Below are 72,089 nucleotides of genomic sequence, written 5' to 3'. Positions count from 1 at the left end.
CCCGCTTGGACACGGGGGGGGGGTTGGACTAGATGATCTACAAGGTCCCTTCCAACTCTATGTATCTGTTAAACAGAATTTTTGCTACTAATCACCCAGTCTAAGAGTTGTAGCAATTGTCTGACATATGAAGGCTTTCTTCCAAATATATCTGCATTTACTGTTGTATTTTTCGGGGAACAAAATATCCTCGCCGGAGAAGTTTATTTAGTACCAACTTTACTTGATCTTAGTAAACAAAATATAATTTATTGCTGTACTAGTATTTTTGCATGCAAATGATGTGGTTTGGCTGAATATCCACGCGATTAGATAGATTGCAGAATGCAGCAAGGAATATGGATCTGAAAATTAATGCTTCAAAGAGTATAGTACCTGTGTTTGACCGGAAAAATGGGAGGAACAATAGCTAATAAGCTATATTCAGAGGATGAAAAACCAAAGCCAATTGATAGATTTATACGCTTGAATAGAATGGTAACTAACAATGGAGAAATGGCTGGAGAAATATTAAGATGTACAAATGCAGGTTTAAAAAAAGTAATGGGCCCCATGTGGTCTGTTGTAAAGGGTGAGTGTTTGTTAAAATTGTTTTTAAAAATAGCTGTGTCTAAGAGCATGCATCTGCCCACTTAGTTATACTGGTAGTCCTTGATTTACAGCCAGTCCTTAGTCCTTCAAGGTTCTAATGAACCTTCCTAGGGGGTACCTACAAGGGTGGGCTGCTGGGGGTTTGCAGGAGTTTGGGAGAGCCCCTAGCTAAGAGTCTGTGCAGTTCAGAGAACCCCCAAATCCCACTCCTGGCTGGCCCCACCCACCCCTCCCCGCCCCTCCCAGGAGTCCCCATGTGGCCCATTTTGGATGCACGTAAGTGCAGGGCACACACAGAGGCTCGGGGAGGGTGAAAACGGGCCTCCCGGAAGTTCGGGAAGGCGAGAAATGGGCCCATTTCCAGCTTCCAGAGAGCCCCTGGAACCCAGGGAGGTAGTTTTCTCCCTCCCAGAGGCTCAAGGAAATCCTCCGGAGCCTGGGGAGGGCAAAACTACCCCCAAGGCCATGGTGCAGGAGGCTGACTAAGCCATGGCCGCCATGGCCATGATCATACAGCAACCGGGCAGCAGATTTGCTAAAATTTGTACCCTGGATACATATAATCTGGATTTGAAGTTTGAATGGTCTGTTCATGCCCCATACTTCAGGTGCTCAACAACCAAGCCACTATTACAGCCATTGGTAGCATCCCACATCATGGTTTTATGACCAAGCTTTGAACAGTTGCTAAGGCAATTTTTGTAAGTTATGACAATGCTGAAAAAGTGACTTATATCCTGTCCTCACACATATAATTGTACAGTGTCCTCATTCTGCTAGGCAACCAGCATGTATTTGTGACAATTGCAGCATCCTGGGGTCATGTGATTGCCATTTGCAACCTTTCCAACAAGCAAAGTGACTATGGATCAATGCTATTGGTTTTACCTTAATTTAATATTTTACCTCATATATTGTGTTCTCCACATATTTTGTATTTGTGTTTGTTATGTATTGTGTGTTTTATTATCGCTGTATATCCATAATTGTATGACCTCTACATATGCCATACGCTAAATAAAATAATGACCATGGTAGTTCATTAACGATCACCGTAATAAACTTAACAATCATGGCATAAGAGGTTGGAAAATCGGGTGCAGACACCTGATACTTCACGTAATGACTTCACTGTTTAACAATAAATTTGTCGGTCCCTGCTGTGATCATAAGTTGAGAGCTCCCTTTAGTTTCATCATCAATAAATCAGGTATAATTTAATTGGAAGTGATACTTCTGTTGCACTCAACGTTGATATGAACAGACATTGAACTGGGCTCATATTTGCAGTATAGATGCAGAGAGTTTATCCATGAGATTCAGTGAAGTTTTTACACAATGAAAGAGTGCCCTCTAGCCCTCTTCGAAGTATTTTCTATTAAATAGCCCATCCATTCTAAACAATCATCAAAGAAAAATGTTGCAGAGAGCTAGCAGACCTCAAAACTTATTGTAATTTGAGATGTAATTCATTAAGGCTAATGTCTCTGAGCCTATGTAATAGGCAAAGCTTTGAAATTAGTAATCTGCTGGTCTTGTTTCTTTTTGTGCTAGATTTCTTTTAGCAGCTTTAATAAATATTTTTTTAAAAAAAATTATAAATTTAAAATATACACTGTAAGCTGGACATGAACACATTTGGAATTGTATGTTTCATCTATTTTTTCACCTTGCATGGACAATGATACTCTCATCGACATCCCCATTTCCTGTCTAATTCTTCTTGCAATTGTATTTTATGATAATGCATAGAACATAGAATTATAGAGCTGGAAGGGACCTTGGAGGTCTTCTAGTCCTTATACCATTCTGGACAAATGGCTGTCCAATCTTTTATTGAAAATCTCCAATGATGGACCATCCACAACTCCAAGAGGCAAGCTGTTCTATTGATTAATTGTTCTCACTGACACACTTTGTCTTGATGATTCCATCTGAATATGAGCCCTAGACCATCAACTACTTAATTTAAGCTGCAGTATTGTATTTATAAACATTCCATATCCCCACAACAGTATCTGTATTTGAGGAAAATCTATTTACAGCTGCTGAAGGTTGAATGATACTTATAATAGTGTAGACATTCAGTAGAAATCATGAAAATCATCGCTTAAAATGGATTGCCGGTAGCATCAGTTGTATCTGGCTGATAACCCTAGGTCAAGAGGTTCCCAACCTTTTCTATACACTGCTGCACCCCTAGAATGCTTCTGATACATTCTTGCACCCCTTAAAAATAAATAATTATATGCATATAATTATACATATACACTATAGTTTTGAAACTTCTAAACCCAAGTTTTCGCACCCCCTGGAATATTAACTCTGTGAGGATAAAGGAGCCTATGTGGTGCAGTGGTTAGAGTGCAGTACTGCAGGCTACTTCTGCTGACTGCCAGCTGCCTACAATTTGGCAGTTCAAATCCCACTAGACTCAAGGTTGACTCAGCCTTCCATCCTTCTGAGGTGGGTAAAATGAGGATCCAAATTATTGGGGGCAATATGCTGACTCTGTAAACTGCTTAGAGAGGGCCATAAAGCATTGGGAAGCGGTATATAAGTCTTAGTGCTATTGCTATCTCGCATCCCTCAGGTCGTGTGAGCACCCCCAGTTGGGAACCCCTGCACTTGGTGAATGATGTAAGGGATGACATTCATGTTATTTGTATGAAAATATTATGAAACACACAAGAAATCTCCCAAGACCCCATAGACATTCATGTATGGTGGTACAAGGGGATTGAGGAGTTCCTTTGCCTTTTGAAATTAGAATAGAATAGAATAACAGAGTTGGAAGGGACCTTGGAAGGGTCTTCTAATCCAACCCCCTGCTTAGGCAGGAAACCCAAAACCACTTCAGACAAATGGTTATCCAACATCTTTTTAAAAATTTCCAGTGTTGGAGCATTCATGACTTCTGGAGACAAGTTGTTCCCCTGATTAATTGTTCTGTCAGGAAATTTCTCCTTAGTTCTAAGTTGTTTCTCTCCTTGATTACTTTCCACCCATTGCTCTTGTCCTACCCTCAGGTGATTTGGAGAATAGCCTGACTCCATCTTCTTCGTAGCAGCCCCTGAGAGATATTGGAACACTGCTATCATGTCTCCCCTGGTCCTTCTTTTCATCAAACTAGACATACCCAATTCCTGCAACTGCTCTTCGTATCTTTTAGCCTCCAGTCCCCTAATCATTTTTGTTACTCTTCTCTGCACTCTTTCTAGAATCTCAACATCTTTTTTTACATCATGGCGACCAAGACTGGATGCAGTATTCAAAGTGTGGCCTTACCAAGGCATTATAATGTGGTATTAATACTTCACATGATCTTGATTCTTTCACTCTGTTTATGCAACCTAGAATTGTGTTGGCTTTTTTGGCAGCTGCTGCACATGGCTGGTTCATATTTAAATGGTTGTCCACTAGGACTTCGAGATCCCTCTCACAGTTACTGAGGCAGTTATTGAGCGAGGTACCACCTATACTGTACTTGTGCATTTGATTTTTCTTGCCTAAATGTAGAACCTTACTTTTTTCACCGTTGAATTTCATTTTGTTAGATAGCGCCCAATGTTCAAGTCTGTCAAGACCCTTCTATATCTTAAGCCTATCTTCTGGAGTGTTGGAACCACTAAAAAAACCCAAAACTCTCCAGCTCCTATTTGAATGTCTCATTCAGTTTGGAAAATGTTTTTAGAGAAGCACAAAAACAGATCAAAAGGCAAAGGATGTATTTCTGGGTGGACTACTTTGTTCATGTGAATACAGACAGGAATCTAATTTCTAAAATATAAATTCACTCAGAGCTTTGAACGATGGGCCTGCCTCTATTCCTCAAAAGGCCAGATTCAGCTTAAGTCTTCATTGCTATCAAAAACAGATCTTGAAAATGTCATATATCTCATTGCTATGGCAATGTAGAGATTGATGTCACAGACATTTCATCCATCAATGTTTCAGTTAAGCTGCCTTCTTATCAGAATTTAAGTCTTCTGCAGGAATCGTATACGTGGCACAAAAGCATTTTTTAGTATCCTATCCTTTTTGCTAGAGAAGATAAAAGTTTTACTTTCATATTAGTTTCCTAATAGTTTCATCAGCTCCAACTAACTGGTTTTCTATGAAGGCCAAAAGGCAGGGATTAATACAAAGAGCCTTCCGCTCTCCTATTTACCCTCCCTAGGAAGTAATGTATGGATCCAATAAAAAAGTTAATTGGTTTCCTGTGGCTTTGGAAGCATCAACGCAACACAAGAAAAATCCCAATTTCTGTTGCTAATTAAAATTTCTGAACAGGCTTATCATGGAAATGTCTCTCTGGGTTTTTAGGACTGTTCTCAATCATTCTGTTGAAATACACCAGAATGCTCCATCTCTAATTCACCGCTTGCTGGTGGGGGTAAGGACTTCCACACCTTATTTCGCACTTCAGCAAACAGCTGACACAAAATGTAGACTAGATAAATGTGAGGGGCTGGTAGTTGGTTTGGGGCATTCCTTTAAGAAACAATGGGAAATTTAGTCCTCCATAATTAGATATGGAGGACTTAGATATGATTTTTCCTAGATCTGCTGCCATCACCAAATCCTGTCCCCAATTTGGAACTCATGTTCTTGTCATCTTCTAACTCAGGGGTCCCCAACCACCGGTCCACAAGTCAGGTGAGCAGCAGGAAAAGGGAGCTGGGCAGCCAGAGACCAGCCGTCTCTCCGTCTGACGGCCTCAGCCGAATCTCTGCCTCCCAGCACGCTTGGTCCTCCGCCCGCAGGCTTTCCCGGCCCCTTGCCAAGCGGGTTTTCCGCCCCAGCCTGGCAGGGCCCTCGCTGCCTTACCCTCGCCTGGCCGGCTGGGCTCCTTGGGCAACCCGGCTGCCTCATGCCGAGAAGCGCGCTGCCAGGCGGGAGCCACGTGGCACAGGGCAATACGCCACCGCCCGGCCCTGGCAAGGGAAAGCAGCGGGCGCTCCCCAGGCGGCGGCCTCAGCCCTGCCACAAGGGAAGCGGCTGCCCAGCTCTGGAGCTGATCCACACCTGACCAGCTGGAAAGGAAGGGTGTGTAGCGTTGGTGTTGTGTGTGCGATTTCTTGGCATGCGGCGCGAGGTCTCTTTTGGCCAGCCCCGATTTTTTTTTCAGAGGGGAATATCATGCCTGCATTAACCATGATTATTAAATCCAATCCAACTTTGATTATAATTAAATTAAGTCATAAATAAATAAAACCTAACTGGTCCCTGGTACAAAAAAGGTTGGGGACCACTGTTCTAACTGAGTTACTAGAATTTTCTGTGGGTGTCCCTTCAAACCGGTGACAACTTCAGCTGCTACAAAAGATGTGGTGACCCATATATCCATTATGCTGCTGGAATATGCTATATAACTGCTGCAAGAACTGCATTGATTACTGTAGGAGAAAAGTAGGCAGAGATGGAAGGCAGAGTTATATGTGTCATCAGTTTGGAATCATTGCTTTGCCACAAGAGACCCAAATCCAACTCCCTGTGAATTCCATTCATCCTTATCTAGCACCAATTTAACACTGGGTGACTAGATTTTTGTGTACAGTATAGGTCACATCAATAATTTCTTCTGTGCTTTGAATCCAATGAATGCTCTTTGCTATTTGCATCTGACAATTGGTAATTGTACAGTTACAATCTGTTGTAATTGGTAATTCAAGGTGCAAGTTGTTAAACAACTGCTGTGGGTAATATCAGAATAAACTGGCTCATAAAATAAACCAAATACAGTATCAAAATTATACAGAAAGCCAAAATGTACCCAAACATGCCTCTGTGAAATTCAAATCTTCAATCATAGCATGACTGCCTTATGTGATTGGAAGACTCAATTTTTCTTGTTCATGGGTTCTTCACAGGAAGAAGTTTCCAGAATATAAGAATCAACTAAAATATGTTCCCCTTCCACTGAGAGATTGCATTCTCATGTAGACAAGATCTGGTTGATGTTAAGCCTCTTCAATCTGATTGGACAGGCAGATGAAAATGGTAGAAGGTAATCTGTTAGATAACCAAGTTCAGAGTCAAGTGGGGTCTTAAAGGAGATAACCAGCATCTTTAAACATATCTGGTAGCCAACTAAGCAACCACAGCAGCTCCTAAAACAATGGACTCATATGACTGTATTGAGGTACACCCTAGGGCCGGGATGGCGAACCTACGGCACACGTGCCAAAAGTGCATGCAGAGCCATCTCTTTGGGCACAGCAGCTGTCACCAGTTGTTCTTTTGGATTGCACCGACCAGGTGGTCTTCGTACATGTGGGAGCACCGGAAATCAGAGAAGCAGCTCCCCGGCATACCAGGAAGCTGAGCTTCCAGTTTCCGGCACCTACATGCGCGTTGGCCAACTGGTCTTCGCATGCACATGCATGCCAGAAACCGGAAAACCAGGTGGCCGGAAGACCAGGAAACTGGAAGACCAAAAACCGGAAGACCAGGTGGCATGCCTGCCAGCCACCTGGTCTTCCTGTTTCTGGCACACGTGCACGCATGAAGACCAGTTGGCCGGTGTGCATGTGCAAGCAGGAAACCGGAAGCTCAGTTTTGCTGTGCACACATGCACACCAGGAAGCTGCTTTTCCACTTTCCGGTGCTCCTGCACGCACGCTCTCATTTCGGCACTCGGTGCTGAAAAGGTTTGCTGACACTGCCCTAAGGTACTACATTTTATGTCAGGGGTAGCTTCTGAAGACTATTCAAGGTAACCCCACATATAACCCAAGTAAGAAGCAACTAGCATACATGTGACAATGAGCAGCGCCTCCTGTTCCAGAAATGGCCACATTTAAAACACAAGAGTTAACTCCATGAAAGTTCTCTAGGCCACCTGCTGATCTAGTGGGAGCTATTAATCAGAAAGACCCCAAAACTGTGAATTATTTCTTAAAAGAGGAATATAACTCAAAGATGGCATTTAAATGCAGTTGTTTGATCCACAAATACAAAGACGCTTCATCTTGGAAGTATTCTGTTTGAGTTTGTTCTTCCCCACCCGTCAGTTTCACATAGGTGTTAAAAAGAAGTGATGTGGATAAAAAGATACTCTATAAAGTAAAGAATTTCTTGTTACCAGCACTGATGGCAAATCAGGGTCCTCCCATTTCAACCAGAGGCAATGTAAAATAATACTATGGTTTTTGACGGCACTGAAAGCTGTTGAGACATCAAGAAGAATCAGGAATTCTCCCAGACTTTGTCCTATTCAAGCATACCCAATGCACTTTCCAAACTTACCTGAAACGTGACTACCAAGTGTCCAAATATACAATCTGGAATTGTATGTCTACCAGTCATTGTACAATATTTCCTATCAAGGGGAAATTGGAGACAGGTCAAAAGTTGTCCAAAACAGGGAAATCAACTGAGAGTTTATTCAGTAGAGGGTGCAATGCAGCTTCCTTCAGAGATAATGGGGGATACCTACTCACTCAAAGAAGCATTGTTTACTGCGTTTAGAAGATGCACAGTCATAACTATCTCTTCATTTATAAAGAAGACCCTGGCCAGACTCTGAGGATTCAAGATCAGTTGGAATACACTCACCCTCCTTTGAGGCTTCAACCCTGGCTTCCTGAAGAAGGTGGTCAGACAGACAGACAAACGGACAATTTTACTAGTGGTATCCTTTAAGGATTTTTTTGTATCAATTACCAACATTCCCAGCCAGCATGCTAAGGAATTTTTATATTTTAATATCCATTATAGTTGAAAGATGCCAGGTCATGGAAGCTGCTTTAAAGTGTGAAGCATGGAAAACTATAACATCATGTTCATTGTATCGTATGTAGTGTAGGTGGACATCTTATTCAGTTGTGATGGCCACCAAGCCAACCAGCCTTGAAATAGCAATAATTTTCTTGGGTTACATATCAAGAAGTAGCTTGGAAGTGCAATAGTTCAAGACTTCTGGTTGTGACCCTCACCATTAATCGTGGCTCATCAGGGCAAAAGCAGCATAATTACACCACAAGTGCCAGCAAAATCACGGAAGAACTTCATTGGACAGGAATGTAATTATAGTCTGCCTCTAATCCTTTAATTGCCACCAGCATTGGTTGTAAGTCAAGGACTATCTACTTTGTGGTTGTAAGTTGAGGACTACCATCATATCTATAGGACTACCTATAGTCCCAGAAAGTTGAGGTTATCTGGAGAAATCCTACTGGCAGAGGACCTGGTTATCTATGGGACTATCTGTCTAATGTTACTGCTGGCCTTGCCAATTTGGCAGAACAAGCATGCTCCAAGTCTCTTCCATTAGATAATGGCATTTGAAGGGCTTAGGAAGAAGGCCTCACAGAGTGCCTGCCTTCTGGAGCAGTTTTCTCCCCAAGATCCATCAGGCCCTTAACCAGCATCAGAATCTGGACCTGTTTTCGCTGTTGGTTCCTATGTACAATAATTTTTAGATTGGATGTTTTGCTTCTACTGGACATTTGTGTGTTTTTATTTGCATTGTTTTTACCACTGATTTTATTATACATCACCCAAAACTGTTAAGGAGTTGGATGGTCTTACACATTTATTTTTTTTAAATCCTTGATGGAGGTATGTTTGGACTTTGGACACAGGATGCAAACCACCATTTTGCTTCGTCTAAACTAAAATACATTTTTCTTCCTTCTCTTCCCCTTCCTCCTTCTTCTTCATCATGTTTGTTTAGAGACTTAGTCACAGTCATTTTATTTCGCTTAATGCATTATTAGCCTCCTAGAGTCACTGGGTTGAGGTCAATGGCCTTAAAATTATTTAAATACTATAATAAGGAAGAGTTATGTTTGATAATACATGTAATCACTGCAGCAAGAATGATATTTGCCCAGAATTGGAAGGAGAAGGAAATCCCTAGTGAGGATGAAGTAATAAATAAAATTTTGATATGCGCTAAAATGGATAGGCTAACCCTAGAGATGAAAAATAAGGATGAATATATGAACAAATGTATATAAGAATATATATATACTTATATTATAGTACAAAAAGTACCAAAAGTTATGTCAAAATGACTTCACCATGTTCAATGCTTTTAAAGGTTATGTTTAATTAAAAAAATTATTTAAATACATTCCTTTCATTTAAAAGCATAAAAATGATACTGGTTCCACTAATGGTGTTATTATTATTACTGTTACACATTGTAATAACTAATAGGGAAGGGAGCAGACATTCATCACAAATGCGTGTCAGATTGGAGAGCAAATAACTGTAGGAATTTGCCTTTAATGTGATGACATTGTCGCACAAATGGCACAAATTCTGTAATTTACATTCTTTTCTTAATTCTTTTACAGAAATGACTTCTTTACGTATGTATAATGCCAACTGCTCACAAATACAGGTTGTTCCTTGCAAACTGCTATGTCCCTACGTCCACTAAATGGAGATTTCACTGTGTGATTAATTATTTCATTGAATTGCAATCCTATGCTGAAGAAGGATAGTTATCAAAGTTACATGGTGTTAGTACTGCTTTATACTGCTTTGGTAAGTTCCCACTTAGAATAATGTGCCCAGTTTGGGTTACCACAATGCGCAAAAAGATGTTGAGGCTTTAAAAAGGGCACAGGAAAGAGCAATGAAGATGATTTAGAGGATTGGAGGCTAAAACACATGAAGAATAGTAGCAAGAATTGGATAGGTTTCGTCTAATGAAGAGAAGGACAAGCAGTCTTCCAATCTTTGAGAGATGTCACATCGAAGACGGGGTCAACCTACTCTCCAGAGCACCAAAAGGCAGGACAAGTAGTAACCAATGGAAACTTATCAAAGAGAGATCCAACTTAGAACTAATGAGAAATTTCCTGATATGAGAACCACTAATCTAGAAGTTGTAGGTGTACCATCACTGGAGGTTTTTAACTTTGTAACTTTGTCGCTTGTATCCTTACTATTTATATTGACAGTTTCCTAGTGTGATTTGATTGTTTATTGTACCCTATGACTATCATTAAGTATTGTACCTGATGATTCTTGACGAATGTATCTTTTCTTTCATGTATACTGAGAGTATTTGCACCAAGACAAATTCCTTGTGGGTCCAATCACACTTGGCCAATAAAGAATTCTATTCTGTTCTTCTATTCTTAAGAAGAGATTGGATAGCCATTTGCCCAGCATGGCATAGGATCTCCTGCTTCAGTAGGGGGTTGGACTAGAAGACCTCCAAGGTCCCTTCCAACTCTGTTATTCTCTATTCTGATTGATTGATTGATTGGAGCAGATTGCTCAACTCAAATACGTGACCTTAAACAAAACAGGCCTTTGTCAGCCATATTACAGAGCAAGAGTTTGTAGCTTTGTTTCACACTCTCTGGTGTTATGTAATGTTTTCCAGTTGACAATTAAATTGCAGATTATTTATTCCTGTTTCCGCTGCTCTCCAGGGTGAATCTGAGCCAGCTTTTCGCTTTAGTGCCTTCAGACACTCATTTGGCACCCCTGTGCTCTTTTTCCAGACAAGAGAGAACAGCGTGATCATAAAGAATGAATTATTTACAGAAGGATCAGCACTTCCCATCACGTCAAAGCTCTGCTAATTGAGTCTAATTGAAACTTTGATGGTGAGACATATGCACCACATTTTTCAAATTTATCACAAAGAATCCCAAGGGTCGTTAAACATTTACCACTGAGGCAGCCTAGGGGATAGGCTATAGAAAGCCAACCAGATATTTCTTAAAAATGTCAGATCAGGATGGTTGAACAAAAGTTATTACACGCACATTTTTGGCTGACTCATCCAGTCCTTCCCCGTTGCTGATTATTGCACATCCTTCAGACGAAAACTGGATAAGATCAAAATCCTCCTCTTCCTGCTTCTTTGACTCCAAATAATACATAGCTTATCTTCACTGCCCTCCCTCAGTTCTGTTCATCCAGTGATGGGATCTCACAGTAATAAATAATTGTAATTGCTTTTCAATGCTATACTAAGCTTTAATTGTACAATTCAAGCGACCTTGTATTTATTAACATTTCAGAAATTATATCCAATACTGACACAATCTATTTTTTTAAATCTTCAAATATTTAACTTACCTAAACTATGTCAGTGTTAGCAATTTTTAGATTTTTATGCTGCTAAAATCCTTGTGCCTGTGACCGTCAGTTGAGGAAAACAGCATGTTATACAGCAGGGTTGTCAAACTTGATATCATTGAGGGACACATCAGGGTTGTGTTTGACCTTGGCAGGCTGGGGTGGGCGTGGCCAGGGTGGGTGTGGCCAGCTCGATGTCACTCGTGTTGGGGGTGCCTATGTTGGCCCAAGTGCTCTGGCAGTGAAAACGGGCTCCCGAGCTCCGTTTTCAGCTGGGACGGCCTCCTGCAACCCTCTGCCAACAAAACTGGAGCTCAGGAGGTTCAAGCTCTGTTTTCACTGGTAGGGGCACATTGTCTCAGGGTGGCCCCACAGACCAGATCTAAACATCCCATGGACCGGAACTGGCCCCCAGGGCCTTGAGTTTGACACCCCTTTTATAGAGCAACAATTTTTGAACTAGGTTTTCAATAGGAGATGACCAGGCTGAGCCAGAAGCAGAGGACAAACACATCATCAGTCTCGAGTTGCCCACGAGAGATCTAAATCCAGCCGTTCTGAGCTTGGGACTAGCTATCTGAGGGTGGGATTTGGATTCTCCTCCCGTACAACTAGAAGATGGTAAGCCCAACGCTCTTTCTCAGTTGTACGGGTCGGAGAATCCAAAGTGTGGGATGTACCCAAGCTAATTGTCCTGAGGGTGGGCCAACTCCTTGTCCCAAGCCCCCATCTCCGTGTGAACTCTTTGTAACACTCTTCTTCCAAAGGATGCTTCCGCTGATGCAAATGTATCCAGTTTATAATTTCTGATGAATGGAGATGGCGATGACCACGTTGCTACCCTACAGATCTCTTCAATCGAGGCCTGTGTGTTCCATGCCGCTGATGTGGCTGCACTCCTGGCTGAATGTGCTGTTTTGTTACCCAGCAATTGCAATGATTGGCTTTCATAAGCTTTTGTGATACATGTCTTGATCCATCTGCCTATGGTAGACGGTGAAACGCTTTGTCCCAACAAACTTGGTCTAAATGAAACGAACAATGCTTCCGTTTTTCTAATGGGCCTTGTTCTCTTAATATAAATGCATATAGCTCTCCTAACATCCAAGGAGTGCCACTTCCTTTCTAGGCTATGGACCGGTTCTGGGCAGACGTCTGGTAGTACTAACTCTTGTGCTCTATGGAATTCTCTACATAGAATTGATCTTTGGGATAAAGGTCAGGTCTAATCTTAATACTACCCTATTCGGGTGAACTATACAGAGGTCCTTCCTCATGGATAATGCTGCCAACTCTGAAATTCTTCTGGCTGATGTAATGGCTATTAAGAAGGCCACCTTAAGGGTGAGTGAAGGTAGTCCTACTGACCTCAGGGGTTCAAAGGGCTCAATCCTGAGCGCCCTTAGCACCCTTTTCAAGTCCCAAGTAGGGTACCTGTGTATCACTGGTGGCTTTAGATTGGTTGCTCCCCTGATGAACGTGCAGATTAGGGAGTGTCATGAGAGGCACTCCGAGGTCCCGCAACCCAACACTGAAGCTATCGCTGCTACCTGCTTCCTTAAGGTGTTAGAGGTTAAACCCTTCTCCAGGCTTTCCTGGAGAAAATCCAGCACTTGAGTAACTAACACTGTGGTTGGATCTATTTGTTTCTTGGAGCACCAGGTTCCAAATGCTCTTTAATTAGCATTGTACATTCTGTTGGTTGATGGTCTCCTGGATGCCTGGAGTGTCTGTATTACCTTGTCTGAGCACTCTAAATCCTTTAGCGTGATCCTCTCAAGTGCCATACAGTTAGTTGCAGCCATTGTGGCTCCGGGTGTCATATGGCTCCCTGACTCAGTTCTTTCTTGTCTGGGGGAATTCTCCATGGTCTGGATACCAACAAATCTACCAGATCTGTGCACCAAGACCTCCTGGGCCAGTGAGGTGCTACCATTAAGACCTCCGCCTCGTCTTCTATCACTTTCTTGATTACCTTTGGTATCAAGGGAAGTGGGGGGAATGTGTAGAGCAAACCCCTTGGCCATGCTCCTCGGAGCACATTGGTTCCTTCCATCCCGTGTTGAGAATCTCGGGAGTTGTGCATTTGCGGGCATCGCAAACAGGTCCAGGACTGTTGTCCCAAAATCTGTGCGACAGTTCCCTGAACAGGTCTGGGTGTAGGCGCCACTCTGAGTTGTTGACCATTGTTCTGCTGAGCCAATCTGCCTGAACGTTTTCCACTCCGAATATGTGTTCCGCCCTGATCGATAGAAGGTGCGTCTCCATCCAGCGGCCCAATCGCTCTGCTTCTTGTATGAGCACTAGGGAGTAAGTACCCCCCTGCCTGTTGATATGAGCCTTGGCAGTCACGTTGTCTGTCAGGATCAACACATGCTGTCCCACTATCACTGACCTGAAGGCCCTTAGAGCCAGATGAGATACCCTGAGCTCCAACCAGTTGATGTTGTTCTTGAGGTCTGACTGAGACCACTGACCCCGTGTAATCTGGCTCTGACAGTGGGCTCCCCAACCTACTAAACTTGCATCTGTTGTGATAGTCAGTCGGGTGGGTTCCTTGAACCCACATCCCTTTGTCACTGTGGGTGATCTCCACCACTGGAGTGACTGCTTCACTCTGGGGAGGACTCGTACCTTGGTTCCTGTATTGCCCTTGCCTGCTCTCCGGTAAGGTAATAGGAACCACTGCAATGTCCTTGCTTGCAGCCTTGCCCAAGGTACTATTGAGATGCACGATATCATCTTCCCTAGTATTTGTGACAGCAAGTCCAGGGACACCCCCGGAGCTGTGCTCACTTGATTTATTGATGACCTTATCCTGTCCTACCTTTCCTGTGACAGGTAAACCTCACAGGAGTTGGTGTCTATTACAGCTCCTAAGTGTTGTAATCGCCTGGTCGGTTCTAAGTGGCTCTTTTCGAAATTCACCGAAAAGCCGTGCTCTTGTAATGTCTGTATCATGGTTTCTAGATTGCTCTGTGCTCTTAGAGTTGATGTTAACTGTATTAATATGTCATCTAAGTAGCATTGGACCCGTATGGACTTTGTCCTGAGGAAGGCTGCTACTGCTGCCAGGACCTTGGTGAAAGTTCTTGGTGTTGAGGACAGGCCGAATGGTAGAGCCTTGTACTGGTAGTATCTCCTTGCGTAACAAAATCGCAGGAACTTCCGATGCATCCTGATAATAGGTATGTGTAGGTAAGCACCTGTGAGGTCTACTGATGTCAGGACATCCCCCTCCCTTATGCTCCCTAGTATAGTTTGCAGGGACTGCATCTTGAATCTCCTGTATACTATGTGCCTGTTTAGTAATTTGAGATCCAAAATTGGTCTCCACCCCCCCCCCCCGATGCCTTCTGCACAACAAACAGGTTTGAATAGAACCCTTGTCCCTGTTCGTTCTCTGGTACCATTTGTACCGCCAGAATGTCCAGCAGATGTTGAACTGCTGTTTCCATAATTACCCTTTTGGTTCTGTCCCTTGGTGTCGGGCATCTTCTGAATGAGCTTGGAGGTATGGAGATGAATTCCAGAACTAGGCCTTTTCTTAATGTGTCTAGGACCCACTTGTCCATTGCAATCGACACCCATTGGTCGGTGAATAGGCCCAGCCTCCCGCCAATGGGCACATTGTTCCAGCCATCACTTTGTATGCCGGAAGGCCCTGCTGGTCGAACTCCGGAAGGGGCACCTTCCCTAGGACCATTGTCCACCCCATCTCTAAATCCTGACCTTTCTAGATGTCTAGTAGGGGTCTGTGTGTACTGCCTCTGTGTGTATGGGGAGTGGCTGAAGCCACCCTCCGAGATAGGAAAGGGCTGTTGCTGGGTATATGGAGAAGGTCGCCTATCTGCCTGACCAAATTTCCTGGGTAAGACCTTCCTCTTATCCTTGGTTTTAATCAGTAATGGCCCAATGGCCTTCCCGAAAAATTTGTCCCCTTTAACTGGAGCTGATGCCAGTTTCCATTTATGTTTCATATCTGCCTGTCAGTGGCGGAGCCAAACAAGTCGCCTTGCAGCCACTGAAGCTGTGATGACCTTAGTTGCGTACTTGACCCCATTAAGTGTGGCGTCTGCTATAAACTCTGTTGCAGCAGTTATTTTGTTCAAATCCTGTTGCAATCGAAGATCGCCAGGTGGCATCCTTTCCTGCATCTGTTCAATCCATATCAGGACTTCTCTGCTGAAAAATGATGCCATGGACGTTGCCTTTACCGCCCATGCTGCAGCCTGGTGAACTTTTTGTAGAGTCTATTCTGTTTTCTTATCCTCCCCTTTTAGACCATCCTCCGCTTCATTAGCCAACACTGTAGCAGACGTGGAGGCTGCCACAGGGCTGTCTATCGTGGGAACTGGGAATAGGTCTGCTAGTTCCGCATTATAAAATTTCCTCTCATTCCCCCCTGGCATTGGGAAAATAATTGGTCTGTCCAACTGACCTTCCACCACTTCCCTGAACAATTCAGGTGAAGGTATGGATTCACTTTCAACCTTGGTTCTAGCAAAAAATCTATCTTTGGGATCAGATGGTTCTAACTCAGACCCTTCTGTCCCTGTGATTCTCCCCATGCCTGTTGCTATCTTAGCCTTCCCCAGCAGCATCTTAAACGAAAGATGGTAACGAAATAGACCTGTGAACATTGGAGTTTCTGGTTCATTAGTTTCCTCATCTGAGAAAGCTGACTCCCTATATTCTTCCTCTCTTGAAACAGAGGCCTCACTGTGAGTGTCTGATCTACTGGAACTGTCTCCCTGGAAGCCCAGTTCCTCCCTTACTCCTCCTGCTCAAGTAGAATGATGATGAGCATCCTGTCTCCTCTCATTATGTATCAGGCTGGGTCTGTTACTGTGACTGTCCCTGAATTCTGCCATCATTTCTTTCATCATAGCCCTCATTTCCTCTTTAAAGGACTGTTCCCTGACTTCCGATGTTGTGGAGGAAGAGCTAGACTCTGTTGAAAATCTCTTTCTCTTGGGGGAGGGCTCTTCATTGCATGCCTGAGAGCATTGTCTTTCTTATTCACTCAATCCTTTGTTCATACAAAGAGCAGGCTGAAAAGGCTGATCTTCAGCGCCCTCTAGTGTTGCGCTCCTTTCCTGATACTTCGCTTTCATTGGTTTGCCTGTTGGAGCGCAGGAATTTCCATTCTTCTCCGCCTCCTTTTCTGTCCTTGGGAGGCATTTCTCAATGGCCCTTTGTCTCCTTAATGCCTCCCTCTCATCTGCCTTGGACACCCTGCTGAGAGGCCTTTCTGAAGCTCTCCCAGCCTCTCTGGGTTCCTTTGTGCTTTGCTTTCAATCTGGGGGCAGGGGATTCCTGCTCCTCCGGGCTTGCCTCTGTTTCAGAAAATTCGGCCAGTCTTTTCTTTTGGCTTTTGCCAATAGAGTATACTCAGACCGGCCTGAGCATGGACTCTAGTCTCCCTTTCTCCTGGGTAGGCTTGTGTGGCTGTGTTGGAAGCTTGCTCAGCCTAAGACTGAGTTTGCCCCCAATTAAGGAGAGCGCTGGAGGCTTGTGCGGCTTCTGGTTTGTTTAACGAAGACTCTGGGAAAATTGAGTTAATTTGCCCTCCTTCTTTGCTAGCCGATCAAGAGCCCGCCTGCTCTTACTGAGGCTGCTGCCGCTTATTCTCTTAACATCAAACAGCTATGTGGGCTTTTCTGTCTTGGGATGAGGTCCCGACTCTTTCGCTGACTTTCACTCTTTCTCTTTTCTCTCTTTTTTTCTCGAAGAATCCAAAGCATTGATGCTATATTTTCTATCTTTCTTTCTTTTTTTATAAAAACTTTATTGATTTTTAAAAACAAACATAAACAAACAAAACATAAAAACATAAAACATCTTTTTTGAAAGCAGCTTGATCCCGGGTTACATCTCTTCGTATAGACACAAATTCAAATTCATGCTCATTTTATATACCATTCCATATCTCATTACCATTCTACATTTTCTATATAGCTTCTCCCCTCTTTTAACTTTCTTAATTTTATTTTATTTATTTCATCTCAGTTCAGATCATTATACTTATATTCTTTGTCTGTCCTGTTTCCAGCTGTCTATTATCTTTTCTCATTAAACAAAATTTCTCCTGTAATCACTGATTGGAGTATGACGCCTTTATCTCTTTCCCCTAAATTTATAACACTTAGTAGAATACATAGCTTCCATTCGGATTCTGCTTAGTACATTCTAAAGTTACACACTGTATTTTAAAAAGAAAAAATATATATAAATATATAATGTAATTAAAACAACAATCCATACCAATTCAAATCTATCATTAATATTCATTTAAATCTTAAACATTTTACACATTACTTTTCAGACAAGTATCATACTTCTATGGGAACACTTATAAACTTTCCATAGTTATTTCCCCCCCACTTCACTTATATTTTAAAACATTGTGTCATTTAAATGTTCCCATTCCTTCCTAATTCAATTCTCTCATTTATTTCATTTCATTTATTTTATTCACAAAAGTTTCACTGAATTACACTGAGTATTTTATCCCATTTTAATCATACGTTGTTTCCAATTTTCTAACATTATTTCTAATACTAATATAACAATACAATCTTATGTACCTTTGCAGAATCACTTTTTCAGTTAAGTTTTTACCCATTATCTCTAAATAAGTCCTGTTTCTTTACATCTTGCTCCACACCTTTGTAGCTTCTCTTCCCTTCCTTCCTCCCTTGCTTCTTCTTTCTGCCCTTTTTACCCCCTTGTCTCTCCACCTCCATTTCCCTCTTCTGTGTTCCCCTTTTCTGTTGCTTTCTAACATTATATCCACTTTTCACCTTATTTTCCCCTTTTTTGGTTGTTTTTTGGGGTGTTAAAGTCTCCATTTTCTTTCCCTCCTTTCCCCTTTCTTCCCCAAGTAAAGTTACTTGTTCGTTAAAGATGGCTTCTTCTTTGTCCTAATCTTCTTGTTGCGCAGTCTTTTCTTGTAGTTTCTCGTAGGTACAGATCGCCATTTCTAAGAATTGAAAAACAGAGCCAAGAGAGCCCTTCCCTTCTTGTTCCTCTTCAGAACAAGGACAGGTGTGTGGGGGTACAGGGTAAGCACCTGGCAGGACAGGAAGAGTCTGCGGGGGGCACTGAATAAGGTGAGGAAGATGTGCAAAGGAGCAACAGGGCACACAAGAGATGGGTGTAGATATGGGAGGATATGGGGGTACCCAAGAGGCACCAAGTAGGTTGGGGAGGATACAAGAAAGTGAGTGACAGGCACCATAATTTGGAGTGGGTGCACAAGGGTGTGAATGCATTAGAGGTGCCAAGCAGGTTTGAGAGGGTAAGCCCAGAGGTACAAGGGAGGCATCATGTGGGATAGGCAAGGTATACAAGGGTGCGAGTGTGCATGTGTGTGAGAAATTGACAGCTTAGGGAGGATGCACAAGGGGGCAAATACAGGTAGTATTTGACTTGACTTACAACAGTTGATTTAGTGACTGTTCAAAGTTACAACAGTGTTAGGGATATACACCCTAGCAGAACCTGCATGGCAGTCAGGCAGGCAGGCAAATATGTGAGATAAACGTTGTTGTAGTTTACACTCAGTAAAACAGATACACAGTGCTAGTTAAATAGTTTATTCCAGTAAGATTTATAGCATAGTCAAACAGTCCATATATCATACACTAGTTCAGTCCGTCCGGGGATTAATCAGTTGCAAAGTCCTGTGTCGAAAAAGAGGTCAGTAAACTTACAAATATCAGTCCAGTTATATCTCTCTTCGCAGTAGAGATATGAAGAAGTAAAACCTCCTTTCTTTCTTTCAGCAACAGCAAAGAACACGCAGTTAACAATCCATCATTGTCAGCAAGCAATCCAGTAAGCCAGCAATCAATCAAGTTCTCTTGCTCCCTCTTATGGCGATTTACAGCCGCACCCAAAATTACATGCTTTGCAGTTAAAGTGACACACACTTATATTCACTATCATAGTCTATATATATTATTTTACCCAAACTATGTTAGGTAACCTATGTTATTCCTAACATACTCCCCTTTTGGGTAATATAATAATATATATATATATCTATTTACATTCTTAAACCATAGTTGTCACAACTTTCCTTATGTTTGACTGAACCTTGGGCTTTTGTAAATTGATCAGCAAAATTTTCTTCAGTCATGCAATATTCCAATCTTATTAAACCATTTTTTACAGATTGTCTTACATTCAGATATCTGAGATCTGTATGCTTAGATCTCGTTTTTACAGCAATATTTGTAGCCAACCGTATGGCTGCTTGATTGTCTTCATAAACTACAATGGAATCATTAACAGTTATTCCCATATCCAATAACAACTATTTATACAGAATTAAATCAGTACATAATAAAGATAGACATGAAAATTCTGCTTCCATTGTTGACATACTTATGTGTTGCTGTCTAATTGACCTCCAACCAATCAGTGCTTTTCCTAATAGTATAGCCATACCTGAAGTTGATTTCCTAGTGTTTATGTCTGTTGCAAAACTTGCATCAGCATATGCACTTAAAATCAGATCATCTTTTGGCTCCAAATACAATGCATAGTGCATTGTCCTTTTAAGATATCTTAATATACATTTTGCTGCTTGCCAGTGTTGTTCAGTGGGTTCAGCGTTGAATCTTGCCAATTGATTAACGCCATAAGCAATGTCTGGCCTTGACCAATTACTAATATACGATAAACTACCAATTAGTGATTGATAAATAGTCTTATCGAATTTTGGACTTTGAGCATCAGTGTGCCCAAATTCCTGACTCATTGGAGTTTTAGCCGGTTTACAAAGTTCCATCTTGTATGTTTTTAGTAATTGATAAATCTTATCCTCTTGAGATATCTTATAGCCACCTTTGGTTTTATTTATTGTCAATCCTAGATACTGTTTTATCTCTCCTAATTGCTTTAATTTTATCCTCTTACCTAATAATGATATTATTTCAGTAGCTTCATTATTAGTTTTTATAATTAAAGCAATATCATCTGTAAACAACAATAATAATGACACTATTCCATTTTTCTCTCTTTTAAATAAACATGGATCAGCTAAACCTGCTTTAAACCCTATATTGTTTAACTCCTTAACAATATATTGGTTCCATTCGTAACCAGATTGTTTTAATCCATAGAGACTCTTTTTAAGCTTCCAACAGTCATTATTTGTTTTATCATCCTTAATTCCTACAGGTTTCTTTAGATATATAGTGTGCTGCAATGGTGCATGCAGATAGGCAGTTTCTACATCTAAGTGATTTATAATATAGTTCTTCTTAGCTGCCCACACTAAAGCTGCTCTCAGGTTGTTGCTTTTAGACTCGGTGCAAATACTTCATCATAATCACATGCAGTTTGATTAAATCCTTGAGCTACCAACCTAGCCTTATGGGTAACAGTCCCATTTTTACCTGTTTTTAATTTAAATATCCATTTACAGCCAATGGACTTTTCACATTTTCATAGACTTCCATTTGTTTCAATGAATTTAATTCTTTCTCCATTGCTCTATGCCAATTTTCTTGTTCCTTTGCTGGATACATTCTAACTTCTTCAACAGTAGTTGGAACTTTACTAACTTGGCAAACTACACTTGCTTGGTACCTGTCAGGTGGTCTGGTTTCACGTGTTGATCGTCTAGGTATTACAGGGCTTACAGGTGGACTTTCATGTACTACCTGTTCCTGGTTATCTATTTCTTCCTGTTCACCAATTTCTTCCTGTTCTGGTCCTATGTGCTCTTCCTGTACTTCCTCTTTAATTGTACTCTTCTTATTACTGATATGTTGTTTTGGTCTTTTGTAGGTTTCTATGATTACTTCCTTACTTGAATCTTGCTCCAGTTTTTCCCATCCTACATGTTCAAGGAATTGTGCACTAGCACTACAGTAAACTCTAGGTGTACCTTTTTCCCAGAATCTGTATGATTTGTGATTAGATTCATAACCTACAAAGAATAACTTTTTAGCCCTATGCTGCCCCTTATGTCTCAGTTGTGTAGGAATATGCACCCATGCTGGTGCTCCAAATGTGTGCATGTAGCTTAGGTCAGGTTTTCTACCATGCCACCGTGTGAATGGTAATTCACCTGTTGTTGAGTTAACAACATTATTCAATATATGATTACCACACATTATTGCTTCTCCCCACAAAGTTTCAGGTAATCCTGAATCCGACAACATAGTACGAGCCATTGCCTGTATTGTTTGGCCTCGTCTTTCTATAAAGGAATTATGTTGTGGCCTATATGGTGCAGACTTTTATGTTCAACACCTGCCATCTTCAGTCTATTTTGGAATTTATTATTTATAAATTCCGTACCATTATCAGTTACAAGAGTTACTAGTTTCCTTTTAGTTTTTCTTTCTGCAAACTTCAACCAATTAAAGAAATTCTGGTATGTTTCCGTTTTACTTTTCATTAAATAACAGAAACCATATCTAGAATAATGATCCATTATACTTAGTATGTAACTGAGCACCTCCCACACTTGGTTTTTTAGGACCTATAATATCAGCAAATCGACCTCTAGAGGTTCCTTAGTTTTAAATCCATTAATTCTATTTGCTGGTATTACCTTGCTTTTTTCTTGACTGCACGCATTGCAGTGCAAATACTTACTGCAAGGCTTTAGTTTTATACCTTCAGACAGTTCAACCGTTTGCTTGAGCATTTTAAAATTTATATGCCCTAAACGTCTGTGTAACAAATGTATGCATTCATCATGAGGTTTAACATTATTATAAACTGTGTTAGTTACCTCTAATGAATTATCATTTAACACATACAATTCACCTTTTAAAGTTGCAGTCACTTTTTTTTACCTTCTTTTTCTATTATGCAGTTTTCTCCCCTAAAGGTAACTACATAACCTAGTTTAACCAAAACTCTAACCAAAAGCAAATTAAACTTAAGTTGTGGTACATATAACATTCTTACATTTTCTTTTATGCAAGAACAATGTGCAATACCTTCACCTTTTGCTTTCATTTTCCAGCCATTAGCTAACGATATCTGCTGTGAACTCATGGACATCTTAACAAATCTTTTCTTATCTTTCGTTATGCAGTGCGATGCTCCACTATCTACAACCCATAAATTACTATTCACAGTTTCGTTTATACATGGCTAACTCTAAGCATTTTTCATCCTTTGATGCCTTTTAGCATTCTGGCTGGCATTGTGGCGTTTTCTTTCTTGTAGAATCTAGCCAAATGTCCTTTTCCTCCACAATTAAAACATTTTCTAATTGTATAGGCTGTCGTAGATTCTTTATCTTCTTGTGGTTCCCTTCTGAGTTGATCCCTTTCAAGCCTTCTCCTGGCTTCTTCAATTAATCTGCCAGTAATGTCAGTTAATGTGAGGTTATCTTTGGCAGTACTTCCAGTGAAGTTACATAGTCATCATAGCTCTTATCTAACGAAGACAAAATTATATAAACCTGATGTAGTTCTGTGAAGATAAGTTCTTTTTCATGCAGTTCCTGAAAAATTATCTTCATAGTGTTTAAATGAGTCAACATGTCTCCATTCTTTTGAAGATGTGTTCTGAACAGTTTCCGTGTAAGATTTATATGTGCTCCTACACTGTCTCGAACATAAATCTTCTTTAGAAAATTCTCCCAACATTTCGCAGCTGTTTCTTCTCCACGAATATGGACAAGCTGCTGGTCACATAGAGTCAGTCCTATTATACAGAGAGCTTGCTCATTCTTCAGTTTATATTCTTGTATTTTCTGGGCATCATTCTCATCTTCCGGATCCCATGCATCTACCTCTGGTGGGTTTTGAATTATACTCCACAAACCTTCTCTGCGTAGAAGTAGGCTGCATTTCATGGACCATGAAACATAGTTTGTTCCATCCAGTTTGGATATTAGAGACAAACTTTGTAAATTGACTTGTGCCATCTTTTTCTGGATATTAAACTATAATTAATAAAACACAGCTGTCTGTTTACAGTATTGTGTAACTACACAAACTCTCACTTTATATAAGCCTGTTATATCCTGGTTAGTCTGACTGTGCAGCTGGGCCCATAACCAGTGTTAGGGATATACACCCTAGCAGAACCTGCACGGCAGTCAGGCAGGCAGGCAAATATGTGAGATAAACGTTGTTGTAGTTTACACTCAATAAAACAGATACACAGTGCTAGTTAAATAGTTTATTCCAGTAAGATTTATAGCATAGTCAAACAGTCCATATATCATACACTAGTTCAGTCCGTCCGGGGATTAATCAGTTGCAAAGTCCAGTGTCGAAAAAGAGGTCAGTAAACTTACAAATATCAGTCCAGTTATATCTCCAGGCATGATATTCTGCTCTGGAAAAAAATCGGGGCGGCCAAAGAGACCCGCGCCGCGCGCCCGGGAGCGCCCGCTGCTTTCCCTCACCAGGGCCGGGCAGTGGCGTGTTGCATGGAGGCTGGTCTGTGGCTGGCCCAGCTCCCTTTTCCTGCCGCTCAGCGGCCTCCGCTCGCACCGCCCGGGCTCCGCTCAGGTATCCGGCTGGGGGCTGTCAGGAGTTGCTACCGCGGCGCAGCTCACGCGGCTCCAGTCCCGCGTTGCCTCGGGAAGGAAAAGGCAAAACCAGGAGCCGCTGCTGCCATTGCAAAGCGCCGCCGCTGCTCTTCCTTTTGCCTTTCCCTTCCTGAGGCAACGGGACTGGAGCCGCACGGAGCCGCGCCAGCAACTCCTGACTCAGGGCCTCCGAGGGAGGAAAGAGGAGAAGAAGGGGTGGGGGGAAAGGGGGGATTCCCAAAAAAATCAGAATTCCGATTTTAATTGGAAGAATATCATGCCTGATCTCTCTTCGCAGTAGAGATATGAAGAAGTAAAACCTCCTTTCTTTCTTTCAGCAACAGCAAAGAACACGCAGTTAACAATCCATCATCGTCAGCAAGCAATCCAGTAAGCCAGCAATCAATCAAGTTCTCTTGCTCCCTCTTATGGCAATTTACAGGCGCACCCAAAATTACATGCTTTGCAGTTAAAGTGACACACACTTATATTCACTATCATAGTCTATATACATTATTTTACCCAAACTACGTTAGGTAACCTATGTTATTCCTAACAGCATTGAAAAAAGTGACTTATGACCACTTTTCACACTTACAACCACGTTCATGTGATTTACATTTGGATGCTTGGCAATTAACTCACACTTATGATTGTTTCAGTGTCCCAGAGTCATGTGAATCTCTTTGGTGACCTTCTGACACAGTTGTTAATTTAAAAACTGCCATGATTCACTTCAATGTGGCGAGAAGAGTTGTAAAATGGGGCAAAACTCACTTAACAAATTTCCAAACAAATTAGCAACACAAATTTCGGGCTCGATTGTAGTTATAAGTTGAGGACTACCTGTATGTACATGACAGGCACTGCACAGGTCAAGTGGGATGCGTGGGAGTGCATGAGAGGTGCTATGTGGCTCAGGAAAGGTGCCCAAAGGTCACAGGTGGTATTCAGCGGGTTCTGACCAGTTCTGGAGAACCGGTAGCGCAAATCTTGAGCAGTTAGGAGAACTGGCAAATCCCACCTCTGACTGGCCCCTCCCCCATCTATTCCCTGCCTCCCATTGAGTCCCAGCTGATTGGCTGGGTCTTCTTTGGTTGCCCTGCACAGGAGAACGGAGCTGCAAAGCAGGTTACTGGGGTGGGGAGGGAATGGGGATTTTACAGCATCCTTCCCCTGAAGTGGAGAGGGAATGGGGATTTTGCAGTAACCTCCCCCTGCCACGCCCACCAAACCACGCCCACAGAACCGGTAGTAAAAAAAAAATATTGAATCCCACCATTGCCAAAGGTGGATAAGAGACACATCATGGGTCAGGGGTGATGCACAAGAAGAGTTGCACAGTTTAGCAAGGTTGCATGAGCACAGCACAGGTTGGGAAAGGTGAACAGGGTGCCCAAGTCTGCAAGAGAGGCATCGCTAGGGTAGAGGAGTGTGGGGTTGGCCAAGTGTTATGTCAGGAAACATCTCTGAAACCATGATCCAATGAGGTTTAGATAAATATCACTATATCCAGTTCATGTCTGTATTTTATAATGAAATAATTATGGGGACAGGGGGAAAGTCCCGTAATTGATTAAAGGGTTGGGAAATTACTACAGGCAACGAGCCAAATAGTCAGTGGATTTTAGTATAATCCAACATTTTGTTTGCTCAGCATCCAGTTATTTTGTCCACCCAGATTCAATGAAAGCATGTATATGTCAAAATAGCCTGATGGCAAGAAATTGCAAATATATGTTATGATTGTCCTCTTACAGCCAGATTTTCTTAAAAAATGGATTCCACTGCAGAATCCAGGAACAAAAGATTCTGTCTGCTTTGAACTACCCAAGACCAGAAATTGGCATAATCTTTAAGCAGAATTTGCTAAGATGAATTTGAAAGAACTGGGTCACTGAACCTGTTGTTTGTACAAATGTAGTGAACGAATGCTAGCAAATGTTCACTCACAGCACGTGTGGGCAGGCAACGCACAATCTCCTTTTGCAAAACCCAGACTATCTCTGTAATATACTGTCAAAATTCATTGGCAAAATGACTGCTTTCCAGCAAAAATTTAGTTGCTAATTTTTTTAAAAAAAAAAAAGTCAACACCGGGTTGACTCTTAACTGCATTAGGTCCTTCCTGACATAAATAAAAAATTCAGAGAACCGGCAAATACCGCCTCTGACTGGCCCCGCCCCCATCTATTCTCTGCCTCCCATTGAGTCCCAGTTGATCGGCTGGGTCTTCTTTTGTTGCCCTGCACAGAAGAATGGAGCTGGAAAACAAGTTAGTGGGGTAGGAAGGGAATTGGGATTTTGCAATAATCTTCCCCCAGGAGTGGGGAGGGAATAGGGATTTTACAGTATTCTTCCCCTGCCACGCCCACCAAGCCACGCCCACATAACCTGTAGTAAAAAAACAGGTGAATCCCACCACTGGTTATGACTGGCATTAAATCCACTGTATCTTCTTCAGGAATATTCTGAGAAATTAGCCCCATTCCATAGCAAAATGGGGACTATTTTAAACAGAGAAAAGGGCCTCAACAAGACAGAATATAACAAGTGTAGCTCTTTGTGAACACATTAATAGTTTTATTGCACCAAGAGGAATCAATTCTCATTTTTAAAACAATAACCCCCCCATAATCAAATAAATAGCAATAATAAATCTTACAAATTAATTCCAGAAGCAGAACATGTTCAGCCCAATATAAACATTGCCATTTTAAAAACATATATGACATCCTCAAAGAATGTCCTTAGGTTGTGTACTAGTGGCAAGGAAGACTTATTTCATTGTTTATTATATTTATATGCTGCTCATCTCGATCTCAAATAACACTGGGTGGCTTGAAACATGGTATTAAGGGCCTTACCTGGACACTCAGATCACTTCCACAAATTATGTGCGTATGATACCTGTACTTTTATGCAGAAAAACCAACCACAACCACAAACCACATAATCGTGAGAGTAAAACTTTCAAAACCTTCATATATGGCAAATGTAGGGTATTTTTTTAAATGAAACAAGACCCCAATTTTACAATGGCTGAGTTTTCTCATGGCCAAATTCACTATAAGTGTTTCTGGACCGTGGCAATTTTAAGCTGGGTGGATTTCAACAGAATTCTGGGAGTTGAAGTCCACCTAGCTTAAGGTTGCCAAAGTTTAGAAACACTGCACTGTAAGGTTAGAACCAATGTTGGATTTCGAAGGAACAATATCACATTTTGGCTTCTTATCTGGACCTCTGTTCATCTAGGCCATGGGGGTCAAACTCGTGGCATCACGTTGCCATCAGGTGACATTTCGCCATGTTTTTCCCTATTTGTGGAGCTGGAACAGGTGTGACTTGTGCATGACGCATCAGGCCCGCAAGCTGCCAGTTTGACACACCTGATCTAGGCTAGTGTTTCTCAACCTTGGCAACTTTTAAGAAGCCTGGACTACAACTCCCAGAACTCTCCAGCCAGCATGGGAAGTTGTAGTCCACGCATCTTAAAATTACTAAGGTTGAGAAAAAGTGATCTGAACAGTTCATGCTTTTCACTCTTTTTAGCAAAGCGAATGTTGTGTACTAGAAGCTAACTTGCAGAAAAGAGTTAATTTAACAGTCAAGTCATTTCTCACCACTGAGTTATAGCCGGTCCAATTGCTTTGAACTCCCTGATTCTAATGCACACTCTAGGCAAGCGAGCATCCATACCACACTGAGTTTTGCATTTTGCACCAAGTCTCTCTCCTCCTCGTCAGCAGAAGGTTCACCATCAGACCCCACGGCAGATGATGCTGCACCATGAACCTTATGACATAATTCCAAAAACAGGATTGTGACGGCAAATGCCAGGACCGTATTCCTCGTAGGCTTTCTTGGTGTGACACACTTCAAAGAACTCTGGCTGAGGGGGGGGAAAAAAACATATTAAGGATAAATCAGAAGCTTTTGCGTGCAAAAAAAATGCGATCAAGAAAATGAGCCAGTCCAGAAGAAAAATTGGTGGTACAGGATCACCTTCCCAGCGCATTTCTCTCCCTTGAAATAGCAGGAATTCACTACACGGGGCAAAGATAGATTGGCAGTTTATTTTGAAAGAAAGAGACACATATCCTCAAGATATTTTTTGCCACAAGGAACAGAAATTTTAAGAAAGCAATACAGAAAGAATTTGTTCCATTTCTCACTCACGTTATGCTACTATGCAAAGTGATTGCATAGATGAAAACTTGCTGAAGTCTGCTCTTACACCATTTGTCAAAACAGAATAAAATAGAATAGTTTTCCCCCTCCCCCCATGCTATCACTCTGCTGAACAACTAATTCCCACAACACCATCTTATGCCCTGGATTATCAAACCACCTAGCAGAGCTCGATTCCTATTATCCTTCTCATCTTTCCTATTACCTATTTCTTCAGCATTTTATGACTATAACTTTTTTGTTTTGTATCTTATTGTTGATTGCTTTTACTAGTATCCTGTTATGATTTATGTTGATTATTTAGTAGCCTATGACTATAACTGAGTGTTGTAATGTATGATTTATGATGATTGTATTTTGATTATGATCGTGATTTATCACATGTTGCTTGCAGGGGTGGGCTCCAAAAATTGTAGCAAAGGGTTCTCTGCCCGGTGGGTGGGTGGCCATGGTGAGTGTGGCCTAGTCGGCCTCCTGCACCATGGCAGAGGAGCATTTTTGCCCTCCCTGGGCTCCAGAGGCTTTCCTTGAGCCTCCGGGAGGGTGAAAACGGCCTCCCCGGGCTCCGAAGGCTCTCCAGAAGCCAGAAACGGGGGCATTTCCAGCCTTCCTGAACTTCCAGGGGGCCCATTTTTTGCCCTCCCCGAGCTTCCGTGCATGCCCTGCACTTAACTGCATCCAAAATGGGTCGTGTGGGGACTCCTGGGAGGGGTGGGGAGGGGTGGCCGGGGCCAGCCAGGAGTGGGATTTGGGGGTTCCCCGAAATGCACAGGGCTCTCTTGAACCCCTGCAAACCCCCAGCAGCCCAGCCCTGGTTGCTTGTATGTACATTGTACACTGAAGAGCTTATCCTTGCATGCCCAATCATACTGGGCCAATAAAGAATTCTATTATATTTGTCAAAAATCCTATCCAATTGACTATTTTTCCTTCCTTACATTATCACCAGAAAGAGCTGGTTCTGAACCCGGAAGGCTCAGAGTTGGCTCGGGGCTGTTCCAAATTAGAGACTAAAAAAGCACCTTTTTTGAATTTTCATGAACTGAGCACAGAATTGTACAAAGAGAGCAAGTCAGTACACTGAGTGGTGGCTAGTCAAGTCTCAAGGCTGAAGAAGGAAGCAGAGTTGCTGGGCAAATGAAAGGGAATATATGTGTCCCAGGATAACATTGCAGGATGCAGTCTGGGCCGGTCAGTGGAACCAGAGATTTACTCTTCCAAGCTTTCAGACTCGTGCTGAAGTCCATCCTCAGAGAATTTCTCTCTACCAGAATGTGGGCTTTGGGCTATTCTGTGCTTCGTATTTATGTGGTGCTGGGCTGCCAAGTGCAAAAATCTTCAGGTGTTTCGAACTACTTCTTAAATGTAGATCATCTCAGTTTGTATCCTGAAGAAAGCCCTCAACGTATGACCAGAACTGAGCACGGAATTATGATTAGAAGCTTGCGGCTGTAAGTGTTGTGGTTCGCTGGCAGCCGGTGCAGACAGCAGAGGTATAGGTCAGTGGGGAAGAATGGGGACCAGTCAGGGAGTCTGGAGAGGACTTGGACGAGGGTCCTGCGTCCGATGCAGGGATGGGACCAGGACCATCTGGCAGTGGGGTGCTGCCTTCGGAGCCTTCGGAGTCTGGCAGCAGTGAGGTAGAGGACCCAGGGGAGCCTGTTCCCAGTGCACATGTGCACAGAGCTGCTAGAAGGCGAGAGCAGCTGAAGCAGAAGGGGTGACTTGGGAGTAAGGCTGGGAGGTGATTGCCCCTCCCATAAGGGATAAAAGTCAGACCTCAATGATGAAACTTTTGCAGGAAGCAAAGCAGTTCAGTATATACTGAGTCCTTCTTGAAGCTCTGCATATTCTGGTAGATTTTTTTCCAGTACTGTTACAATTAATTTGGATACTTCTGTTTTTGGCAGCATTCCACAGCACTGACAGGCATGTGCTTATCTGTTTAAGTTAGTTTTGGCTGTGACTGGAAATAATTCCCAGCGTTGCATTAAAATAGGTTTTGCTTTTAAAACAAGTTTGTGTTTAATTACATTTGACGAAGCCTGGGTCAGAACAGTAAGTCAAGGCATCACATGACCAGATCACACGACCAGGTTCACATGAACCTTTCTTTTAAGTTAAAGCTGCAGTCATTAAGTAAATGATCGTTAAGTAAATCTCTTTTCCCCAACAGGCATTTTTTTTTGCTGAAAATTGAAAGTAAACCCTAGAAACTGGCCAAAAGAAATCACAAATCAGAGTTATATGACTATAAGACACTACAAAAGGCTGTAAAGGTGAGCAGGTTGCCAAGTGCCCCAAATTTGATAATCTGATCATTGTAACTCTGAAAATGAGTCTGGGGAGGTCCACCAAACGGTCATTAAGCAGCCCTTTGTAAGTTGAGGGTTATCTGTAGGTTCTCTGGATTAAACAAATTTAATCAGATATCCTTAGAAGACACTGTTTTTTTTTTAAACTGAGAAATGTTAAGTGGGATTTGGTGGGGGGGGGATTTTGCCTAACAAAATTTGTTCTCTCCACATTGATCTTATTAATGCAAGACGTAAGCCTGACCAGCAATGGAAAAAACAATGAGTTCATTTGCTGGTGGGAACAATAAAAGAGAAGTTTCTGTGCCTTGGAATCGAACAAATGATGTGCAGCTTTTCTAGGACCAGCTGATTTAATAAAAGACATACCGTTGACGCAAGCATAGACCCGCCAAACCAGACGGCATAACGCTGCATGTGATGACTGATGACTTGAACTTCCACAGGTTTGGGCTGCAAAACACAAACAAAAGCAGAATATTATCAGAACACGACACAGGCTGAGTTAACCAGGCCTACCAGTTGGAACGGCACGCTGTGTTTAATGAATTATTATGGGAGAAGAAATTCTGAATAACCATCTGTGTGGAATTAATGAAGCTGGCTCAGATTCCAGCAAATGCGGGTTGGAAATCTCCATGGCTCACTACCCAAGATTTGAGCTCTCCATTCCTAATGCAAGAGACCGTTCTACTAGAAGGAATGTAATTACACTTGCCGGATTCAAGCACCTGCCCAAAATATTGTGAGTTCCGCTATTTTTTTTTCCAAACTGTTGCTAGAATCACAGCTTGGACATCTATGGTCCAGCAAAAAAGAAAATATTGATCTTTCTTTCTTTCTTTCTTTCTTTCTTTCTTTCTTTCTTTCTTTCTTTCTTTCTTTCTTTCTTTCTTTCTTTCTTTCTTTCCTTTCCTTTCCTTTCCTTTCCTTTCCTTTCCTTTCCTTCCTTCCTTCCTTCGTCTGTCTGTCTTGACTCCTGGCAATTAGCTGGATAAAGTCCCTCCAGGATTCTTGACAAGTGATTTGCCATTGCCTTGTTCCTAGGGCTGAGAAAGAGTGTCTGGCCCTAGGAGACCAGCTGACTTTGTGTCTAAGGCAGAACTAGAATTCACAGCCTCCCAGTTTTTAGCCTGATGCCTTAACTGCTACACCAAACTAACTCTCATTCATCCTCTACTCCACTCATATTAACCAGAATGAAATCCTTTGAGCTAAACCTTTTGCAATCAGACCTCTGATTTCCAAAAACCTGAGTTTTGTTACAAAGGAGTATAACTCTGGGCTGAAAATGTTCTAACATTTTCTGGATGTTGGGCAGTTCTTTAAACCTGGAGATTTCAACTGACTGTCATCATATATAAATAATATAATGTTGTTCTTTGCAAATCATCTCAGAGCAGGATATTGGCCTGAATAAATGCAATTAACATGTTTTTAAAGGTGTCGTCTGATTTACAGGCCTTGCTAATCCGTTCAGCCCCCCCCCCCCCCCTTGTTTGTTCAGCCATTTAATGAAAAATCAAAATTTACCTTTAATCGACCCCCACTGAGTTCTTCGCTGATTTTTAGTCGAGCATCTACTTCTCTTTTCAAATCTCTCTGTAAGCGACGACCAAAATCTCTGAACATCGTAGATCCTCCTGAAAGCACCACATTCTACATGACAAAGAAATATTTTTGGGGCTTTAGACAATGCAGTCAAACCTTTTGATAAAACAGACAGATCTATGGATCTTTTCTCCAGGATGAGGAATAGCAGGACAAAAATGTGATCGGTCAGGTACATCCATACAGAGAGTTTTCAACTTACGACCATTATTGAGCCTGAAATTATGTTCGCTAGTAGTTGCAGCCATTAAATGGGTTACCATATGATCAGCCTTGATTTCGTGGTTGTTAAGCAAATGACATGGTCTTTAAGTGAATCCATTTTTCCTCAAGGGCAGTTTTTGCTGAAAACCAGGAAAAAACATTGAAAATCACAGTCGTGTGACCACAGACCGTAGCAAACAGTTGTAAAAATGAGCTGGTTTCCAAGCCTCCAAAATGTGATCACGTGACCATGTGAGGGGGATGTATATTCAGTCATTGTAATTTCAAAATCAAGTCATAAGTATCTCTTGGGGGGGGTCTGTGGTAGCTACTAAGTGATCAGCAGTAGGTGAAAGACTTTCTATATCACATGACAAATCCACTGATGTCATTCTGCAGGAAGATCAAATAAATCAAGTTGATGGCCATCACCACACAATCAAAGTGCAATCAAATCTTTACAAGCTTTGCACTGAATATGAGCTTCTATTGCAAAGGTGACATATTTTTTTTTGACACACATATCCCATGGATACATCTATTTTCACACCGAGTGTCCAGTCTTTTGGCTTGCCTGGGCCTCATTGAGTGAACTCTCTTAGTATTCAAGATTTAGCTTTAGAATAAGCATCTCCATTACAAAATGAATTGAAGCAAAACTGAAAGAAAGCAGCAGCTAGGTTGGAGAAGGAATGAATTAATTTATGCATGGAACAGTGTTTCTCAACCATGGCTACTTTAAGGTGGGTGGACTTCAATTCCCAGAATTCCCCAGCCAGCTTGTGGGAGTTGAAGCCCACACACCTTAAACTTGTCAAGTTAAGAAACAATGGTGTAAACCAACACACTAACAGAGGTCTCCAAACTTGGCAACTTTAAGACTTGTGGACTTCAACTCCCAGAATTCTCCAGCCGGCATAGTTGGCTGGAGAATTCTGGGAGTTGAAGTCCACAAGTCTTAAAGTTACCAACTTTGGGGACCCCTGCACTATAAGATCTTAAATGAAAATTAATGAGATATTTCAGAACAAAGAATTCCAAATTTCCATAACTGAGAAGGTCATAGTCATCTTACCTCACCTGATAATTTACTTTAGTCTATAGGAGGGTACACAGTTTATTCTATTTATTACGTTTAATAGACTTTAGTCGATAGGGGGTACACAGTTATATTCTATTTATTACATTTAATAGACTTAAGGCCAAAACCTTTTCCCTCACACGGCACATTACAATAATGAGTGCTAATTAAACTGATATGGTTTTTGAGAAAATTGTTGGTTTACTTCTTTCAAATGGCTAGAAAGGCTAATGAGAATTAGCCGTTATTAATTCCTTCATCTCAGCCACAGCAATCCTTATGAATCTAACAGGGATCTTCAAACTTGACAGCTTTAAGACTTGTGGACTTCAACTCCCAGAATTCCTCATCCAGTCATGTTAGCACAGGAATTCTGGGAGTTGAAGTCCACAAGTCTTAAAGCTGTCAAGTTTGAAGACCCTTGATCTAAGACCATGACTGAAAACACATTACTTACAACCAGACCTTACATTCAGATGTTTGTCAACTGGCATGTACTGTATGTATGAAGGTTGCAGCATCCCAGGGTTGGGTGATCACCATTTGTGACTTTCCCAGCTGGCTTCTGACAAGCAAAGCCAATGGGGAAAGCCATGGTCTCTTAATAACTGGGTGATTCATTTAACCTTAGGATGATTCACTTAGCAACCATGACAAAAAGATCACAAAATTGGGATGACTCACTTAATAGCAAATATTCTGGTTCCAATTGTACTCATAAGTCAAGGAATGTAGAAAATGTCTGCTATCTAAGAGCAAATAAATCTGGAATGGTTAATAAGATCTACCTAAACCAGGAATCTTCAAACTTGACAGCTTTAAGACTTGTGGACTCCAACTCCCAGAATTCCTCCTCCAGTCATGTTAGCTCAGGAATTCTGGGAGTTGAAGTCCACAAGTCTTAAACTTGCCAAGTTTGAAGATCCTTCACCTAAACACTGGAGAAAAGAGCACATATGAATCCAGTTGACAATGGATTATAGGAGACTGTTGAATTTTGATGCAGAAGATGGTCTCCATAACTTCTACATTGAACCGTAGCATCCAGGGTAAAAATGATTTGAATAATAATGTACTATAAAACTGAAGGACAGAAGACTAAGTGAAACTTTTGAATGATCCATCCGTTCATTATTCATGGAGAAAAGTTTGCTCAGCAGTTAATAATAACAAAAGGATAATAAAGTAGGTGTAAATGTTAACTAGAAATGCTTATATTGTGTATGGTACAACAGAACTAATTAATCCACACTATTGCTATGAATAGAAAGCAGTAATAAGTACCAATTTAAGATATACAAAAAGGATTTTCGTTTAGAATTCCTTTTATGAAGGTATTTTAGACAACTTCTGCTGTGAAACGGTATTGCTTCATTCATGAAATCAAGAAAGAGCCTTTTTTAGTAGACAAATTGTTTCCTGTTTCCCCTTTTCATTCTTAATGATGATTAAATGTCAAGATACCCAACAGAAGAACTGGGGACTATTTCAAAGAGGATGGCCCCAGATCACTATAACCAAGGTCCTTGGTGCTCTCTGAGCTTGATTGTTTTCTGGAAGATGTTTCATTACCCAAGTAGGTAACCTAATCAATGCAGCAGATCCCACGCTCACTAACACCGATGAGGTTAGTAAATTGAGTAATAACAATAGACTTATAATGAAACGTCTGCAAGAAAACAACCAAATTCAGAGAGCACCAAGGAGCCAAAGTGAACTATAAATATTATCTTCTATTGGTAACGCTATAAAGTCTTCAGAGTGATTTATAGCCTGTTACAAATGTCGCCTATGGATTTTCAACAGATAGTGATGATAGCAGAGCTGATCTCTCTTTAGTTAATTACTTCACTCAATAATCTACAACTTTGGGGTTTTTTCATTAGCTACCTAATGAAATTTTACAATTTTACAAATAATGATTTTACTAACCTGGGAACAATTTATTTTTTTTGTGATTTTATTTATCTAATTTTTATTTATTTTCCTGCAACAAGGTTATATTCCTAATACAAACAGCTTTGTTTCATCTGCAATTATCTGGTCAAACTTTTAAACTTTCTTCTTTTTACGAACTTTATGAGGATTTTTTTATAGCCACAAGAGGGGGCTCCAAGATAAGGAATAACTACATGATGGTTTTCCATTATGAAATTAAATTTAAATTAAGATAGGCAGACAGGGTTTTAGTATAAAAAACAGTATTTTGAAAAACTTTTAAGAACTGAATGCTTAGAATTAGGCTGCAGCATTCTTTTAATGGCTTTCATTATCTTTTTTTCTTACACGATTATCTGGAGGCTAAAACATATGAAGAATGGTTACAGGAACTGGGCTTGGCTAGTCTAGTGAAGAGAAGGACCAGCGGAGACATGATAGCAGTCTTCCAATATTTGAGGGGCTGCCACAGGGAGGAAGGGGTCAAGCTATTTTCCAAAGCACCTGTAGGCCAGACAAGGAATAATGGATGGAAATTGATCAAGGAGAGATTTAACCTGGAAATAAGGCAAAACTTTCTGCCAGTGAGAACAATCAACCAATGGAACAGAAGTTGCCCTTGGAAGTTGTGGGAGCACCATCACTTGAGACTTTCAAGAAGAAATTGGGCTCCCATCTATCAGAAATGGTGTAGGGTCTCCCGCTTGGGCGGGGGATTGGACTAGATGACCTACAAGGTCCCTTCCAACTCTGTTAATCTGTAAATCTGGAATTTATATATTAGATCTATATCATTTTTAAACCTTATTATGTTACACTTAACTGGGGGCCAAAACAGAAAAGGCTCTTCTTGCCAGCCAAAATTCTGTGATCAACGGGATCCAAAATAGGCCCTTTCTGCTGGAATTAATGGAGTGGTTAACCCTGAGGTAAATTCCTTAGATACTCTGAACCCATGCCATAAAAGCCTTTGAAAATTATCATCATCTCTTCCTCCATTTCCCCCTAGATTATCTATGCATTCCATTAGAAAAGGTTTTCTCTTCCCAGGTCAGAAAAGAGACATCACAAAAAAACGTATTAGAACTCTGTTGACACAGGATATAATACTAGAATCTTGAAGCCTGCCTAGGATGCTTTCTCCTCGTCATACTAACGAGAATCAAGACAGGGCAATCTTGAGTGTTTTCCTCACCCTCCCCTGTCTACCTAGGCTAAGTAGATATTTACATAGTAGTTAAGGACTGCCTTCTTCAAGACTATCTTTGTCCTGGACAGCTTTTGTACACCCCACTGATGATGCCAATAGAAGCCATTAGAAGAAAAGAATGAAGACATACAGAGAGGACAGAGAAGAACTACTATCTTTTCATAAATGGAATTGATAATTAACATCATGCATCAAATTAAAAACTTCCCAGCTAATAATCCTAACTGTTCAGGAAAAAATGAATAAAGCTAAAAAAATAAAGCTAGTATATGTCTAGTATATGAGACAGATATGAAAATAGAGAATGTTAACTTGTTGGGATGTACAGGAGCCAGCAAAAAATAAACACATTTCAATATAAGTAAATATACAATGATCCACAATGGAGCCAATTATCCTAATAATATAAAAAAATTAGGAAAGCCTTCAATGCACTTCCTTGTAATTCTAGGACTGTCATAGTTTTTGATTGGCAGCATCCATCCAGGCACAACCAAAATTAAATATGTACCTCCATCCTTGTATGAAAATGCCAACTAATGTTTAATCATAGCAAGTAGCTGAAGGGTACAAGGATAGCTAATAAATAAACAATAAACAGAATGCATAGAAATAACAGGCAAGAACATTTAAATGAATCTTTTCCTGCCAAATTACATTGCCATTTTAAAAAGGGTGTTTTTTTAAAAAAAAAATTGTAAGACAAATTGCTTTTGTGTCTAATCACACTACACCAAATAAAGTACTTCTATTCTATTCTATTCCTCTACAAACATATGCATGAATTTCATTATTAAAAGTTAATGTTTTTAATAGCTGAAATTTCATGAGATCAGTAAATCTCATAAGATTCTCAGAATTAGGAGGCTGCCATTAGTTTGTGGTGATAGGCAATCTCTAGCAACTAGAGCCACTTAAATATGGTATTTCATTTCATTTTTGCCTACATCAATGATCACCTGCAGTATTTTATGGGTCATCAGTGCCTCTTGGAGCAAAAAACAGAAACCATCAAGGTAAAATTACCCTGTCAGTGAGATGGGCAGGCTCCAAATTTAATAACTATAATAAACAAATTAAAAAGCAAATGTGTGATTTTTGTCTACTTCTCTAAAAACGGATGAGCTTTAAAGGCATGAGAAAAGCTGAATCTATAGCTAGACACCTAATAATGTTCAGAAATGTTCAGTGTTGGACTAATACTGAAAATAAAAGCAGTTTTACCAAAATTATGTTTTCAAGATCATAATCTATTTGTTTATTCCTCTACCTGCAAGCTACTAATCAAACCAGCAGGAAGACACACAAGGTGTGAGACTTCAAATTTCACCTGAATGTCGTTTCATAATTCTGTCTCTCTGTGTACCTTATACAAAGGACGCCGAACATCAATGGGACAGTTCTGTATAACTTCATCCACAACATTCGAAATAGAGTCCACAAAATCTGGATTGGCAAACTAAAAACAAATAGGAGAGGCAGATAATCAATTAATGCAGATATAGGAAGTCTTGGAATTATGACAATTGGTTTAAACTTATAACAGCTGAAGTTATAATAGCTGTAAAAAGCGTATAGATAATTTTCGAGTTACAGCCATTGGTTTAATGACTGTTTGAAGTTATGCCGCAGGTGAAAAAAGTGACATGTGATTGGTCCTTGCACTCAAAATTCTTCCTCTTGGCAATGGGCAGGTATGTACAATAGTTGCAGCATTCCGGTGTCATATGATTGGCATTTGTGAGGCTTGGCAGGGATCCTCTGACAAGCAATGTCAATGGGGAAAACAGATTGACTGACTTATATCAAAGGGAAGGTGTGCATTTTCTAACACTAACACTAACACTAACACGGCATTTCCGGATGCCTTTATAAGTAGATTACTGCATTCCTGTCAAACAGGAAAACAAATAGTAAAAATAGGGAGCGCTATATCAAACCCTGCTCCAGTTAACAGCGGTGTTCCCCAAGGCAGCGTTCTAGGACCCATACTCTTTATACTCTATATAAATGACCTTTGCGATCACCTTATAAGCAACTGTGTCCTCTTTGAGGATGACGTAAAACTATTCAACACCACTGACAATGCTACTATCCTTCAAAGCTACCTTGATTATGTGTCTGAATGGTCAAACATCTGGCAACTCCAAATCTTGACCAACAAATGCTCTGTCCTACACATTGGTAAAAAATATCAGTACATTAAATACAAACTAGGCGGATATGACCTCGTTGATGATCCTCACTCTGTCAAGGACCTCGGAGTTCTCATATCAAATGACCTAAGCGCCAGAGCTCACTGTAACAGCATTGCCAAAAAGGCATTAAGAGTTGTAAATCTAATCTTACGAAGCTTCTCCTCTGGAAATATCAAATTGCTATCTAGAGCATACAAAACTTTTGCTAGACCAATACTCGAATACAGCTCATCAGTCTGGAATCCGCAATGCATATCAGACATTAATACAATCGAGCAAGTCCAGAAGTATTTCACGAGAAGAATACTACACTCCTCTGCTCGCAACAGAATACCCTATATCACCAGGCTTGAGATTTTGGGCTTGGACCACCTTGAATTACGCCGCCTATGGTTAGACAAGCGTAGCACACAAAATTATCTGCTACAATGTCCTACCAGTCAATGACTACTTCAGCTTCAACTGCAACAATACAAGAGCACACAACAGATACAAACTCAATGTAAACCGCTTCAAACTCGATTGCAGAAAGTACAACTTCAGCAACAGAATGGTCAATGCCTGGAATGCACTACCTGACTCTGTTGTTACATCCTCTAGCCCCCACTCCTTTAACCTCAAACTAACCACTACTGACCTCATCCCACTCCTAAGAGGTCTGTAAGGGGCGTGCATAATGCCCCATCGTGCCTACTGTCCCTGTCCAATTGTCCCCATTTATTCGTACTGTTAGGTATAACATTGATACCAAATATGGTTTGGGTGAATAAATATATAAAACTTAGATATCATGGTTTAAGTGCTTATCACTTTAAGCACAATGTTGCAGGCAATTAGCCGATTAAGGGTGCGGTTAGAAGTTACAATATAAGGAAGCATTAGAAGCTGGAAAGCTTACTGTGATTAACTGTGAATACTGTTTGTACTGTGCCTGTGACCGAGATGATCCTGTCTGCTACTGTTTGCTGATTTACTGCGGAATTCAACTGTTCTACTGTTTGAGCGTCTTGCTGAATATCCAGCGTTTGTTTCTCTGGAGAGAGGCACCGGAGGAGGAGAAGATATCTTTATCGGCTGATAAAGATATTGTAAGGACTCTTATCTTGGACTGTAATAGTGAGTCTTACTGGATGGAAATATAGTGAATGACAAATGGACTGAATGACAATGCTTTAAACTCTAAATGGATTAAAAACTATTTAAACTACAAACAGTGTTTGTGTTCAGTGTGTGTATACTCTGGGGCCCTTCCACTCTCGTTTGGCTGCCTGGCTTGACTACTGCTGCAATACTCTGCTAGGGGTTAATCCCCAAACACTAACACGTACCTATTTCCTATATTCTTACTCATGTTTATACTTATACCTATTATCTTGTAAGCAATTGACAAATCAAATAAATGAAATAAAAATAAAATAATTTAGCCACAAGATGGTGCCTTATGAGTACCATTGCCCTCTTTCCTGCCTGCCTGCCTCCTGCTTTCTTACTACCATCCTTGCAACTACTATGATTACTACTACGACTACTACGACTACTAGTAGTAGTAGCAGTACTGCGGTGGTGGTGACTTCTATTACAGCAATCTTGTCTCGTACCTCTGGATGAAAGAAGACCTCTGGCCCAAGGAATCGTTCATAACCAACATCTATCGTAAATGTGTTTCTGTTGATGGTATTGATTCCTGTGTATTGCTTAATCCATTTGTGGGGATCAACATCATACTTTGCAAATTCTTTTACTATGTCAGGACAAATATAACAGTACTTTTCCTGTCAATAATACAAAAAAGAAGGAAAATGTTTGTTTTATTGGGTGAAAGAAGCTGAGATTAAAAGTTAACATCTTTAGAAGTTATTCTACATTACAGCTGCTCCAGGGGCTCATTTGGAGATCCTGCATTTTACAATTGCTGAGGAAAAAAATGTTTATTATCAGAATCTGAAAGCCATGAGCAAAAAAACAAACAAACCAAAAAAGTAAACTGATCAAAGAACTGGTGAGTAAAGTTGACTTAATGGAGTTGGGCAATATTTTGCATTTCAAGGAAACCCCTTCTCATTGCTGTTCTTCTTTTCTTAAAGTCACCCAGCTATTGTGTCACGCAGGATCCGCTGAATAGGCAAAAGAAGAAAATAAGTCCAGAACTTCCACATAACATTCGGAAGCGGATCAGGCAAATTCCTCACTCACTCACAGAATTTTAGGGAGAGCTTACAACTTTAATCAGACTTGCAAGATTCTGTTATTATATTCAATCTCAACAAAAGTAATTTTATTCCCTGTGGAACTGATTTCCCAGTCAAGTCCATCTAATGAGGCTGACGGTTATGTTCATTCCCCAATGTTCTGGGAGTTGAAGTCCAACCATTTATTATTATTAATAATAATAATATCCCAACTTTAATATTTTTATAAATAATTCAAGGCCCCACAGATACCTAATACTCCCTCCTCTTCTTATATTCTCCACAACAACCCTGTGAAGCAGGTTGGGCTGAGTGAGACTGGCTGGACCAAAGTTACCCAGCCAGCTTTTCATGGCTATGGCAGGAAAGTCTTATGGTGATTGGCCCAAAGATACCCAACCAGCTTTCATGCCTAAGATGGGACTAGATCTCACAGTCTTCTGGTGATTGGCCCAAAGACATCTAGCCAGTTTTCATGTCTAGGTCGGCACTAGGACTCAGAGTCTCCGGGTTTCTAGCCTTAACTACTAGAAACACCAAGCCAGGGGTGTCAACTAGCAGCCCGCCGGCCGGATGCATCACACGCAGGCCACACCCACCCCGGCTCCGCAAAGGCAAAAACCGTCGCGATACGTCATGTGACGCGATCGAGTTTGACACCCATGCACTAAGCACTTCCTTGTCTCTAAAGGTGATCTTCACAAAAGATCCCAGTTCCTAAACAAGCTACTCCAAGGATTTTGGAAGTGTTGTAACTAATTATTGCAGTACTTCCTGTGAAAAACAATCTGTTCTGAGGCTGGAGCAACCTATTCTGGGATTAAGGTATTCTGTGACAGAACATTTTACAACTCCCTTCTAAAGATAAAGGTAAAGGTTCCCCTCGCACATACGTGCTAGTAGTTTCCGGCTCTGTCATGCCCCTGTCGGAGTCTGAATCTGAAGAGGAAGCCGAACAGTTGACAGGAAGTAGGAGTATGGCTCCGTTGGCTGTGGAGGAAACTGGGGAAGGGCAAAGTCCGGCTGGGCAGAGCAGGGGAGAGATAGAACAAGGGAGAGGGAATTCAGAGGAAGACCCAGGCCCACCCCCTCTTCATCCTAGGACACGCAGGGAGGAATGGAGAAGAGTGGTTTACAGGGGAGGAAAGGGCCCTGATTGCCTTCATTAGCTGCAGCTGGGAACACAGTGTATAAAAAAGGCAAGCTGTGGGCAGCAGGCTGTTGGGAGCAAACGTGACTTTATCTTGTATCATCGTGGCTTATCTGTGTTCCTGGAGTCTTCTCAACCATGTGAGTTTTGCCGTGCTTTCAAGTCTGAAATTCTTGCTGCTGCCCTGCCAGATTAATTACTCCAGTTTGGCTTGTTTGGACTTTAAGTTACAGTTTGTGTTTACCCTGTTTCGGACTGAATTTTCTACAGTCAAAGGCTGTTCCTGGGAGAGTTTTTCTCCAGTCAGAAGGTAATCGGGACATTGGGGACAAAGTTGGAGATAATAAAGGGACTCTTATTCCTTATCTGACTGTGTTGCCTTTGTGCCACGCCCTGGGTCATCACAGGCTCTAGGGGGCAGTGTTCATCTCTGTTACAAAGCCAAAGAGCCAGTGCTGTCAGAAGACATCTCCGTGGTCATGAGGCCGGCATGACTAAACTGCCGAAGGTGCACGGAATGCTGTTACCTTCCCACCAAAGTGGTCCCTATTTTTCTACTTGCATTTTTACATGCTTTTGAACTGCTAGGTTGGTAGAAGCTGGGACAAGTAAGGGGAGCTCACCCTACATGGCACTAGGGATTCGAACTGCTGAACTGCCGACCTTTCGATCAACAAGATCAACGTCTTAGCCACTGAGCCACCACGTCCCTTCTACTATCAACTTAAAATGAATGGGATATCCAGAAATCAGGGGGGAGCACATTTCACTGATTCCCCCAACTCTGTTCATTATTTCTAGAGAATTAGTGAAATAAAAAGTATTTACCTTTATAGCTTTTGCTGTTTCCAGGGATTGCTCCGGAGGAATTCCTATCTCCCTTTCCCTTAGGAGTTGTTGAATAAAATATGTGATGTCTCTTCCTGCAATGGGGATGTGCTTGATGCAGCTACCAATCACGTAACCTTCTGCCTTCCAAAGGTGGGGAAAAAGTTACTTAGCTTTAGACTTCCAACAGTAACCAGTTCAGAATTTGGGGCAAGTGCATTCTGCTTTTCAAGCAATTATGGTAATCCTTGACTTACAACCACAATTGCGACTAGAATTTCCACTGTTAAGCAAGCATTGCCTAATCCAGTGGTGGCTAACCATTTTGGGCTCCTGTGCCAAAAATTGTGCATGCACTTGCACGCTCGCACTCACATGCCAGCACCCAGAAGGCAATGCATGCCCCCCTCACGTCTCCTACACATGCGCAGGCAATCCCCACCTCCGCTGCCCGCTTACCTGCACTGCACCTCACAGTTGTTTTTCGGCTGGTTTGAGGCTTGAGGAAGGCTTGTGCAGGCTTCTGCAGGGCGAAAATTAGCCCCGTTTCATCACTTCCGGTATTTTTGGAAAATCAGGAAGTATCGAAACGGGGCTAGTTTTCGGCCTACAAAGCCTGAAGAAGCCTGCAGAAGCCTTCCTCAAGCCTTTGGGAGGCCAAAAAAGGACTCAAACTGGCCGAAAATCAGCTGTGAGGCGCGCACATGCGCAGTGAGGTAGTTTGCTTGCAGCTCGCATGCCAACACAAATGGCTCTACGTGCCACCTGTGGCACGCTTGCCATAGGTTCGCCATCACAGGCCTAATCCTTTGTTGTTAAGTGAATTGTACCTCATTTTATGACATTGTTGCCATGGTTAAGTGAATCACTGCAGTTGTTAAGTGAATCTAGCTTACCCCATTCACTTTGCTTGCTGGAAGTAGCTGGGAAGATTGCTAATGGTGATCATGTGATCTCAGGACACGGCAACCATCGAAAATACAGGCCTGTTGCAAAGTGTCCAAATTTTGATCAGTTGACCATGGGGATGCTACTCCAGTTGTAAGTATGAGCACTGGTTATAAGTCACTTTTTCAGCACTCTTGTAGCTTCAAATGGTCACTAAATGAATTATATGTCAAGGATTATCTGTATTATTTAATAAGAGTTTCAGATTTTAGCTTTTCAAAATGTACCCTCTCCCCTGCGAAATTAGCTAGCGGTGGAAACACAATAATTGAACGTATGACATAATCCACCTACACTGGGTCTAAAAAAATCCTACGGTAGTTAGTCCTCAATATATGACCATATGGGAACCTACCTATTAAGGTCATATCTTATGATATTGTAAATCGGATTGGTTGTGTGACCAACCCGATTTTACAACCTTTTTTGCAGCAGTTTTGGATATCTGACTGATGTTGAAAAATAAAGTTTTGTCTGTTTTTAAAGAACAAGCAAAATCTTCCAGGCTGGGCAAACTGAACAGAAGAACAGACAGGACAGTCCTCCACTTACAACAAGTGATTGTGTGACTACAGGACACTGTAATCATTCATAAATGAGAGCTGGTTGCCACGTACCCAAATTGAGTTCCCATAAACAATCCTGAAGGGGTGGGATTCTACCAGTTCGCACCTATTCGCTAGAACCGGTTTTTAACATTCTAAACAGTTTGGAGAACCAGTTGTTAGAAGAAATTACTGGCCTAATCCTGTAAGGAAGGCAGGAAGGAAACATTCTGGTGTTGCTTACAGAAACTGCCTCTCCGTTAACCCTTATTACATTCTTGGCAGGACTAGACTTCCTGTCTCAGGAACATCTCTGTAGTTTTTTTTTCCTCCTTTGCTGGTACTTTGCTTGTGTGGAGTGACCATTCAAAGTTACAATGGCACTGAAAAAAGTGACTTATGACCATTTTTCACACTTACGACTGTTGCAGCATTCCCACAGTCACGAGAGGCCAGGCAAGGAGAAGTGTGCCTCGATGTGAGTGATATTGAGTTGGCCACACCCATCCAATAACATGACCACCAAGCCACGCCCACCCAGTCACATGACCACCAAGCCACACCTACCACCTAAGCCACACCCACAGAACGAGTTGTTAAAAATTTGAATCCCACCCCTGAAATCATGTTCCTGTTGAAGTGGTGCCCAGTTATAAATGAGAGTACAGTACAATCATTTTTTCAAGGCCATTTTATTTGAGCCATTGTTACATGAATGATCATAAGTCAAGGATTATCTGTGTATCGTACTTACCACTGGAATGACATGAGTCACCCCATCACCACTGTCAACCACTGTGCCAGTTAAGGTACGGTTCCCAACTTGTCGTGAAGTCCAGGATGCAGCTAAGGCGAGCACGGCCTGTGAAAGTTAATTTGAAAAATAAAATAGTAAATTAAAATTTCTCACCAATTTCCCAAATAGTTGGTAGATTTCCAGGCCAAGTGAGACTCTATATATAAAGTAAAAAATAAAAGACTAAATATCATGTTCCCTCTTTTTAAAAAATACCAAAGGAAAGAAAACCTAAAATACATTTTAATAAAAATAAAAGCACTTTCTACATCTTCTGTACCCAAAGGGCAGAATGGTCGTCCTCAACTAACATTTCCTAGACTAGCATGCTGGCGGGGAACTTGGAATTGAAATCCACAGGTCTTGTTAAGGTAGAGAAACACTGCCCTAGAATAATGCCTTCAACTTGTACAGATGTTCTCTCTGGTCCCCATGCTAGTTAGCCTACAAACCAACATAATCATGAGATTATGTTAGATTCCTGGAGCAGTGTCTGGACAGGAAAGCAACTGTCTTGATCCAATAAGGCACTGTTTGTGGTAGAAGAAGAACCATACCTTTCCAAAGGAATGGTCCCAAATATGTTAGTGCTGTTAAAAGGAAACAAAGGTTTCTTCTAATTTTTGTGGAGCTATAGAAGGAAGGAAGGAAGGAAGGAAGGAAGGAAGGAAGGAAGGAAGGAAGGAAGGAAGGAAGGAAGGAAGGAAGGAAGGAAGGAAGGAAGGAAGGAAGGAAGGAAGGAAGGAAGGAAGGAAGGAAGGAAGGAAGGAAGGAAAATTAAAATTATGAAATGATGCAAAATGGAAAAAATTGGAAAATAGTTAAATAAAATAATCTTAATTACAGAGATGAATTAGAGATGAGATCACAGCAAAAGCCTTCCTTCCTTCCATCCTTCCTTCCCTCCCTCTTTCCTTCCTTCCTTTTTAAAAGAAGTTTGTAACTTCGGACTTTGTAAGAATGACACCACTTCCTCTTTCTATTTACATAAAATCATATCTTTAGCAGCAACGCTCAACATTTTATATTAGCCAAATGAAAACACTTTCACTACACCAATCACACAGGCATTTGCTGAGAGAGTTTTTTAAAAAGTCAAGATGTGGACGGCAGCTGCATGATCCAAATTCTGTTCTTTATTAACAGGTGTTGCAACTGCCACCTTCATCTTTTGGATATCCTACTTAATCATATCAACTTCTCTTCCAGAATATACTCTGGAAAAAAAAACAGAACTAAATGCCTAGAGAAGCCTCTGTTTCCAGTGCCAAAAGCATCATTCCAGGAAGTACTGATTTGATTTTACCTGCACGGCAATATAAAGTCCAGGTATGTTAAATGATTCAAACATGATCTCTGCAAGATATTCTCGGTTTTCAGGTGTGTTCAGTGGTGGTTCAGTCTATTTTCAAAAGACAGAGTTAAATAAAAAGGATACCAATCACACATTTTATCAAGGTTGATAGACAGCATTTTATGTTTATTGAAATTCTCTCGACTGACAGCTAAAGTTTTGACAGCAGCTATCAAGTCAAGAATACGGCTAGTGAACTGATGGCTAAATTATTTTCAATATATTGGTAACAATTAAACTGGTGTTGAATATTTACTGTCTCCTTGTTTTCTTTAGGACTTAACATAATACTCTGCCCTATTTTTTTCTCTCATTTTGGCTCTCAGGACTCTAATAAACATGTTATTTATAGAGATCCTTAGGATTATGTTTTTAACAGGGGACACTGTATGTGCATCCCATGGATAAAATCAGAATTTTGCATCTATTTGTCAAATAAATCCTGCTCCAAGTTCCAGCCGTTTGTGATGTGGACTTTCCCAGGTCACTTTTTTTCTTTTAAGCTTGTGTTTTGTGTGTACTTATATTATATTACTAATGTTAAAAATGTGATACCAATAATACTTAAACATGGTACCATTTGCCTGTTGGTCTTACCATTAAAAAATAGTGATCTTCTGGTTCAGCTCGAAGGTACTTAAAAATAATGTGTTCCATGAACCTTTCCATCAGATCCCAATCTTCCACCATGCCATGCCGGATAGGCCACTGAAGTGAAGGAGAAAGGAACCACAGCATCATTCCATGAATGAAAGTGTCATCTTTACCTTGAAGAAACAAAGGTCTGTTCTATCACTCCATTCAATCAACACCTTGCACAACTTGGTAATTTGGTAACACTTCTGTCTCTGACTTCGATACAAGAGATATACGATATACTATGGCCCTGAAAACCAGAGGTTCATTCCAGGGGTGGGATTCAAAAAAATCCCAGCAACTTGGTTCGCTGCCCGGTTGCTAGGTGGGCAGGGCCTAATGGAACTTCCTGTTTCTGGCTTCTGGTGGGCCTTCAGAACCCGGGGGAGGCTGTTTTCGTCCTCCCGAGAGTTCAGAGGCCTCCCCCGGGGGCCTCTGGGAGGGCGAAAACAGCCTCCCCCGCTTCTGAAGGCCCACCGGAATCCAGAAACAGGCCCGTTTCTGGACTTCCAGAAGGCCCGGTTGTCCCCCTCCCAGAGTCTCTGTGCGGACCCTCCATCGAAAATGGGCCGCGTGGAGACTCCTGGGAGGGGAGGGGCAGGGGTCGGTTGAAATACCAGTTTGGCAAACTAGCTATAACTTTAACATCTGGTTCACCCCACATCAGGAGCTCAATGGAGCTTTAAAAAAAATAATACTAGCTTCACTTGGACATAAACATTCCAATTAAAGCTGAGTAGGCTTTAAGATGACAGGTCCAGTCCTTTAGACCATTAGGAAGGACCAGCTATGCTGGAATGTGATCTGGAGTCTCAGGAGGAAGGGGGTCTTTCCCAGAGAGCAAAGAGATAGGGCAGCTTGAAATATCTGGTCGGCAGGAAGAGAACATGGTCAGACCTAACATAGCATTTAGACTTTATATACAATTATGGTGCTGGAGAAGACTCCTGCGAGTCCCTTGGACTGCAAGGCGATCAAACCGGTCAGTCCTAGAGGAGATCAACCCTGACTGCTCTTTAGAAGGCCGGATCCTGAAGTTGGCCACCTAATGAGAAGGAAGGACTCCCTGGAGAAGAGCCCAATGCTGGGAACGATTGAGGGCAAAAGAAGAAGAAGGGGACGGCAGAGAATGAGGTGGCTGGATGGAGTCACTGAAGCAGTAGGCGTGAGCTTAAATGGACTCCGGGGGATGGTAGAGGACAGGAAGGCCTGGAGGAACATTGTCCATGGGATCGCGATGGATCGGACACTACTTCACAACTAACAACAATAACCACCCCATGGCACTTTATAACATTCTCTGAGTGGTCTACAATGTAGAAGCATTATTTGCATATTGCTCCCAACAATTACCAATCTCATAAGGATGGAAGGCTGATTCAACCTTGAGTCCCCATCACAACTGAACTCCAGGCTGTGGATAATTCCCAGAATATATTTATAGTGATGGCAGATGATTGCTTTAGTCTGGCAAGATTCTGTTTACAGGCAAGCAACAATTAAGAACTATCAGAAGTAAGTCCATGTGTTCTCCTTAGTTCTTTGGAAATCATCTTTCTTCCAGTCTCTGCCTTGGAACTGAATGAGGAAAGAACATGATGGAGCAAGGCGTAATATTTTTTGCTCTTTTAATCTAGACCCTACCTTAGGAAGAATTTCTTCCATAGCACAGCTCAAGGAACCGAAGGTCAGTTTCTGTGCATCACTCCCTTATCTTACCAGCTTCTTCCTTCCAATGAATTTGTAACAAACAATATAGCTAGTCCTCGACTTATGACCACAATTGAGGCCAAAAATTCCATTATTAAGCAAGGCAGTTGATAAATGAGTTTCTGTCTCATTTTACAGCCTTTTCGCTGTAAAAGTTGAATGAATCACCACAGTTGTTAATGAATCATGTGATCATTAAGAGACTCCTGTTTTCCCTATTGGCTTTGCTTATCAGAAGCCATCTGAGAAAGGTTATAAATGGTGGTCATGTGACCCTGGAACAGGGCAACTATCATAAATAAATGCCAGTTGCTAAGCGCTTGAATTTTGATCACATGACCATGAGGATCCTGCAACGGTCATAAGCATCAAAAAAATATCATTAGTCAATTTTTTCAGCACTGTTGTCTTGTATACAAATTTGTAAATTTCTAACTCAACTCTCTGTCAAATCTGTTTTTACTCTTACAAATGGCCTTTGGTTTCCTCAAAGATAACTTCTACTGGATCTTTCTTCCAATAAATGCATCTTTATTGAATACATGTAATGTAAGCTTTAAAGAAAGCAAGAGGTAGGAAATGCACTAATCTCAAAGGTGCTTTTTCAAAAGGCAACTGGAATTTGTTTTTTTTCCCTTGAGGAAAACGTTTTGCTTATTTATTTTGTCAAGCATATTTTCGATAACAGATATAATTAGGAACATGATTATAAGTACATGAAATGGGTACAGATAAAAGGGGACATTAGGAAAGGGGCGGTAGGCATGTTGGTGCTTTTATGCACACCCCCTACAAACCTCTTAGGAATGGGGTGAGGTCAATAGTAGACAGTCTAAGGTTAAAGTTTTGGGGAAGAGACCACAGAGTAGAGTATACTCAAGTAGAGTATTCCAAGCATCGACAACTCTGTTGCTGAAGTCATATTTTCCACAATTGAGTTTGGAGTGGTTTACCTTAAGTTTGTATCTATTGTATACTTGTGTATTGTTGTGGTTGAAGCTGAAGTTGTCATTGACAGATAGGACATCATAGCAGATAATTTTATGTACTCATTTTGTATCCTTCTCACCCAAGAAGCTTGTTCAGTTCTGAAGAAGCTTCTTGGATGAGAAGCAAAATGGCTTCCTCAAGGAAAAAAACAATCCAGTTGCTTTTTGAAAAAGCAACAAAGCACCTTTGAGACAATCATGACCTGGATGACTGAGAATCAGCATAGATACAAAAATGCAGTAGCAAAGTAGAAGGGCCTACATTAGCCTTTGGAAGAGGACAATCAAGGAAAACTAAGGTTCAGGGAATTGGGATCAAATAGATGCAATAATTTGTAATCTTTAATTTGAACTGAGCTTCAAATAGCCTTTGAAATTGGTTGGGACTACAACTCCCTAATGACTAGGCTGAGTGGGAATTCTAGGAGTTGTTTAGTTAGGTTTAAAGCAAGGGGTTTTCACCTGAGATTTTAGCGGTCCATGAATTCAAATGGAAAATAAATAACTTTCTTTTCACCACCCTCTAACTTTCTGTCCAATAATGAAACTACATAACAAAGTCAACTGACAGCCTATGGACTCCAGAAAGGTTTGTTAACATCAATATCACTCTCTAAAATTATCTGGATTATTCTTTAATATTTGGGTAATTGTATTTGAGCATCAATGCTTTCCTCTGTAATGTAATCTACATCTATATATTTATGACAAGCCTTGAAATATACTTTTCTGGGAAGCAGTACGTAGCTTTTAGTAGTCTCAAAGGCTCAGAAAGATTAAGGACCCAGAATGTGCCAAAGACTTTAGGGGTAAAAGGAATGTCTGCAGAGGAGGGCCAAAATAATCAAGATAGCGGGCACTTCAATCCGAGGTGGTATTCAGCAGGTTCTGACCAGTTCTAGAGAATCGGTAGTGGAAATTTTGGCCCCGCCCCATCTATTCTCCGCCTCCTGAGTCCCAGCTGATTGGCTGGATCTTCTTTTGTTGCCCTGCATAGGAGAACGGAGCTGGAAAGCAGGTTAGTGGGGTGGGGAGGGAATGGGCATTTTACAGTATACTTCCTTTGCCACGCCCACCAAGCCACGCCCACCAAGCCACACCACACCCACTAAGCCACACTCTCAGAACCAGTAGTAAAAAATTTGAATCCCACCACTGACTTCAATATAATTTGGAGCTCTTGCACGCAGGTACAGGTAGTTCTTACAATTACCTTACAGCTGTAATTAAGCCTACGATTTCAGCCATAAGTTTGATAGTTGTTAAGCAGGTCATCATGTAACCACACCCTATTTTATAATCTTTTTACAGTGGTCATTAAGAGAGCAACAGAGTTGTAAAGTAAATACCACAGTCATTAAGTGAACCCATTGTTTGCTGATTGTTTTTTACCCATTGTTTGCTGATTGTTTTTTACTGGAAACCAGAAATAAATACCAGTTTCCAGCAAAACTATCATAAATTACAGTCATGTGACCATGTAATTCTGCAAACAGCCATAAGTGCAGGCAGGCAACTGAGCAGCCGAAAATACAATTACATGATCCTGGGAAGCGGAATACATTGGCACTTCAAAATCCAGGTTGTAAATAGCCTTTTTCAGGCCTGTCAAATGGTCACTAAGTGACTGGACATAAGTCGAGGCCTTCCTGCAAAAAGGAGCAGGGCTTCATATCACATGGGCACATCCGCCATCTTTATTTATTTGAATCCTTTCTGCGGATGTCTGAAATGCAAAAAACTCCCTGCAGGTCCAATCCTTTGAAAGCTCAATATATGAGAAGAGCAGGCAGAGCTGGGGGGAGGGGAGGGTATGTGTGGAGCTAAGCACATCATTAGCTTAGAGTCATTACGCTTCCACAGTCTAAGTTTGAAAGCTCAATATACAAGAAGAGCAGGCAGAGCTGGGTGGGTGGGTGGAGTTAAGCACGTCATTAGCTTAGAGTCATTACGTTTCTACAAACTAAGTTCAACCCCTCTTGAATTCTGTTGACTCTTAACTGGTGCCAATTTAGTACTAAACTGACGAGATTATTGTGTATAGTTTTGAGCAATAAATCTTCTGAAGTGAAACTTAGTGCATGGTCCCGATTCTCTGTGCCCGACACTCCCATTCTTCGCTCCAACTTTACCTTTGTAGCATAGGTGGGTTTAACAAGAGCTTCATCTCCAATGAAAAAATCTAGGTCATCCACGCCTTGGGCCAGTCTTCTCTGTGCCTGGTCACCCACTTTGGCCGATTCTCTTATTGCAATGCCTAAATGAAAGAGTTGCAAAACAAACAAACCGTTGGTACGCTCGCTTTGGGAGCGGTTAAATATTTGCCGTTAGAGAGGTGCTCAGTCCCACAGCCAGATGGCATCTTCAATTCAGAATACCAGCTGCCCAAAGGGTACCCCAAGTGAAAAGTCTTTCAAGCTGTATTCATGGCGTCAGGTAAAGAAGGAAGTCACTTGTTCATCAAGGCAGATCTGTGGCAGCGCACATAATAGAGATAGGAAGGAAAGAGGATTTGCCATAGCAACCGGAAAGTGGTTTAATGAGGGCCAGTCTTGGCAAGGAGATCTTTGTCTCTCCAGCTCCATACTAGCCTAGGACACTGATGTAGTAAATACTACTTCACAGAAAAAGGGGCCCACACATGCCACCCTAAACCCCCAAAGAAAACTCCCTAGACAGTAGAGAAGCCAAATGCTTGTCTCTCTCCACTGATGAGCACATATTCTGAAAACACCCTCTACTTACATGATGGGATAATAAATTGTGGTTCGGTATTTCCAGCGTAACCCAGCTTTGTGTACCTAGAAGAAGAAAGTGGATAATCAGAGACTCAGTGTGGTTTAGTCAAGCCAGGTTTATCCAAAAACAAGAGCACACAACAGATATAAACTTAATGTAAATCACTCCAAACTTGATTGCAGGAAATACGATTTCAGCAACAAAGTGATCAATGTCTGGAACTCACTACCTGATTCTGTTCTCATATGTTCAAACCCCCACTCCTTTACCCTCAAACTAACCTCTATTGACCTCACCCCATTCCTAAGAAGTCTGTAAAGGGGCACGCAAAAGCACACAATCGTGCCTACCGTCCCTGTCCTATTGTCCCCAATTATTTGTACCTATTTCATGTATTTATACTTATGTTTATTCTTATTTCTATTATATTGTAAATGTTTGACAAATCAAATAAAGTAAAATACATAAATTGGCTTGTAAATAAATGCTTCGTGTTGGCCCAGTTTTTTCTGAATCAAATAAAGGCTTGTTATGATCAAGGATTTAATGCAGGTAAATACATAATGTTTCTTAAAGCACAAATATTCCTCTTCATCCAAATTGCTGGGTTTCTACACCTGCCCTGGAGAAAGGCAACATAAACAGTAGAAGACTTAAAACAAATGCAAATGTATACAAGAATCCATTTTCAAAATTGGTCTGCAACAAGGATGGCCATAAAGAAATACTGTATTATTTCACCATCACCACTGCTGAACCCTTGAAAGCAGGGGTGTCCAAGCTGGGCAACTTTTAAGACTTGTGGATTTCAACTCCCATAATTCCCCAGCCCGCATGGAAGTTGAAGTCCACAAGTCTTAAAGTCTGCCAAGCCTGCTTTGAAGTGTATTTGTAAGGTATTTTGGTCATGATATATTGAAAGTTATCATTCCAAAGTGTCTGGAAGGATGGCACCAGAATATTGATCAACATCTTCTGAGAAGGATGGATTTCAGTTCAGTTCACAGGTCTCCAACCTCTTGCCTTGCACCCCATAGAAATTTGAAGACTCCTTTATTCTAAGACTCCTTCCATAGAAATTATTGAAGTCTCCTGACCATCATCAGTAGTTCTACGAGAGAATGATTATTGATGTGGTGGTTAAGGTGCTGGCCTAGAAATCAGGGGATTTAAGTTCTAGTCCTATCTTGGACATGAAAGCCGACTGGGAGACTTTGGGCCAATCACCAGGGGTTTGTGAATTCTAGTCCTCTGCCTTAAGCATTAATGCCAATTGGGTGAATTTGCACAGTCCCTCTCTCCGTGCCCAGCCCACCTCACCTCACAGGCTGATCATTGCGGAGAACATAGGAGAAGGTGTGGTGGATATGTTTGCCACCTTAAGTTATTGATAATGTAATAAAGATCAGATAAAAATTTAATAATAAGATGGTACCTCAAAACATGCTAGAATATTGCAATGGAACCTAAGAATAACCAGGAAACTAAACTACTTCAACTACTGCTTGAAGGCAAGCATGAGTTCAAAAAAGGAAACACATATGCTGCATTCTGTGTGTTTTACTGATTATCAACGTTTCTAGGCCTTGCTTTAATGCTGAGCATTCAGCTTTCAACACATTTATTGATCACACTGTCCTCTAAGCCCAGCGCTAAAGACTGCAATTGCATGTCCAGTTTTTTCCATTGCTTATGTTTGCAGAGCTTTCTCATGGGTCAGTGAGCCCCAAAATGACAGGCCTTCAAGAAAACCCAAAAAGAGTAATTATTAGATTAAGGTGATACTTAATTCTGCTTGATGATGGTGATGATGTTATCCACTCCGTCGGGTCTGACTCTTGGGGATTCTATGGGCCAGGTCTCTCCACATCTTTCAATCTTGCACTGCTTCTTTGAGTTGTTCTATGCTCTGGCTGGTGCCAGCTTTGATGGGCTCCAGCCATCGTGTTCTTGGGGCGCCTGGTTTGCTTTTATTCCCCAATTCTGCTTAGTCTTTGATTATTTCACTCTTCTTATTGGACTGAATTTATTATTCTTATATATTATTCTTATATGATCGTCCTTGGGAAGATCATATGGAACAGCCCTCCATATTTCCATCCATGCCCAGTTTAGGGTTTAAGTTCAACCAGGCTGCCACATTTAGTGCCTGGGAATTTGGATGGGGGGGATTTCATAGAGAGGTGGAAGATTAGACTCAACAACCTTCCTTTCTCACAAAGTCCAAGGACATGTTACCCTGCACTTGGAGAGGAGTGTCTGGAGGAATGTCTCCAGTTGGGACGACATTTTGATTGGGCCATGTGATGGGCTGGTGGGTGCAGGGGATGGAACTTTGAATTTGTTTTGGGAGGGGAAAACCCAGAACTCTCAGATTCGGGTTTTCCCAGATGGGCCAATATGACAACTCTAATAAAATGGAACTTTGAGGAAATGCTTGTCTCGGAGTTTATTGGGTTGGAGATGGTTGGTTGGAACGCTGACATAGAGCTGATTCCATAATTTCACCAAGATTGAACCAGCAAATTTTGAGCTCACATAATTGTATGACTGTACCATTTATGGTATTTGACTGGACTAATCTACCTATCTTGATTATCATTCTATAAGCCTAGAATGCAAAGCAAGTTCAGGAGAAGAGATGTGGGAAGATCATTATGTCTAGATCTGTTAGACGTCTTTTGCCTCACATACTCCAATTCCCAACAACCAACCTAAAACAATGCATGTGTAGCTTAGCATTTTTTTTTAGACTAAGTGTATATCCTGAATAAGTACATAGGAATTACATGCAAAGTTTTAAATGGAAAAATAATTCAAAATAAAATTTTCCAAGCCTCAGTTTGACAATTTCATACTATCCACATAGTTCTATGACATCTATTTATATTGACTGGCAAGATTTAATTAGTGGAATAGCTTGCCTCCAGAAGTTTGTGGGTGCTCCATCACTGGAGGTTTTAAAACAGAGAGGGTACAGCCATTTGCCCAAAATGATAAAAGATTTCCTGCTTTAGCAGGGGATTGGACCAGAAGACCTCAATGGTCTTCTCCAACTCTTCTTATTCTGCAATTCTGTCTTTCCTTATAATTTTTAGTCCTAGAAAGGGCAAAGCACAATTTTAAGGATCATTCCTTTTGCTTGTTCTTCATGTAGTAAATAGATCAGGTGGGAAAGGATACTTAAAAGGCATTTACTAGAATTTTTGCAACCCTTAAAATTTCCTTTATAACAATTATTTTTTCTATGTAAATAAGCATACTTTAGCAGACTAAAAAAAACCCAACCGTGGATATTGTTTTCAATCTACAGAGAGGCCTTTCTGACTATGCACATGATCAAGAATTATCTTATAACTTTCTATGCAAACCATGTTCTCAATCGCTGAACTGTAGTTCTTTTCTCAAAAATAATCAACACTATTTATTTATGCTTCAATTTATTAATACTCTGCTTTTTCAGTCCGAGTCCTAACAGAGAATTTTCCCTTGCAACTGAACAGTGTATACTGTATAGGATTCAGTCTTCCCCAGGAGGTATTATTAATTCAGGCTGGCAAAAGCCAGCCATCAATTCCTAAGCTTTCATGCAAATACTTCTTCTTCAATAGGCATCATAAGAGATAGCAGGTGTCTGGGTGAGGAAAGCAAACAGAATTAGAAATCTCTAGGGTATCTCTTCTGTTGACTAGACTGTGAATTAAAAAAACAAGCAACAGCAAAAATATTTTCATATTTTTGTTAAGAAATCTGCATGAATGGTTGCAACCATAAGGTGATCAATGTTAAAACTTAACTGAAAGAGGAGACTTTACTTTTAAGAAAATTGCCAGTTTTATTAGTGTGAAAATCCTAGCCTAGAAATCAAGACACTGTGAGTTCTGGTCCCTCTTTAGGAATGAGAGCTGACTGGGTGACTTTGGGCCAATCACCAGAAGACTGTGAGTTCTAGTCCTACCTTAGGCATGAAAGCCAATTGGGTGACTTTGAGCCAATTACTAGGAGACTCTGAGTTCAAGTCCCACCTTGGATATGAAAACCAACTGGGTAACTTTGCGTTAGTCCCTCTCCCTGAGCCCAAACCACTTCACAGGGTTGTTGTTGTGGGGAAAATGGAAAGAGGAAAGAGTATTAAGTAAATTCACTGCCTACAGCAGGGATCCCCAAATTTGGCAACTTTAAGACTTGTGGACTTCAACTCCCAGAATTCTCCAGCCAGCTGACTGGAGAATTCTGGGAGTTGAAGTCCACAAGTCTTAAAGTTGCCAAGTTGGAGACCTCTGGCCTAGAATTATTTATGAACTAATAAAGATGAGATTAAAATTGAATTAAGAAATAAAATAAGTAAAAATATTACCTCAATATCTCCCCATCAAAACGGTAGGTCTTAAATCATTCTATTATTCAACCCCCCACCAACCTGTTATCATCCAAACATTTACAGTTTACAAATGCAGATTCACAGCCGCATCATTAATCTTAACCAATGGAAGCAACCCAAAAATAGAAGAGAATGCCTAAAAATGGAATTTTCAAGTCTGCTGCAAATCTTTACATTTCCATCCTCAGGTTCTACTCTACACATTTGGGTTATGCCTGCTTTGCATGCAATTTTCAGAGTGTTTTGGCAGGTGAAATGAAATCAATCTAATGTGTCACTACCTCTCTAGAATTAATGTCATTATCTGATATGGTATACAGGGCTTTGATCTTGGACTCCAAATGTATTCTGAGAGGTTGTATCGATTTACAGGACAATCCTCAGCAGTTTCTCAGAAGTCCTACCAAGTTCACAGAGTCCTTCTTCTGAAATACAGATGTATATTTAGCAGTATTGATTCAATTGCAAATTCTACACCGAAAATGAAAAAGTTTGGAAGCTGATCAGATTGCTCATCTAACTGTAATTAAATATGGGATTACTAGATTAGTCCTTAATTAATATATGCAAGGCCACCTCAGTCAGACAGAATAACATCAGAGGCATGCCATCTAGGAAGTTTTAAATAGATCAGTGTGCCTCCTGACTTTAGGGTCAATGTGTAAGCTGATCTCTAGAATTGCAGGAGAGAGAGGATTGATAGAAACTAACAGGAGAATTGAAAGAGGCCGATTGTGTCGTGTTATTTAGCTAGTAATGGATTTACCTAAAATGCAATAAGAAGAGAGACAGTTTGGTCTAGGGGTTAAACCATCAAAACCAGGAGACTAAGAATTCTAGTTCTCCTGGGTGACTTTGGGCCAATCACCAGGTGGCTGTGAGTTTTACTCCCACCTTAGATATGAAAGCCAGCTGCATGACTTAGAGCCAATCATCAGGAAACTGCACGTTCTAGTACTACCGTAGGCATGAAAGCTGGCTGGGTGACTCTGAGCTCCAGGGGACTGTGAGTTCTAGTTCCCACTTTAGGCATGAAAACTGGATGACTTTCAGCCAGCCCACCTTACAGAGTTGCTGTTGTGGGGGTGAAAAATAGAAGGAATATTAAGTAGGTCAATGCCTTGAGTTATTTATAAAAATACATAAATCTGAAATGACAAAAATCCAAAATAAAATTATCCCAATCATGCTATGGAGTTTAGAAGGAGAACAAGCACTTAATGAACAAAGGAGCTACCAGTTACCCAAACAATCTTTGACTGCATAACACAAAGACTCAGATTTATTAGCATCTAACATCCCTATAACACATCGGGGACACAGAGTGATGCAACCACTGTAATTTGGATAACTGATTATTAGAGTGGGAAACAAATATTTTCTATTTCACTTCCATATTAACAAAGAAAAGATTGTTCATACACAAGGTTATACATCTGACAGACTTGTAGATAGTCCTCCATTTTCAACCACATGTGAGCCGAAAATTTCCATTACTAAGCAAAGCAGTTGTTAAATGAGTTGTGGCCCATTTTATGAAGTTTTGCCACAATTTTGAGCAAATCACTGCAGTTGTTAAGTGAATCATGCAGTCATTAAGCGAACATGTCTTCTTCCATTGACATTGCTTTTCAGAAGTTCCGGAGGAGGGTTGCAAGGGACCATCCCAGGATCCTGGGATTCTGCAACCATTATAACTTCATGCACGTTGTGAAGCGCACAAATTTTGATCACGTGACTGTGGGACTGCTGCAACGGTCATAAGTGTGAGAATTGGTCATAAGAAATTTGTTTCAGCACAGTGACTCTGAATGGTCACTAAAGGAACGGTTGTAAGTCAAGGACTATTTGCACTTCTAAAACCAAGATGCGCAGCCATCCTTATGTTTATGAATTTTGATTTGGTTTTTATGGCTTCACTGTTATTGCTATTATTGGTGCTCTGTGAGCTGGCTTGTTTCCTTACAGACCCTAACTAGGTAACATCATCAGTGCTAGTAAGGAGTGCTGTTTGAAGTCAAGTAAAGTGATGTACCACTAGTCCCCACACTAATGACCATAGAAATATTCCTATGGGTTATGTGATCAAAATTTGGGAGTTTGGCAACCGGCCTATGTGCAGAACCCAGATCACAAGTGATTGGCCATTTGCAACCTTCCCAGCCAGCTTCTAACTAGAAAGTCAATAGGGGAAGCCAGATTCGCTACACCAGGGGTGTCAAATTCAAGGCCAGGATCTTGGAAACAGCAAAGGACCAACCCACGATGCCTCTGCCAATGAAAACAAAGCTTAGGACAGCCGCACACGGCCCTCCCAGGCTCCGTTTTCAGCCGTGACCATCCCCTGCAGCCCTCTGCCAGTGAAAACGGAGCTCAGGGGGGCTGCTGCAGGCCATCATGCCAAAAACGGAACTCGGGAGCCCGTTTTTGCTGGCAAAGTACTCAGGCCACCACAGGCACACATACCCCACTGACACAAGTGATGTCAAGCTGTCCATGGCCATCCCAGCCCCACAAGGTCAAACACAACCCTGATGCGGCCCCCAATGAAATGGGAGTTTGACACCCTTGCGCTCACAATTATGATTTGCTTAACAATCATGACAAAAAGGTCCTAAACTCAGACGCGACTCCCTTAACTACCACAGCCACTTTGGTCTAGAGATTAAAGCACCCAGACTAGAAACCATGAGACTCTGAGTTCAAGTCCTGCCTTAGGCATGAAAACCAATTGGGTGACTTTGGGCAGTCACGCTCTCTCCCAGTCCAGCCCACCTCACAGGGTTGTTGTTGTGAGGAAAACAGGAGGAGGAAAATGTGTTGGATATATTCGCAACCTTGAATTATGTGTAAAAATAATAAAGGCAGTGTATAAATACATACATACAAACATACACGCAGGTAATCCTCAACTTAAAACCATTCATTTACTGACCATTTGAAGTTACAATGACATCGAGAAAAGCGATTTATGACCTTTTTGCACACTTACTGCAGCATTTCCATGGTCACCTGATCAAAATTTGCATGCTTGGAAACTGGCATGTATTTATGACGGTTGCAGTGTCCCAGGTCACCATTTACGATGTTCTGATAAGCAAAGTCAGTGGGGAAGCCAGATTCACTTAAGAACCGTATTACTAAATAAGTGTAGTGATTTACTTAACAACTTAAGAAGAAAGGTCGTAAAATGGGGCAAAACTCACTTAAAAACCTTTTTACTCAGCAATAGAAATGCTGGGCCCAATAATGGTTCTAAATCAAGGACTACCAAATGGAATGGTAAACTGAGCCAGTTGCCAGGACAAGTAAAATATTTAGCAAACAAGCCTAGCTCTCAAGTTTTGTTCTCTGAATGGCTGCTTGAGGGGAGAAAGCTAAAAGGTAGAAGATTGGTAAAAAGATATCCAGACAAAAACCACTCAGGAGCTTCTGTTGGAGGTCCCACCAAGCCAAGAGAAGGAAAAGGACCCCACTGGAAGATCTGCAACTAAGGAAAGTAGAAAGCCAAACGAATGGGCCAGAGAATGAATGAAATCCTTAGGTTAACTGAGTAATCTACACTGAGTGAAAAATGGCAGGGCTGTCTTAACGCAGGGACCTGATGTGTACTTGCCCCTTAAGAGCATAGAAGCCCCATACCAATCTGTGTATATTAACCCTTCAGTGCACCTTGCATCAAATACAGCAACATATTTATGACATTTTGCTGCATTTTTTGTATTAATACTGACATACAAATATATGTTTAATTTTATTGACCATTTACATTTTTATTCCTGTGAGTGGTTGTCATAGGGGCCACAGAACACTGCTTTGCCCAAGGCCCATAATGCTGTTAAGACGGCCCTGGAAAATGGACCTATAAAACGAAAGGTGACATGTTTTTCTTTTTGTGAGGGCTTGCAAGAAAGTGTGGCAGAAAGCTGAGAAACGAGAGAGAAAACTCCGTGTATTTTTAGAGACAATAACAAAACAGGCAAAAGGTTGAGAGAAACAGAGCAAGAAGTTAAGGCGCATGGCTGTTGTTTTTCCCCCCTATAATTTCTATAATCCAGGATCGGTGGGCTGACTCCTGATAGTTTGAAATGTGTTTGCTTTTTTTTAGAAGAAGAAGGACCCCTCTTGGGGTCCTTGCGAAGAGGTAAAGAAGAGGCAATTATTGGGTCTCAGGCTGGAAGGCAGGGAGAAGTGACTCCAGAGGGGTGCAATCCTAATCTCTGGGGGTCTCCAGCTAATTATTCCTAAAGTAAACACACACACACGCGCGCGCGCGAATGAGACTGCTGGGGAGGAGAGGGTGTGGATCTGGCATTAGGGAGGGGGTAAAAAGTTGTCCTTCGGGGAGGCAGGAAAAGACAGGAACGCGAGGGCAGAGAAGAAGGACGGAGCCCAACTAGTTCAGGATTGCGGGGGTCCATTTGGCACAACGCCCACACCGCCTCCGCCCCTCTTAGCACAGCCATAGGATGCGACGAGGAGGGGCAGAGTTTTGGTGCAGAGAAGGGCTGGAGGAAGGCAAGAAGGACGTCCCTGCCTTGAGATCAAGGAGAAAGCCCGGCGCAGGTGGAGAGAGACTTTCCATCTACCAGGAGAACAGAGCCAAGGCGCTAGTGCCGGCGGAGGAAAAGGGGGCGGAGGTGGTGTAAGGAAAGGGCCGAACCCGCCGCCTGCCCCGGCGCTGAGATGGGAGGAGATACGAGCAGACAGCAGGGACTCGCCCGACCCTACCGCTGCCTTGCCCAGCCCAGCCAAGCCGCTAGCGCTGCGTGAGGAGGAGAAGGAGGCGACCCCGCGAAGGAGACCTTAGGCGGCTTTGCCCTCGGATTCCGCAGGGCTCACTCACCCGGTGCCGGTGTCTACGACGCAGGGCGGCAAGCGGCTCGCCATGCTCGTCGCTGGGGAATCTGGCAAGGACGGAAAGGCCGTCCCGAGTCCGATTCCCGGGGATCCCCCCCGCCGCCGCCGCCGCAGCTACGAGCGGCCGGGCAGCGCCGCGCGCTTGCGCCCAACCCCGGTGCCCACGTGCGCGGCGTGCCAAGGCTGCCCTGGCGGCCATCTTGAGAGAGTGGGCACCGCGGGCAGAGCTACCCACCCCGTTTCCCAGGGTGACAGACCGGAGTGTGGGGGGATAAAAAAGCACCCGGGCGCCTCGAAAAGCAGGAAATGGTCTGCTCAAAGTCCTTGCGGCTTGCCAAAAAAGCGCAACTCACGCTGATTTCAAGATTGTTGTGTTTATTACAACGCCCTAACCTTAGCGGATGTATTGTGTATCCTTAGTGCATTTTATTTTATTGGAAGAGGGGGGCAATGAAAGGCATCAGACAGAAACCAGGAGGCTCTGAATTCACCGTGTGCACGCGAGTAACTTTCTCTCAGTCCTGGGAAGCGAAAACCATCCCCAAAAACTGTGGCCAAGGAAACAGCAGGGTCTTATTTCTGAAGTTACCAAAAGATACGACTAACTTGAAGCTTTTAATTGCTTATGATTGTTGCATTGCTTTTATATATTGCTTAGCATTGCTAAACAATATATAAACTTAATAAAATGGAATCCCAATGCAAGCTGCTAAGTACAGATAGACCTCGACTTACAACCGCAATTGAGCCCAAAATTTCTGTTCTTAAGTGAGACATCTGTTAAATGAGTTTTGCCCCATTTTATGACCTTCCCACAGTTGTTAAGTGAACCACTGCAGTTGGTAAGTTAGTAACAGTTGTTAAGTGAATCTGGTTTTCCCATTGACCGCTTGTCAGAAGGTTGCAAAAGGTGATCACATGACATTGGGACACAGCAATGGTCATAAATATGAACCAGTTTTGTCAAGCAACTCAATTTTGATCACACGATCAGGGATTCAAATTGCAAAGGTCATAACTGAAAAATAGTCGTAAGTCACATTTTTCAGTGCCGTTGCAACTTTGAATGATCATTAAATGAACTGTTGTAAGTTGAGGACTACCTATATTGTAGTTGATCTCCAGATTCCAAAATACTTTCACAACCACATCAGGAATTTACTGTCACAGGTGTTCTCTTTGGGAGTAGAAAATCAGCATAGAAATCTGGAGGCCTCTTAAGTTGGAAATGAATTACTTTGCTGAGAGGTGGGAGTTTCCCACACAGAGGAGATGAATATGTAATAGAAATGGAATTTCATGGGATCTAGTGTTCCCATATTGCAAAAGACGGGGAATCCCAAGGAGTGGTTATATAAGAACATTTGTGGAGAAAATACAATATAGATGAAGAAATATGATGAAATACTGAAACGAAACCCAGTTTTTCTTTTGAAACAGCCCTTACTGGTAAAACAAAGACCAGCTAATGCACTACCCCAACCTTGCTTTGATCTGCTTCATACTTTGAAGGCTGAGTTTTTTAAGATACGGAAAACAGCTGGATGGGGCTGTACATATTGAAATTGGAAAACAGCTGGATGTACATATTGAAATTACAGCTTGGAGATGACAAATGGCCAGATTATTGTGGAGGAGGCAGTGACCTCTTCCGAGGGATGAATAAAGTCAAGATCCCATCACACGCTTCATGACTTCAATCATGCGATCATTTGTGGTCATTTTGGATCCACCAAATTCTTATTTTCATAATATTGGGGCTAAGATCTGAATTTGAGAAGAGCCGTATGTGTGATAGATCTTTGTGTCTATATGTCAAAACTTCGCAACCGATCCATCTGAAAATGGTTAAGTAAAGAATAATATCTCGGTTTATGTCTCCATTTGATAAATGTTAAACGGAGAGAGGATGACAAAGGAATGTGTGGGCCACTGAGGGAAGTTTACACACACAAAAATTACAGTAAGCAGGCAGCATCTGTAAATTCTATAGTTCTGGAATAGACAGTAAAATTGAAAAGACAGCTCAAAAAAAGGAAATGGGAAATTGCGTATTTCCCTGTTGCCTCTGAGAAAACTGCACGGACACACCCATAAAGTCACTAACAGCTGAAAGATTTTACTTAGCTCTGCTCCACCATTTCCAGAATATTGAACTTTTCTTGAAATTCTGCTGAAGCCGATTTCTCCTTCATTGAACAGATAGAAAGCCGCAGTCATATTTTTCTATAAGCCCAGGTTAAAAATTGATAGCCCTTGGTTTACGACCATTTGTTTTATGATCATTTGAGGTTACAATAGGGCTGAAAAAAGTCCAGTCCTCACACTTACGACTGGTGCTTGCACTTAAGACTATTGCCACCACCCCCTATAGGATTATGTAATTGCAATTTGACTTTTATTGCAATGGCTGTTAAGACAATTATCACATTCATTAAGCGAATGACCTCAGGACACTGCAACTAGTTGTAAATGTAAGCCAGTGGTCAATTGCCAACAGGCTTGCATTTACAACTGGTCGCAGTGTCCTGCGGTCATCTGCTTAATGATAGTGATCACTCTCTTAGCAGCCATTGCAATAACACTCATAAAAAGGTCTGAATGCAATTTCTAACTGCAACAATTTACAATGGAAATTCTGGTATCAATTGTGGTTGTAAGTCAGGGACTACCTGTGTACCTACTTCTTCACTGTCATGCTAATTACTGAGAAATCTGCCTAATGGCCAAACGGCCACAAATTGAATAAACATAGATGATCTTTAAAAATAGCATTTGCCATAATTAATATAGCAGCTAAATATGACTTGCTGTAAGAAGGCAAGCGGAACTAGAGTAACTGATTACACAGTCAATTTATCTTTTCAGACCTATCCTTTAAAGGAAGCTAGGTACAGGTAGTCCTTGACTTACAAATTTTCATTTAGTGACCAATCAGTTACAACCAGAGGTGGGCTTCAAAAATTTTAGCAATGGGTTCTCTGCCTGGTTGCTGGGTGGGTGTGGCCATGGTGGGCGTGGCCTAGTCAGCCTCCTGCACCACGAGGGGGGGCGTTTTTGCCCTCCCCGGGCTCCGGAGACTTTCCTTGAGCCTCTGGGAGGGTGAAAACAGCCTCCCCGGACTCCGGAGGCTCTCCGGAAGCCAGAAACAGTCCCATTTCCAGCCTTCCTGAACTTCTGAGAGGCCCATTTTTCACTCTCCTGAGCCTCCACATGCACCCTGCACTTACCTGCATCCAAAATGGGCCTTGTGGGGACTCCTGGGAAGGGAGGGGTGTGCTGGGCAGGGCCAGCCAGGAGTGGGATTTGGGGATTCTCCAAACTGCACAGAATCTTAGCTAGGGGCTCTCCTGTTAGAACCAGGGGTGGGATGCTACCAGTTCGGCCCGGTTCTATAGAACCAGAAGCTGTGAAGAGCAGCTGACACTGAACCAGTTTGGTGTTTGGCCCACCCACCTGCCCGGGGTCTAGGCTGTCCTTTATTCCCTGCTTTTCCCTCTTCACCTGCTTTGCGCAGCACAGCTGAGGTTGAAAAAGCAAGAAACGAGGATTTTCAAACGCTGCGCTTGTCCAGGCGGCACAGCTGATGATTTCTAGCAAATGCTGCACACATGCATGTTATGACTGTCCGCAGTTCGGAGAACGAGCAAATCGCTCTACTGTCTGGCCCCGCCCTTCCCCACCCACTCACTCCTTACCTGGCATGTGAGCCATCCAACTTGCCTGGTTTGGTAAGTTGATATTTTTCCTCCCCCCACCCCTGACCATCAGCTGTTCTGCTCTGCCAGGAGATTTAGATTAGCTAGAAAGCAGGAAATCCTTGGATTTCTTGCTTTCTAGCTAACCCTAAAGCAGAGCCAAACCTTCCTTAGGATTGAAGTTTCTACTTTTCAATGCAGACTCAGGTAGCCGATTGCAGATAGATAGATCTCTAAGTGAATCTCTGATTCTGTGAGCAACTCAATTTGCCTACCTGCTTTGTCTGCTTTTGGGTAAAAGTTGCTCTTTTTTATATAAAAAAAATCAATATTTACATACATGGTGTGTTGTGAATTAATTTTGTGAGTTTGCTTGCTAGCAAATTTTATGTGACAGACTCAGGTAACAGATTGCAGATAGATAGATCTCTAAGTGAATCTGTAATTCTGTGAGCAACTCAATCTGCCTGCCTCCTTTGCCGCCTTTTGGGTAAAAGTTGCTCTATTTTTATTTAAAAAATCAATATTTACATAAATATTTATAATATTTACATAGAAGCCACACCCACCCAGTCACATGACCACCAAGCCATGCCCACCCAGTCACATGACCATCAAGCCAAGCCCACAAATTAGGCCACACCCACAGAACCAGTTGTTAAGAAATTTGAATCCTACCCCTGGTTACAATGGTATTGAAAAGGTGACTTACACCTGGTACTCGCACTTGCATCTGTTACAGCATCCCATGCCGCATGATCAGGATTCGAAAGCTTCCCAACCCACTTGGATTTATGACGGTTGCCCTGTCCTGAGGTCATATAATTACCATTTGTGACCTTCCCAGCTGGCTTCCAACAAGCAAAGTCAATGGAGGAACCCATATTCACTTAACGACTGCATGACTCAATGAACTGCAGTGATTTGCTAACCATGGTTTAAAAAAATCATAAAATTGGGCACAACTTAACAACTTGTTTAGTAATGGAAATTGTGGTCCCAATTGTTGTCATAAGTCGAGGATTATCCATAGAGGGATGGTTGACACCTGGAAACATCCTTGTAGTTTTCTTGGCTGCAATTTATACAGAACTTTTTAAAGTAGAAACTTAATATTTGATTCTAGTGATTCATATACTACGATCAGGAATGTGTGCAGAGGGTGGTTAAAAAAAAGTGAAGATGGTGCATTTTTATGCAATGCACAAAAAAAAAACAGGCAGAGCTTTGATTAAACCATTGCAACTGCCATCTTGACTTTTTGACTGGATCCTGCTGAAGTGTTTGGCCATGATGTCTCTCTGTTTCTCACCCTCCTCCCTTGTTTTGCATTAATATTCATAAGCCCTAAATAATTGATTGCAAAAAGAATTCTGGAATAGCATTCGTTTTACATCAAGCACAAAACCATTTGCAAATGGACTCAGGCCACAATCCAAAACAACCATCAAAAAGTGTGTTGAATGTTGGAGAGAGCATCTTACTTTATGATACATTGGAAAATACAAATTACTAGCTTAATGCCCGTGCTTCGCTACAAACTATGTGGTCGGGCTTAGTTTTTGGGGAGGAAAATAAGGTGGGTGGGGGGGAATCTGCCTCTGCCTACCAGCATCCATCGGTATTCATCTGGCCAGCGTCCTGTCAGTGTGTGTGAGAGTTGAGGGCTCTTTGGAAACTGAAACAGTATTTGCTGTGTGAGCAAGAAGGAGACAGCAAGGAGCCTGGGTGTGGCTTAGCTCAACTATTCTGTACTAAAGCTGGTTGCTGCTCTGAAACTGAAACTCCTCTCCTCTGCTTGTGTTTTGCATTTGGAACAGATTTCTTTTCAGGTGGGAAGGGGGAGTAGAACTCCTTGGCATCAGAGCGTGTTTATAATAATATAGGAAATACTAATGCTCTGATGGTCATTTCAAAAAATCCTTCCTTAGTGGGGACCTAGAAGCCAAGAGGAACATACATGCCAAATGTCAAGTTTGTAGGCTTTACAGTTCTGGAGATTTTGGGATGATGCGTGAGTGCTTTTTTGCTTATATATATATAGATAGAAGATAGATAAGTAGAGAGACAATATTTTTAGCTGGAAATCGGACATTCTTCTGGGGTTCTGTACACATCTATTTCATTTAATGCAAATAGTCCTTAAATTATTACCACAATTGAGGCAAAAATTTCTGTTGCTAAACAAGGCATTTCTTAACTGAGCTTTGCCCCATTTTACAACCTCTTTGGCTACAATTGTTAAGCAAATCACTGCAGTTAAGTAAATCATGTGGTCATTAAGCAAATCTAGCTTCCCCCATTGCCGTTGCTTGTCGGGAGCCAGCTGGGAAGGTTACCAATAGTGGTCACATGACCCCAGGACACTGCAACCCTCATAAACACATGCCAGTGGCCACGTGTCCAAATTTGAGTGTGTAACTATTGGAAGTCTGCAGCAATTGTAAGTATGAGAACCGGTCATAAAGTCATTTTTTCAGTGCTGTTGTAACTTGGTCACTAAACTAATAATTGTAAGTCGAGGACTACGTATGATGTGAATTTAGGGCATATGTATTTGAGAATAGAAAGTCTGAACATAAACTCAACAAATTTGCAGATGACACTAATGTTCTGACCAAGGCTTCCTGGAGATTGTAATTAATCACACGCTTAGTCCAAACAACTCTCTTTTTGTTTCAACGCTGGGAATTATGTTCACTCCCAGCCTGTAATGAGTCCCAAACAGTCTCTCGAGATAAGCACCCACCTTTATCTCCTTTGAATTGCTGCCAACACCTAAAATGCCAAATTAACTGTAAAAAGCCAAACAGAGTACAAAGTCCACACAGAGCTTCAAGGTTTAATCCGAACAGAGTGAACAAAGTTGCTTCCTGCAAAGGTTCCTGCCCCTTTGCTCCTCCTTTATGTCTTATGGGAGGGCCAATCACCTCCAAGCCTTACTCCCAAGTCCCCGCTTTTGTTTTAACAGTTCTTGCCTTCTGGCAGCTCTGCGCACGTGTGTACTGGGAACAGGCTCCTCTTGTTCCTCTGCCTTGCTGCTGTCAGATTCTGGAGGCTCCGGAGTCAGCACATAACTTCCAGATGGTCCCTCGTCCGAGTCCTCTCCAGATTCCCAGACTGGCCCATGTTCTTCCCCACTGTCCAACTCTGCTGCCATCTCTGCAGGCTGCCGGCAGATCACAACAACTAAACTGGCAAAAATAGCCAACACCCCTGGAGACCAGCTCAGGATCCAAAAAGATCTTGACAGACTTGAACAATCGGCCCTATCCAACAAAATGAATGTCAATGTGGAGAAAAGCAAAGTTTTACCTTTAGGCAGGAAAAATCAAAGATATAAGTACAAGACCTGACTCAAAAACAGTAATTGTGAGAGGGATCTTGGAGTCCTAGTGGATGATCACTTGAATATGAGCCAGCAGTGTGCAGCAGCAGTCAAAAATGCTAATACAATCCTGGGCTGTATAAACAGAGACATAGAATCAATATCACTTAAAGTATTACTACTGCTTTATAAAATCCTGAGTAAGATCATACCTGGAATACTGCAACCGATTTTGGTCACCATACTACAAAAAAGATATTGAGACTTTGGAAAAAGTGCAGAGAATAGGAATAAAGATTATCAAAGGCCTGGAGACTAAAACGTTTGAAGAAAAGCTGCAGGATTTGGGTTTGGCTACCTAGTCTATAGAAAAGAATTGGGATGACATGATAGCAATATTCCAGTATTTGAGGGGCTGCCATAAAGAAGAGGGGGTCAAATTATTCTCCAAAGCATCAGAAGGCAGGACAAGAAACAATGGTTAGAAACTAATCAAAGAGAGAAGCAATCTGGAATTAGGGAGAAACATCCTAACAGTGAGAACAATTAACCAGTGGAACAGCTGGGCACCAGAAATCGTGGGCACTCCATCACTAGAGTTTTTTAAGAAGAAACTGGACAGTCATTTATCTGAAGTAGTATAGGTTCTCCTGCTTGAGGAGGGGGCTGGACTAGAAGACCTCCAAGGTCCCTTCCAGTTCTATTCCAATCTATAAGATAATAAATAATGAAGCTAGCTTGTTTAATTTTCTTGATCAATATCAGCATGTTTTTATACACAGGATCCAAGAGGTTAATAATACTGATTGCCATATGGTATGTCTGGCTGGGGAAGGGGGATTTGATCATGCAGTTGCAGCTGCCCTGTTGGCTTTTCGACCCCTTGTTAGATATCCCTGAGGTTAATCGAATGAAACAGAATAAAGGCAACAAAGGAATCGTGTATTGCAAAAAAAAAAAAAAAATCAATATGTGAAATGCAATGCTTATGACAGTAAACCCATATATACACATATATAGGGAGTCCTTGACTTATGCCCGGTTGCTTAGCAACTAGTTGAAGTCAGGACAGATATCTCCTGGGCTAGGGCTACTTATGACTCGGGGCCCCGGACTAGGTCACATGATTGCATTTTGGGTGTTTGCCAACCAGCCTGCATTTGGCATGGTTGTATAGTGACTCATTTAACAACTAGCACGGCATACGACAGTAATTCCAGCCTCAATTCCAGTCGTAATTCAAGGACCACCTGCGTTCCTATGACTTCATACGGTTTACTCAATTAGCCCAATTTTCCAGGTTGTAATGGTGCGCCAAGTCATAAGCCAGATAATCGGTTGTCTTAAAAGTATTGTTTGTCATCCAAACTATGTTGTCTAAATACAGCCAATGTCAACTTCAAAGCGTGGTTTAATGTCAAGGTTCTGACTGGCAAACCGCAGCGGAAGGGTGCTGGGCCCATAACCCAGAGGTCGATGGATCGAAACCATCCTTGCTACCAACTGGGTTTGTAACTTTTGTAATAGGGAAAGGCCCCACTTACTTCGGACCCAGTGGAAAGGTTACCCTATGTCCAGGGGTGGGTTTCCAAATGTTTACCTACCAGTTCTATGCATGGAAAGCTGCCTGAACTCATTTTTAGCTCAGCTGAGGCACGGCAATCTCACAAATCAGCTGAGCTTTGCATATGCGCCTGTTCTGATCAAGGCTTCCTGAGACCGTAATTAAGCACACGCTTAGTCCAACTCTCTTTTTATTTCAACGCTGGGAATTATGTTCATTCCCAGCCCGTAATGAGTCCCAAACAGTCCCTCGAGATAAGCACCCACCTTCTATCTCCTTTGAATTATTGCCACTAAAGTGCCAAATTAACTGTAAAAAACCAACCACAGTACAAAGTCCACACAGAGCTTCAAGGTTTAATCCAAAGAGAGCGAACGACTTTGCTTCCTGCAAAGTTTTCTCTACCTTTGCACCTCCTTTATACCTTAGGGGAGGAGCAATCACCTCCAAGCCTTACTCCCGAGTCGCCCCTTTTGTCTCAGTTGCTCTTGCCTTCTAGCAGCTCTGCGCGCACATGCTCTGGGAACAGGCTCCCCTTTTTCCTCTGCCTCGCTGCTTCCAGACTCTGAAGCTCCGGAGGCAGCACCCCACTCCCAGATGGTCCTGGATCCATCTGTATCAGACGCAAGATCCTCGTTCAAGTCCTCCCCAGACTCCCTGACTGGTCCCCGTTCTTCCCCACTATCCGATTCCGCTGCCATCTGCACAGACTGCCAGCAAATCACAACAGTGCTCCGTGCTCAAATACAGACCTCTATCAAGACAGGAAAGCTGCCTGAACTGTTTTTTTTATGTCAGGCAATCAGCTGAGCTAAAAAAACAAGGAAATATAGGACAGGTAACGGCGGGGGGGCAACTAGAGGTGGCATTTGCGGGTTTTTCAAACTGGTCAAAATTTCCACAGCCGGTTCTCCAGAACCTGTCCGAACCGGCTGAATACCACCTTCTGCCTATGTCTGAAGTGCAGTGGGTTAAAGCTCAGAGCATGAAGGAGGCTGGATGGTAAGGAGACGCCACGCCATTAGGTCAAGATGGCGCTTGCAATCATGTGGATCAGATGTTGCAACCCAATGAAAACTAGAGCCAATAAGAGTTTTCCTCTCCCCACATCAGATTTTAAGCACAATAATACCTCTGTGTTTTCTATGTTTTCTTTGATCTACAGCAACTTAGATGAATCAGTTTGCCGAAGCAGCATATTTCTCAAGCACTGTAGTTGGCTGCCCTTGTTACAAAAACACATATTTGGCAGGGAGGCCCAAACAAAAGGCTCTTTGACCTGGTACAATTGATTTTTCTGTCCCATACAGCAGATAATAAATGTGAGGCTGGCTCAGTTTTGACAGGGAAAAGGTATTGATCTGATATATGTCTTCTTTTTTAACTACCACAATCCACTAAGAGATTGTTTGCGAAGACAGAGAAGTGCTGAATCTAACTAACATCCCTGTTTGTTTTAT

General features: G+C 41.7%; 1 protein-coding gene across 7 annotated transcripts; it reads right to left on the bottom strand.

The window, feature by feature from the left end:
* Window positions 1-26,726: 26,726 nt before the first annotated feature.
* Window positions 26,727-62,189, bottom strand: ACTR3B (actin related protein 3B). 7 transcript variants are annotated; one of them, XM_087946597.1, is made up of 13 exons: window positions 62,026-62,189; window positions 60,172-60,269; window positions 52,805-52,860; window positions 52,192-52,316; window positions 47,322-47,491; window positions 46,677-46,772; window positions 45,329-45,436; window positions 43,082-43,225; window positions 40,513-40,686; window positions 38,083-38,175; window positions 32,206-32,331; window positions 31,042-31,125; window positions 26,727-28,058 (listed from the first exon to the last, which is right to left on the bottom strand). In XM_087946597.1, exons 5-13 carry the CDS (start codon window positions 47,463-47,465, stop codon window positions 27,963-27,965), a joined length of 1,065 nt encoding a protein of 354 aa, XP_087802723.1. In that variant the 5' UTR covers window positions 47,466-47,491; window positions 52,192-52,316; window positions 52,805-52,860; window positions 60,172-60,269; window positions 62,026-62,189; the 3' UTR covers window positions 26,727-27,962. The 7 variants fall into 7 exon arrangements, with proteins under 7 accessions (XP_087802723.1, XP_087802720.1, XP_087802719.1 ...); XM_087946594.1 differs by having other exon boundaries at window positions 47,322-47,432; XM_087946593.1 differs by having other exon boundaries at window positions 26,727-28,054; window positions 47,322-47,432.
* Window positions 62,190-72,089: the final 9,900 nt, after the last annotated feature.

This window comes from Notechis scutatus, chromosome Z (assembly GCF_049901735.1).
Source record: "Notechis scutatus isolate UNSWTSFEM ecotype Mainland chromosome Z, rNotScu1.2, whole genome shotgun sequence".
In the NCBI taxonomy this organism is placed as follows: domain Eukaryota; kingdom Metazoa; phylum Chordata; class Lepidosauria; order Squamata; family Elapidae; genus Notechis; species Notechis scutatus.
This window is presented reverse-complemented; position numbering and strand designations above follow the sequence as displayed.

Excerpts from the sequence above, each read along its gene's own strand:
- ACTR3B (XM_087946593.1), bottom strand. The coding sequence starts at position 60,224 with ATGCCAGTTTCCAAGCATGCAAATTTTGATCAGGTGACCATGGAAATG. Across the intron at positions 32,332-38,082 it reads TTCGGCGTCCTTTGTATAAG|AATGTGGTGCTTTCAGGAGG; the intron begins GTACACAGAGAG and ends TTTGTCATGTAG. Across the intron at positions 31,126-32,205 it reads TCAGTGGGGGTCGATTAAAG|CCCAAACCTGTGGAAGTTCA; the intron begins GTAAATTTTGAT and ends TGTGTTTTGCAG.